Source organism: Bombina bombina, chromosome 9, assembly GCF_027579735.1.
Source record: "Bombina bombina isolate aBomBom1 chromosome 9, aBomBom1.pri, whole genome shotgun sequence".
Taxonomy (NCBI): Eukaryota; Metazoa; Chordata; class Amphibia; order Anura; family Bombinatoridae; genus Bombina; species Bombina bombina.
The window spans coordinates 155,496,030-155,568,118 of NC_069507.1; the positions used below are offsets into that span (position 1 = coordinate 155,496,030).

Genomic DNA, 72,089 nt, shown 5'->3' on the forward strand with positions numbered 1-72,089 from the left:
CCCGGCACCTGAGTTATTGCTTAAAGTGAAAAATGGAAACAGCGGGAGGTCTCGATGACCGTAAGCAGCGGGAGGAAGTTCAGATGCAGCCCCCAGTCTTTTGGGCATTATTTGAGACTGGATGACTAGAAGTATTTGAGCTGTTAAAGGACACAGAGTTTTCGTAATATGGCACAAGGGATATCTCAAATTTTAAGAAGTTTGTCGATTGTGCTCTCATGGATTAATGTGTTTCCAGTAACATTCAGACACTGAGTCTTTTTCATCTCTACTTATTCATTTTTTGATGATGTCATCACAATAAGTGCTTAATCTGGCTGCTTTTTCTTCGAAAACCGGTTCTATACTTTTATTTTACGTTGTCTACTTTAATTTTAGCTGTTTGTCTATGTATATTAATAAAGGTTATTTTTAATAGGCTTTAAAGGCTAAACTAAAATGTCCAATATTTTAGAAATTAACCTAGCACTAACGTTTGTTTTTGCAGAACTAACCATTACAACTGTAGCACAAATTAATGGTAATATTTGTATTCACTATTTAATTACATGCAGTGCCAACTTCACACAGCTCACAGTAGACCACATTGACTGAACAACTCACCATTCCTTCTTCAAGCAACCTCTGGCAGCACCAACCTTGTGATATATATATATATATATATATATATATATATACATACAGCTGTTGGAAAACATCTTTATAGCATTATATCATGGTTGGGGGCACACAGGGGAGCCACTCATTATGGCTGAAGGGGGTCTAGTGCCCTCCTGCCCCCATGAAAGTATGCTGTAAATATATACTTACTTCAAACCACTGCAAATAGTAAATACATTTAATAAATAAAACAATAAGAATATATTAGGTGGATAATGCTGGAAAGACATTTTTTCAAGAAAAGAACTCTTAAATAAAGGAAGTCATTAAATAGGCATTGCATTTGCTTCCAAATATAACATTATAAATTCACTGTGAATTTTTCCATCTTTTAATTTAAATCCCTTTGCATCACGCAGTTATGGTTATTCAACCTCGCCATCATACAGTACCTCCTGAACAACAGCAGATGGTGCTCTTTACTCAGAGAAAATTAAAATGTCTAATAATCTACCATGCATTTAAAATAGAATGCGTAAATATTACAAAATCCCTTTTTTTATTTTAAGTGGGATCTGAAACCCACAAATATGTTGTTGATTAACAGACGTGTATTTGCAAGCGTTTATTCACCTTTCTTCTATCTCCTAATGGGACCCTCACCTTAGGGCTTCTCTCCATTGAGAAGGTAAAATAGCTATATCCTGTTCACTTGGACAGAATAATAGTGTTATATATAACTGAGTCACAGTTTAGTTAATTACCTGACAGTGGTATGAAATACATTTAAGTTTTCTAAACTTCAGGTTACTAATTTTCATATAAAAAAAATTAAGTAATAAAAGTTGCAGGTTTTTTTTTATTTTTTTTATTTTTTTTTAAATAGGGACACAGTTTAAATGATTTTAACAAGACCAAAAATGTACCAAAAATCAGCTGCTGGGAATTATTGTTGCTAAAATATGATGTTTACGCTAAAATCTATTTCCCTGTATTATAATAAAGCTCACCCTCCCTGCCTCAATATATTTATATTTATTTAAGAGAAATGTATTTGCACTGAAAGATTTCCTCCTTTATAGCTATTGCTGAATATTCACCGGTAACACTCTCAGCTTTTTCCTGGATTATTCTCCCTTCTTATGAAATCTAGATATCACATTGAGGTGTCTGATGAAGAATTGGTAAGTTAAAATACAATGCTGCTACTATCTGTTTAGTATTATTTTATTACATTTAAACGTTGCTTCAATCACAGTGATATAATCTATGGTAGCTACTTGAATGATCATCTATTCTATTTTATTCTATATTCTATTCCATAATTTATTATAAACCATAACTTGTAACTTTTTATTTATTTTATCTGAGGCTGCATGAATGTTGTATTTTATTAAATAAGTAATGGTTCTGGGTATTCTTGTACTGATGTGTGACGTGATAAATAGCCCAGACGTGATACACTGAAAATATTACATTCTTTGCTTGAAAGGGTTGAACAATGAGAGAAAAAAGGAAATGAAGCACTAAGTAGTCATTTTTTTAAGGAAGGTGTGTCCCACTTAAAGGGTATTTGCAGAAGTACAGTAGTACAAGTGCTTCTTTAGAGAAAAAAAGCAGATTAGCTCATCTCTGTCTCTTGGTAGCGTTGAAAGAAAGAAGAAGCCAACCAAAAAGGTAAATTGTCATTTAAAGGGACCTGTAACACAACAATGGATCATGCATATGATTGACTTTTTTTTCACAAAAAAAGATTAAAGGGGCATAAAACCCCAAATTTTTATTTTATGATACAGATAGAAAATACAATTTTAAACAATTTTCCAATTTACTTCTATTATCAAATAAGCTTCATTGTTTTAGTCTCCGACTACTAGGAGGTAGTTGAACACATTGGATGAGACAATGACAAGAGACATAAATCTGCAGCTACCAATTAGCAGCTAGCTCACAATAGTACCTGCTGCTTCCGGGGCACGCAAATGTGTGCTGGTATTACAAGTTGAACGCAATGCAAACGCAACCTCGTGTTCTCATTGCCTGGAAGCCAAGCGCTCACGAGAAAGCGCTTCCATAGGCTCCAATGGGATCCTCGTTCTCATGCCGTTAAAAATGGAAAATCACCTAGCCATCACTTATGGAATTAAATTAGTGTAACATAACTGCATACAAAAATGATTTTCATAATAAAATCTACTCTAGAAAATCTCATGGTATCAAATAGCCAGCAAATAGTATGGGAACATGAATACTAAAAATTGGTGATTTTAATAAATATCAGAAACTTTAAAATCATGTGTAAATCCTATGTGAGAAATCTGGAAAAGAAAAAATATTAAGTAAAACAAATGTAATATATTAATGCAGATTATATACAGGGAGTGCAGAATTATTAGGCAAGTTGTATTTTTGAGGATTAATTTTATTATTGAACAACAACCATGTTCTCAATGAACCCAAAAAACTCATTAATATCAAAGCTGAATAGTTTTGGAAGTAGTTTTTAGTTTGTTTTTAGTTATAGCTATTTTAGGGGGATATCTGTGTGTGCAGGTGACTATTACTGTGCATAATTATTAGGCAACTTAACAAAAAACAAATATATACCCATTTCAATTATTTATTTTTACCAGTGAAACCAATATAACATCTCAACATTCACAAATATACATTTCTGACATTCAAAAACAAAACAAAAACAAATCAGTGACCAATATAGCCACCTTTCTTTGCAAGGACACTCAAAAGCCTGCCATCCATGGATTCTGTCAGTGTTTTGATCTGTTCACCATCAACATTGCGTGCAGCAGCAACCACAGCCTCCCAGACACTGTTCAGAGAGGTGTACTGTTTTCCCTCCTTGTAAATCTCACATTTGATGATGGAGCACAGGTTCTCAATGGGGTTCAGATCAGGTGAACAAGGAGGCCATGTCATTAGATTTTCTTCTTTTATACCCTTTCTTGCCAGCCACGCTGTGGAGTACTTGGACGCGTGTGATGGAGCATTGTCCTGCATGAAAATCATGTTTTTCTTGAAGGATGCAGACTTCTTCCTGTACCACTGCTTGAAGAAGGTGTCTTCCAGAAACTGGCAGTAGGACTGGGAGTTGAGCTTGACTCCATCCTCAACCCGAAAAGGCCCCACAAGCTCATCTTTGATGATACCAGCCCAAACCAGTACTCCACCTCCACCTTGCTGGCGTCTGAGTCGGACTGGAGCTCTCTGCCCTTTACCAATCCAGCCACGGGCCCATCCATCTGGCCCATCAAGACTCACTCTCATTTCATCAGTCCATAAAACCTTAGAAAAATCAGTCTTGAGATATTTCTTGGCCCAGTCTTGACGTTTCAGCTTGTGTGTCTTGTTCAGTGGTGGTCGTCTTTCAGCCTTTCTTACCTTGGCCATGTCTCTGAGTATTGCACACCTTGTGCTTTTGGGCACTCCAGTGATGTTGCAGCTCTGAAATATGGCCAAACTGGTGGCAAGTGGCATCTTGGCAGCTGCACGCTTGACTTTTCTCAGTTCATGGGCAGTTATTTCGCGCCTTGGTTTTTCCACACGCTTCTTGCGACCCTGTTGACTATTTTGAATGAAACGCTTGATTGTTCGATGATCACGCTTCAGAAGCTTTGAAATTTTAAGAGTGCTGCATCCCTCTGCAAGATATCTCACTATTTTTGACTTTTCTGAGCCTGTCAAGTCCTTCTTTTGACCCATTTTGCCAAAGGAAAGGAAGTTGCCTTATAATTATGCACCCCTGATATAGGGTGTTGATGTCATTAGACCACACCCCTTCTCATTACAGAGATGCACATCACCTAATATGCTTAATTGGTAGTAGGCTTTCGAGCCTATACAGCTTGGAGTAAGACAACATGCATAAAGAGGATGATGTGGTCAAAATACTCATTTGCCTAATAATTCTGCACTCCCTGTAATGTATTGTGTTTCTTGGTGTGATTTCAATAGTAATGAATGACTTCTTTCTTGCAATTCTGAAACACTGTTAAAGTAGCATAGAATATTTTGCTTGTTAAAATGATGGTAAATTTAAAGGGACAGTAAACACCAGAATTTTTGTTGTTTAAAAAGGTAGATAATCCCTTTATTAAAATCAATCGATAACTGCATTCCATAAAAGTTAAAATGTTTCCTTTATTCAAATTCGATTAAAATCAACGGCACACATGTTAAAACCATAAAAAAATTCAGTGGGAAATCTGTCAGTCTGACGCGTTTCGGCTATCTAGCCTTATTCATAGACTTAATCTGACTAGCACCTGTGGAGCTTAAATACACTCCCTCACATTCTCATTGGTTGCCTCTTTTCTCACTGAAAGCTGTAGTATGGAGACTTAAAGAGACAGCAGTTCAACACCATCAATGATATTGTAAAAGGGAAGCACACATTATTACAGTACAGTTAACCCCTAACTGACTATGGTGTAACTTCTCTACTTGTAATATTGCATGCATTTCATTAGATATATTTTCAAATCCATCTTAATCTAGTTAAGTACTACATATCTACTAAACAATGATAATAGATGAGTATATATATATGTGTTGTGCATGCATATATACAAGTCCCTTTATTAACCTTTCCCCAATTTTGCATAACCAACACAGTTATAATAATACACTTTTTACCTCTGTGATTACCTTGTATCTATACAGGGAGTGCAGAATTATTAGGCAAATGAGTATTTTGACCACATCATCCTCTTTATGCATGTTGTCTTACTCCAAGCTGTATAGGCTCGAAAGCCTACTACCAATTAAGCATATTAGGTGATGTGCATCTCTGTAATGAGAAGGGGTGTGGTCTAATGACATCAACACCCTATATCAGGTGTGCATAATTATTAGGCAACTTCCTTTCCTTTGGCAAAATGGGTCAAAAGAAGGACTTGACAGGCTCAGAAAAGTCAAAAATAGTGAGATATCTTGCAGAGGGATGCAGCACTCTTAAAATTGCAAAGCTTCTGAAGCGTGATCATCGAACAATCAAGCGTTTCATTCAAAATAGTCAACAGGGTCGCAAGAAGCGTGTGGAAAAACCAAGGCGCAAAATTACTGCCCATGAACTGAGAAAAGTCAAGCGTGCAGCTGCCAAGATGCCACTTGCCACCAGTTTGGCCATATTTCAGAGCTGCAACATCACTGGAGTGCCCAAAAGCACAAGGTGTGCAATACTCAGAGACATGGCCAAGGTAAGAAAGGCTGAAAGACGACTACCACCACTGAACAAGACACACAAGCTGAAACGTCAAGACTGGGCCAAGAAATATCTCAAGACTGATTTTTCTAAGGTTTTATGGACTGATGAAATGAGAGTGAGTCTTGATGGGCCAGATGGATGGGCCCGTGGCTGGATTGGTAAAGGGCAGAGAGCTCCAGTCCGACTCAGACGCCAGCAAGGTGGAGGTGGAGTACTGGTTTGGGCTGGTATCATCAACCCTTTTCGGGTTGAGGATGGAGTCAAGCTCAACTCCCAGTCCTACTGCCAGTTTCTGGAAGACACCTTCTTCAAGCAGTGGCACAGGAAGAAGTCTGCATCCTTCAAGAAAAACATGATTTTCATGCAGGACAATGCTCCATCACACGCGTCCAAGTACTCCACAGCGTGGCTGGCAAGAAAGGGTATAAAAGAAGAAAATCTAATGACATGGCCTCCTTGTTCACCTGATCTGAACCCCATTGAGAACCTGTGGTCCATCATCAAATGTGAGATTTACAAGGAGGGAAAAGAGTACACCTCTCTGAACAGTGTCTGGGAGGCTGTGGTTGCTGCTGCACGCAATGTTGATGGTGAACAGATCAAAACACTGACAGAATCCATGGATGGCAGGCTTTTGAGTGTCCTTGCAAAGAAAGGTGGCTATATTGGTCACTGATTTGTTTTTGTTTTGTTTTTGAATGTCAGAAATGTATATTTGTGAATGTTGAGATGTTATATTGGTTTCACTGGTAAAAATAAATAATTTAAATGGGTATATATTTGTTTTTTATTAAGTTGCCTAATAATTATGCACAGTAATAGTCACCTGCACACACAGATATCCCCCTAAAATAGCTATAACTAAAGACAAACTAAAAACTACTTCCAAAACTATTCAGCTTTGATATTAATGAGTTTTTTGGGTTCATTGAGAACATGGTTGTTGTTCAATAATAAAATTAATCCTCAAAAATACAACTTGCCTAATAATTCTGCACTCCCTGTAGCTTTGCAAACTGCCCCCTTATTTCAGTTCTTTTGACAGACTTGCATTTTTAGCCAAGCAGTGCTTGCTCCTAGGAGTTTCACGTGCCTGAGCTCAATGTTATGTATATGAAACGCATGAACTAACGCCCTCTAGTGGTGAAAAATTGTCAAAATGCTTTCAGATTAGAGGTGGTCTTCAAGGTCTAAGAAATTAGCTTATGAACCTCATAGATTAAGCTTTCAACTAAGAATATCAAGAGAACAAGGCAAAACTGGTAAAAAAAGTAAACTGGAAAGTTGTTTAAAATTACATTCCCTATTTAAATCATGAAAGTTTTTTTTTTACTTGACTGTCCCTTTAAGACTATAAGAAGGTTGCAATGAAAAATATATTAGTTTGCAAGTAAAACAACTTCATTTTTTTTTTTTAAACGTTAATATTTTTTATAATAAAATATTTATAATCCTAATTGGTATTGTCTGTTCCACCGCCCCCCTTAATTTCCTCTTTTGGCTGAGCTGTAACACCCACTCTCTACATAGGCTTTCTAAGGGCTTTAAAGGGGTTGGACTTCAAGATTGTCAAGTGACACACCTTTTGATTGGACGTTAACTGGAGTAGTTATAAAAAAAAAAAAGAGTTCATCAAAGTGGGCTGGCATAACATTGCAATAGAAGCATTACTACATAAACTAATTTAACCCTTTCACAGATAGATTAAAAACAAAACGGGTACCAATATGCTTTTTTAATAGCAAAGATTACATATATGGCAATTTGATTAGTTAAAGTTTACTATCGCTTTAAGCTTGAGAGAGGGTATTTAATATTGATATTTGAGTGATGCATTAAGTGTAATGCATTAGTTGCAAATGCATTCTAGGGAATAACTTTAAGGACCATTAAATACAGAAGATTTGCTTTATGAACAAATTAATAATAACACAACAAAGCAATAACACTTACTCTGAATTTCAAATGAGCAGAAGATTTTTTTGGGGACAAATTGTAATATTTCTTCCATTTCATTGCCCCTTGTATCATGTGACAGCCATCAGCAAATCACAGAATCATATACATATATACTGTGAACTCTTGCGCATGCTCAGTAGGAGATGGTGATTTAGAAAATATACATATACAAAGACTGTGCCTAATTTGATAACTGAAGTAAATTGGAATTATATTTTAAAACTGTATGCTCTATCTGAATAATGAAAGTTTAATTTTGACTTTATTGTCCCTTTTTATTTGAAATTAAACGTTCTGTAGTGCAGCAGCCTTCATATAAAACCCTCTAAGATTGTTTGTTGTTTGTTTTTTTAATGACGTGATTGGTTTCAGCCAATCACAGGCTAAAGTATAAAAGCTATTATTCTTTAGGTGGAACTTTCCAGAGCAGTACAAAAACAAAGAAAACAGCTGCAGGCAGGAAGGTGAAAATATATATATATATTTTTTAATTAAAAATGTAAAAAAATATGAAATTATTATATTACATTTTTAAATACTCAATAAAGCATGGAACTTGCTTAGGAAAAAAGTCTTAATTATTTCACACCTACATTGCATCTTACTCATAGACTCCTAACACGTGACATCACCAATGTAGCCATGAAGTGACGGTTCCACATATTATTTTTTACGTATTTTTTTTTTCCAGTTTCAAAAAGCTTTATTTTGTAAAGATTAACGATACAATAGATTTCAACTTGGTTATACAACATTTACAATCGTTACAATTGTGTATATAGGGTTTCAAGTACTCAAGCTTTCTGTTTCCTTAAATGTCTCTGGTTCCTTTTTGTCCCCATAGCGATGGAAGATGAACCGTTGGCATAGTATATCTTGTACCCTTTATAACATTCAAGGTTTTGTATGGAGTCCATTTGCAATGCTTTTGTTATGTGAATTGTCCATATAGATCAGGTACTGTTATATTTTATTTTTATTCTTTTTATTGTGATTCAAATTATATGTGTCAGCATATTGTATAATGTTAACTGTATTTTAAATGTACTTTTATTATGTGGATCTTTCCTTTGGCGATATGAATACACATTGATCCGTTTTAAATCTAAAAGGGTGTGCTCACTCGTCATTTTGGTGAGTGTTATCATTGGAGCCCTGAGTGGGGTGTGTATTCATGCGGCCTTGTGATTGGTCAAAGGTTTTTTTAAATAGAGCAAGTTCTTATATGTCAGATACAGCCTGATGAAACAACTTATATGGTCGAGAAACGCGTTGCTGGTCTTAACTGTGTCTAAATAAATTTCGATACTTTTTATTAGTTCTTGCTCCACTTCATTTTATTCCTGTCATTATGAATCTTAATTATCTCTACGGAGGCTGAACATTTGGCCTGCTCCATAGTGGGCGATACCGCTACACGCTGTGGTGATGTTGGGATCTTAAGGGATTCCTGCATCCTGACTGCTGAAGGCAGATAATTGAATCACGTGTTTGGTTAATTTGGTATGATAGTCTGTCGGGTGACTGTTTGAGGTCCCGGCCTGTCTTGTTAGGCACCATCCAAGTTCTGCTCCTTATGTGAGTATCCATCCTTTGGGTTTATCCTGTGTCTAGTCTGTATCCCTGGTACAGACGATATTGTTTTATGAGGCGCCTCTTCATCTGTTCCTACAGGTTCTGTCATCTGCAAATTATACATTAGCCATTATACAAAATAACATTTTCTAGTAAATAGGCTTCAATATTTGTTGGTTATTACTGGAATATATTTTAATCATGTTTATTTATTTATTTGTTAAAATCAGTTTCACCCTCCTGCATTCAGCCACATGCAGGTCTCCTAGGGAACTAGAAGGAATCATTAAACTTAATGCACCACTTAAATATCCCTTTTAAATCTAACACTTTTAAAGAAATGTGTGTGTCGGAACTAGATGAGCATTCAGATAAGGACAAATACAAAAATTCTATGCATTCATTTAAAAACTTAAATGACCCCCCCCCCCCCCTTTAGAACAACCTGACAAAGAAATATATATAACAGAAAAATGTAGCTCGTTTATTCATGTGGTTAAACTATTTCTCTATAGACAGGAAAGGCTTTATTTCTCTATAGACAGGAAAGGCTTCATATTTACCATTTTCCACTATTTAATAGTGGTCCAGCAATGCCCCATGTCAGCTGAATGATTTACGTGTTATCCAATAATTATGTAAATTAAATATTTCTTCCTGACAAACTTTACCCTGTTAAAACATATATGCATATTTTGTGTGCTGTTGCTGGCTTGTAGCAGCAACAGTATCTACTACTTTAACTTTATTTAGGTTTAAACTGCTGCTCAGCTGCTTCTTTGCTGTCCTGAAAACATTCCCCACCATAGGAAATAAGGAGATAACAAATTTCCATCATCAAACAAGTTGAACCAAACAATCCTATTAACTAATCTGGGATGAAACAAAAAAACAAAAACTTGAACTTATCTTCTTCCCAAATGATTTTTTGTCTGTGGTCACGTCTGGCTTGTTCTAAATACATTTTTTATTTTGCTTCATGCCTATGGAGTCCTTCCATGTCTGCCAGTACTTTCTTTTTTCTATTCATCATTAAGTATTCATACAGCAGTATGCACTAGGGATGTGCATTTATTTAGTTACGAATGTCAATTTGTAACGAAAATGCAGATATTCGTTTTGTTAACAAAATGAATACCCGAATAAATGCACTAAATCATTTAAAGAATATTGAATATAATTAATAAATATATTTGTTATTATTTAAATTAAGTGTATTACTTACCTGAAGCGCACTGGGGAGCCTCGCTAATCCTCTTCTTTTTCATAGACTCCTTGGCCGTGCTAATACTCCTATTAGTGCGACTCCTTAGCGAGCTACAGATACATTATCTTCTCCTTTAGCGCAGACAGGGGCGCAGTAATTTGACAGAGTACAGGGCCGCGCCAATAGGAGGATCAGACCCTGGATTTTGTGAAGAAGGGTCGGATTAGCACGCCCCCTCCTGCGCTAAATTAGAAGGGATCTCCTGCGCTAATGTACCTGTAGCAAGCTGGGGAGTCGCGCTAATAGGTGATTTAGTTCAGCCCAGGAGTCTATGAAGATGAGGATTAGCGCAGCTCCCCAGCGCGCTAAAGGTAAGTATCAAGGTGAAAGCAGTAGAGAACATTTACATTAGTCTAAAGAAAACGAATGTAAATGTTGAGTATTCAGTATTTGGTTCGTTTTAAATTAACTGAATACTGACTAGTGCAGTACACAGATAATCTTAAAAAATGATTTTTTCAGAATATTCATTCCGAAAGATTCGTCCAACTGCATTATTCAGTGCTGCACAAATCTAGTATGCACTATGCATTTTTTTTATTTATTTTTTTACAAATTTCAATTTTAATATAAAAAGTCTATACCAAAGTTTTTTTCGTGCATTTGTTTTAAAGGGATATGAAACCCAATTTTTTTCATCATGATTCAGATAGATTATGCAATTTTAAGCAACTTTCTATTTACTCCTATTATCAAATTTTCTTCATTCTCTTGGTATCTTTATTTGAAAAATCAGTAATGTAAGCTTAGGAGCCAGTCCATTTTTGGTTCAGCACCTGGGTAGCGCTTGCTGATTGGTGGCTACATTTAGCTACCAATTAGTAAGTGCTACCCAGGTACTGAACCAAAAATGGGTTGACTCCTAAGCTTACATTCCGGCTTTTTCAAATAAAGAGAACAAAATAAAATTAATAATAGGAGTAAATTAGAAAGGTGCTTAAATTTGCATGCTCTATCTGAAGCATTAAAGAAAAAATTTGGGTTTCATATCCCTTTAATATTTTTATTATGTTTTTTCATTTGCACAAAATATTTTTTTCTTCCAATTTCCACTAAACGCTAAAAAATAACACTAAATTTGTATAACTTGTTCAATCTACAATGCATATTATGTAAAATTAATTATCTTCAATGGTTAAAAAGCATTTTGTTTTATTTTATTTTTCCATGTCACACAAACACATTTTTAATCTCAAAAACAGCAGTCAGCAACATTGTTTAAATGTGCTGCATATGTGTTTTTTTACCATTAACATTTTTGACATTTTCTTTTTCGTTTTGGTACTGTGAAGTATTGAAACCTGTTGAACCAGCAACCTGGTAGGTGTGACATCTTAATGTTATGAGACTGGATTACAGTAAATTTCTTTTCTCTTTTGCTTTACTAACTTTTTCTGTACAGCAAGACTTCAAAAACACAAAATGTTTTCAGCCTTCAAGAAATAAGTCATAATCCTCTCCCAAGTGAATTGCGATCATCCACATCGTATTTAGGTTGATTTTCTGCAACTGAGGTACTGTAGTATATTTTATACCTTCAGCTTATTTAATTATGTGTGAGATCTTAATTCACTAATCAAAATGCTTAGTTCTAAAAGCACAACCTGTGTTCTTAATTCTGCTGAAAGATGAGATCAGGCTAATATGGTATTTTGTAGTGTGAATGCAACTTTTGGTTTGTGTCCTATAATTCCTATAATGGTTGGTTTTGATTCTCTAAAGATGCTAGAGCAGAGGTGGCTATTTTTAAAAACTTCACAGTTGGACAGTGCTAGTTCGTGTATGTCATATAGATAAGATTTTACTCACTGCCATGGAGTTATTTATGAGTCAACACTGATTGGCTAAAATGCAAGTCTGTCAAAAGATAAGGGGATAGTGTGCAGAGGTTTAGATATAAGGTAATCACACAGGTAAAAAGTGTAATACTATAACCTGTTTTGATTATGCAAAACTTGGAAATGGGTAATAAAGGGATTATCTATCTTTTGAAACAATAAAAAAGTCAAGCAGACTGTCCCTTTAAGATTTCATATTAGTATGAATCTTTAAGAAAACAATTATTGTGAGTGCTGTGCAAAAGGTCTAAAGCAAAGTGCTACCTACTTCATAAGCCAATCTCCATTACTATATCATTGCAACACAAAGAGTGTTACTTTTACCTGAAACGGTCTCATAAGTGATCTTTCTGCTTTGATACAATGAGATACATTCAAACCCAGTAGAAGAACAATGATAGTGTCTTATGTGTATTTTTGTAGGGTTTTCAGATTTGACGCCATTCCATTCTATTTAAATATGCAGATAGCACATAGTTTTGTAAGGGTGTTGAAATGTGTTAAAGGGACACTGAACCCGATTTTTTTCTTTTGTGATTCAGATAGAGCATGCAATTTTAAGCAACTTTCTAATTTACTCCTATTATCAATTTTTATTCGTTCTCTTGATATCTTTATTTGAAAAAGAAGGCATCTAAGCTTTTTTCTTCGTTCAGAACTCTGGACAGCACTTTTTAATTGGTGGATGAATGTATCCACCAATCAGCAAAGACAACCCAGGTTGTTCACCAAAAATGGGCCGGCATCTAAACTTATATTTTTGCATTTCAAATAAAGATACCAAGAAAATAAAGAACATTTGATAATAGGAGTAAATTAGAAAGTTGCTTAACATTTTATGCTGTATCTGAATCACGAAAGAAATTTTTTGGGTACAGTGTCCCTTTAACTCTACCAATACACTGAATTGAAACAATTCAAAAGTGATAATCCAGTGCATCAGAAAACACTATTTAAACCAATATCCTTATCATTTGTTTCCGGGCTTATTAAAAAATAAGATAGACAAATATCATAAATTACACTTTTTAAGCTATGAAACCAGCACACAACATAAATAAGCACTTTAAAATGTTCAGTAAGGACAGAGTTAAATACTGTTAGTTGTAAAATACACAAAATAGTATGAAATAATGATTTGTTTTCATGTCATAAATTGATATTATTGGTTAACTGGAAAAAAAATGTTCCTTAACACATTAGGGAAGACATTAGACATGTGCATGGCGAAAAAATTCGGTTTGGTTTTGTTCGGATCAATTTGGAATTTTTCGAAGTTCGGTTCGGATCGATTTGAATTCTGAAAATTTTTAATCGATTAGTTTCGGATTAGTTTCGGATTCATTCGGATTCGAAGAAATTCATCTGGATTTGGTTTGATTCGGTTCGGTTCAGAAATTCGGAATTTCGGTAAGTGTTAGGTGGGATTAGACTAGTATTATGTACTGTATATTAGGTGTAACCCATAGTAGAGTGATATAACCTAATATACTGTACAATACTAGTGTAATCCATGGCCATCTGAATTTACTGAATAAATCCGAAGTAATTCGGATTTATTCGCAAAATTCAGCAGTATTTTAATTCGGAAATTCGGTTCGATCCGAATCGCCGAATTTTCCAAATTTTCAGAATTTCCGAATCGAACCGAACCGAATTGCACATATCTAGAAGACATTATAAATTCTGAATCATTTAGCTGTTATTTTTTACTTATGCTTTGACCACATACCTTTTGCCTCTGGGAAAACTCCCTTGAAAAGCCTGTGAAAAAAAAACCTGTTTTGCCAGCTTTTATGTTCCATGTGTCATGTGAAGCTTTACTATATCAAAAGGTGAATCGTGGAATGTAAATTAGAATGGCTTAGAAAATAATTTTAAAAAAATCACTCTGATTAAGTGGAATGGATGTCACTGTATTTTTAGCTCTGTATATATAAATATGTGTGTGTTTATTATTTACATAAAAACAAATCATTTTTAGTTTATTATTTAAAGGAACAGTCTACAATATAATTGTTAATGTTTTAAAAGATAGATAATCCCTTTATTGCCCATTCCCCAGTTTTACAGCCCCCTGATCACATGACTTTTTATTTATTATCTATTGACTTGCATTTAGTACTGTGTTGTGCTAACTCTTAAACAACTCCTCGGACGTGAGCACAATGGTATCTATATGGCCCACATGAACTAGCAGTCTCCTGTTGTGAAAAGCAACTAAAAAGTATGTGATAAGAGGCTGTCTTTAGTGGCTTAGTAACAGGCAGAAATTAAGAGGTTTACACGTTTTAAAGTATATTAATATAACAATGTTGGTTGTGCAAAGCTGGTCAATGGGTAGTAAAGGCGTTATCATTTTAAACAATAACAATTTTAGTGTAGACTGTCCCTTTAAATAAAAAGACTCATTTAGAAAGCTTATAAACCTCATTTCTAGGATGATGGATTACAAGTTATAGGTTATGTCTGTAATGGTAGTCTGCAGATATGGTGGAACAGGTTTGTTTAGCCCCAATTTTGGAGTACAATACTTACAAAGTATTTAAGGATGGTTTAGGTTATTTAAGGATCGATCTGCTGGAAACATAATGAAAAACTGAAGCTTAGAGAGTCAGAGAGGGAAATACTGGAATCCTGACGTTTTACATCATCCAATTCTGAATATGTACATCTGTACTAAAATGAAATAAATGTAAAGTGTTTTTCTGACTCCAGTCACCAAGTAAGATGATTATATATTGTAAAAAATAGATCCAAAATAACAAGCCACTAAAAAAGTTCTCTACTAGAAAAGTAAAAAAAAAAAATTTTTCTTAAAGGGACACTGAACCCACATTTTTTTATTTGTGATTCAGATAGAATATGACATTTTAAGCAACTTTCTAATTTACTCCTATTATAAAAATGTTGTCATTCTCTTTGTATCTTTATTTGAAATGCAAGAATGTAAGTTTAAATGCCGGCCCATTTTTGGTGAACAACCTGGGTTGTTCTTGTTGATTGGTGGATAAATTCATCCACCAATAAAAAAGTGCTGTCCAGAGTACTGAACCAAAAAACTTAGATGCCTTCTTTTTTAAATAAAGATAGCAAGAGAACGAAGACAAATTGATAATAGGAGTAAAATAGAAAGTTGCTTAAAATTGCCTGCTCTGTCTGAATCACGAAAGAAAAAATTTGGGTTCAGTGTCCCTTTAATAGTACCACCAGAGTATTTGTAGTTTGATAAGCCTTGTGTATACAGGTTAGTAAGTCCTTTAAAAAACAAACAAAAAAAACCATATTATGCGGCCTAATAATAAAAAAAGACAATGCAAATGCACTTAGTTTGAATCTGAAATGAGTAGTAGATCATACATTTATTCTAACAAATGTCAAAGTTTTCCTTCTAAATGCATCATGTGACAGCCATCAGCCAATCACAAAATGCATGCACGTATATCCTGTGAATCTTGCACATGCTCAGTAGGAGCTTCTGCCTCAGAAATTTTGTGCACATTTAGAGAATGGAAGTGAATTGGAAAGTTGTTGTATTAGAAAGCAAGGGTTTTGAATGGGAATTCACCAGATATGAAAAGTGAGCTCTGAAGAATAATTGGCACCTAAATAAGTACAGGGGTAATAGGACTATTTGGAAGAATGACATTGCATACAGTACTACCTTATCAGTAAAATATCAAAGGGACACTAAACACTAAGGGGCCGATTTAACAACGGCTGAATGGCCCCTAATAGCCCCCTGTTTCCGAGCGAGACAGACCACTGCCTCTTAACTCATATGCCTCCTCAGAGGCTGCGGTCTGCAATCTGCCCGATCGTGTACAATCGGGTTGATTGACAACCCCTGCTAGTGGCCGATTGGCCACGAATCTGCAGCATCTGCAGTTTACCAGAACTGCTTGTGCAATGTTAAATGCCAATAGCGTATGCTGTCGGCATTCAGCGATGTCTGGTGGACATTATCCGCTATAATGGATAATGTCCGCCAGACATTGATAAATCAGTCCCTATGGGCTAGATTACAAGAGTTGCTCTAACGTTATTAAAATACTGTGCCCGTGTTAAATTGCGCTTATCAAGTTAGTGTGACTTAAGACCTCGAGTAAAGGGATAGGGCGAACATTAAATCTCCAGTAAACACCTCATAAATACAATAAAATAAACTGTTACACTCATATATGCACTGAAAAGAAATATTCATATAAATATAAAAAATATTTTATATGGGTTAAAAGGTATGTGGTATATCACAAGGTGTTTGAATGGAAAGGGCTACAATATTTATATACATGTGTATATACATGTTTTTAAAAATGTTTTTTACAATGTTTTTAAAAAGGTAGCTTATACTACAGTATAAAGTTCCCATGGTAAATGCTTGATCAGATAACAATAGACAATGTTCCAATGTATAATAATATCATGAAAAAACACTGAAAACACCTGTTTTGCTTCCTTTTCTAAGCCATTTAATCCATAATATCAGCCACCATTTGAAAAGAAGAAAACAAAAACAAAAAAATATTTCAGGGACAAGTTTTTGCCTAGGCTGACTAGACATGTACCTTGTGTGGTGGTTTAGGAGGGGGGCTGCATTCTTGTGACTTCTTGCAACTTGTGGGGAATCCCCCTTTTTGCACCCATATAATAATATTTTCAAAAATGTACTTACAAAACAGTAGTAGTTGTGGCTTTTACTGAAGGGCAGTGGTCCCAGCAAAGTGAAAGTGAGGTACCTGGAGCCAGTTCAGCATGCGCTCTAGGCATAGGCAATAGCAGACAAAATGTAGAGTGCTAGACAAATCTGTCTCAAGCACCGTCCTTGGAACATAATGTTTCATTCTAAAAAGAATCCCCATGAAGGAACTCCCCTCATAAAAAAGAACAATATATATGCACCTTTGAGCCCTTCCCAGTCAAACACCTTGTCATATACCATATCCCTTTAAACACTTTTTATACAATTATTGCAATAATAAACTTATATTTAATATGTATATATGAGTGTAATAATTTATTTTAATATGTTTTACTTGTGTAATGTTCTGTTATACTTTTAATCTATTTTGACTCCTAACACTTTACTTCAGGTCTTGAGGGCAACATATAATTCAACTTGTAATATGAGGAATGTTTAGTGTGGCTGTGCTATCTAGAGATGTGTCAGGGTGCCAGGAATCAGACTGAGACGAGAAGTGCAAAAATAATCACACCTTTATTAATAACAAAAAAATAATAAAAAGTCCACAAGTCAAATTACAAGCCAGGAGTCAAAACCAGAGCTGGTAGTCAGACGAGCCGAGTCAGGAGCCAAAGCGAATAGTCAGACGAGCCGGAATCAGGAACAAGGAAAACAGCAGAATCAGGAACAAGCCAGAGATCAGGAACCAGGAAGGACGTCAGACAGCCAGGTAATACACAGGAACTCTCACAAACAGGTCTGAGACAACGCAAAGGCAAAGCATACTAAACAGAGGCCCTTTAAATAATAAGTGATGACATCACAATTCTGAGACTGCATCCTGTCTCACACAGATCATGCACACCAGTCTGGCCATAAAAGGAAGTGCAGGAAATGAGCAGCCTCCCCCACAATGCACCATAGTCAGCAAGCAGTGATGTGCAGTCACTAGAGGCAGGTGAGGCAGTGGTTCACCTCTCATATGGGCAAAAATATATATTTTTTTTATTTAAAATGTATTTTTTTTCCCCCAGCATTTTTTTTTTTCACAGCTATATGTTGTGCAATGAAGAGGCACAAGCAGGTCTGCCCACCATTACACAACATGCTGCGCCATCTACTGGATGAAAGTGGTTAAGATCATTGCATGGCCCATTAACTGCTTATTTGAGGCAGTCCTATTTGGGCTGAACCAATCCAGTGAGAGGCATTAGTAAATGGAACTTAAAGTTGGGGCTGGATGTTAAATGATATAAAATAAAACAAAAACGGAAAAAAACAACTTTCATTTATTTTGTTGCTGTCCTGTGAACCTGCTAGCTTTGCTAAAGTGAAAAAGAGAGTTCTGTTCTTCCCCTCTAAGTGCAGTGGAATGTGCCACTGTCACTTCCTGAATCCTTACAGAGCAGGAAGAGAGAGGCACAGAGAGCACTGTTTCAGCCCCATCTTATTAAAGTAAGATTTTACTGAAAAGGATTCTGTTAGTGAAAATGATAATTCAATGAATGTGGTTTAGTGTTTTTTTTACTCTTTTACAGCAAAGGATCGTTTTTGTATTTTGTTTACTCAAACTTTACACCCACTAACTTAGCAGCTTGCCTCTGTACTGCACACTAATGTATGGTCTCATTTAGTTATAGTCTCACTTAGTTATAGTCTCACTTAGTCTCTGTAGCTTTGCTGTTTTATTACTTAAAAATGCAGTGGTCCCTCTCCCCCCCCCCCTTGTATGTGTGTGTGTGTGTGTGTCTCTCTCTCTATCCATCTCTCTCCTTATGTGTTGTTCTCCCCCATGGTCTCTTTCTCTCTCTGTCTCTCTTCCTCCCCCTCAGACTCTCTCATCCCTTATGTGTCTCTAACCCTCTGTGTGTGATTGTGTCTCTCTCTAACCCTCTGTGTGTGATTGTGTGTCTCTCTCTCTCTCTCTCTCTATCTCTAACCCTCTGTGTGTGATTGTGTCTCTCTCTAACCCTATGTGTGTGATTGTGTCTCTCTCTAACCCTATGTGTGTGATTGTGTCTCTCTCTCTCTTTCTCTCTAACCCTCTGTGTGTGATTGTGTCTCTCTCTAACCCTCTGTGTGTGATTGTGTCTCTCTCTAACCCTCTGTGTGTGATTGTGTGTCTCTCTAACCCTCTGTGTGTGATTGTGTCTCTCTCTCTCTATCTCTAACCCTCTGTGTGTGATTGTGTCTATCTCTAACCCTCTGTGTGTGATTGTGTCTCTCTCTCTCTTTCTCTCTAACCCTCTGTGTGTGATTGTGTCTCTCTCTAACCCTCTGTGTGTGATTGTGTCTCATTCTAACCCTCTGTGTGTGATTGTCTCTCTCTCTCTCTCTCTCTCTCTCTCTCTCTCTCTCTCTCTTTCTCTCTCTCTATCTTCTAACCCTCTGTGTGTGATTGTGTCTCTCTCTAACCCTCTGTGTGTGATTGTGTCTCTCTCTCTCTCTTTCTCTCTAACCCTCTGTGTGTGATTGTCTCTCTCTCTCTCTCTCTCTCTCTCTCTCTCTTTCTCTCTAACCCTCTGTGTGTGATTGTGTCTCTCTCTCTCTCTTTCTCTCTAACCCTCTGTGTGTGATTGTCTCTCTCTCTCTCTCTCTCTCTCTCTCTCTCTCTCTCTCTTTCTTTCTCTCTCTAACCCTCTGTGTGTGATTGTGTGTCTCTCTCTCTTTCTCTCTCTCTCTAACCCTCTGTGTGTGATTGTGTCTCTCTCTCTTTCTCTCTCTCTAACCCTCTGTGTGTGATTGTGTCTCTCTCTAACCCTCTGTGTGTGATTGTGTCTCTCTCTTTCTCTCTCTCTCTCTAACCCTCTGTGTGTGATTGTGTCTCTCGCTCTCTCTCTAACCCTCTGTGTGTGATTGTGTCTCTTGCACTCTCTCTAACCCTCTGTGTGTGATTGTGTGTCTCTCTCTCTCTCTTTCTCTCTAACCCTCTGTGTGTGATTGTGTCTCTCTCTCTCTCTTTCTTTCTCTCTCTAACCCTCTGTGTGTGATTGTGTCTCTCTCTCTCTTTCTCTCTCTCTAACCCTCTGTGTGTGATTGTGTCTCTCTCTAACCCTCTGTGTGTGATTGTGTCTCTCTCTCTTTCTCTCTCTCTAACCCTCTGTGTGTGATTGTGTCTCTCTCTCTTTCTCTCTCTCTAACCCTCTGTGTGTGATTGTGTCTCTCTCTAACCCTCTGTGTGTGATTGTGTCTCTCTCTTTCTCTCTCTCTCTCTAACCCTCTGTGTGTGATTGTGTCTCTCGCTCTCTCTCTAACCCTCTGTGTGTGATTGTGTCTCTCGCTCTCTCTCTAACCCTCTGTGTGTGATTGTGTCTCTCGCGCTCTCTCTAACCCTCTGTGTGTGATTGTGTCTCTCTCTTTCTCTCTCTCTCTAACCCTCTGAGTGTGATTGTGTCTCTTTCTTTCTCTCTCTCTCTCTAACCCTCTGTGTGTGATTGTGTCTCTCTTTCTCTAACCCTCTGTATGTGATTGAATCATTGTGTGTCTCTCTCTCTTTCTCTCTCTCTAACCCTCTGTGTGTGATTGTCTCTCTCTCTCTCTTTATTTCTCTCTCTCTCTAACCCTCTGTGTGTGATTGTGTGTCTCTCTCTCTTTCTCTCTCTAACCCGCTGTGTGTGATTGTGTCTCTCTCTCTTTCTCTCTCTCTCTAACCCTCTGTGTGTGATTGTGTCTCTCTCTCTTTCTCTCTCTCTAACCCCTCTGTGTGTGATTGTCTCTCTCTCTTTCTCTCTCTCTCTAACCCTCTGTGTGTGATTGTGTCTCTCTCTCTTTCTCTCTCTCTAACCCTCTGTGTGTGATTGTGTCTCTCTCTCTTTCTCTCTCTCTCTAACCCCTCTGTGTGTGATTGTCTCTCTCTCTTTCTCTCTCTCTCTAACCCCTCTGTGTGTGATTGTGTCTCTCTCTCTTTCTCTCTAACCCTCTGTGTCTCTCTCCCCCGTCTGTCTCTCCCTCTCCCCCCGAATGCTTTTCTGTGTTTCTGTCTACCTTTTATTTATTTAATTAATGAATTGATAGTGCCACCTGATGGTGTGGCTTTATTTAAAGGGGTGAGGCCAAGCTCCCCACCATCTTTAAATTTCACCAGCCGCCACTGGATCAAGACATTTTTATATTTACTGCATAATGAAAGAATCTATAAGCATAATTTGCAGCATTAAAGTAAAAAGTATGTTTTAAACATATTTTAATGGGCATGGATTTCTAGATCTCATAATCAGAGCAAGCATTGTGTTACCTGGCAAGAGTTTCTGTTACAATCCTTTTAGACTAAAATCAGATGTTTACCAGTGACGTGCAGTGACGTCAGAGGCTGGTGAGGCAGTGGCTAGGATACGCCTTCATTCTTTAGATATCCTTTGTTGAAGAAATAGCAATGCACATGGATGAGCCAATCACATGTGGTATCTATGTGCAGCCACCAATCAGCAGCTACTGAGCATATTTAGATATGATTTTCAACAAAGGATATCAAAAGAATGAAAAAAAATAGATATTAGATGTAAATTGGAAAGTTATTTAAATTTGCATATGGGATTGATATGGGTTTCATGTCCCTTTAAATGGTGTCTTGGAAAACTGGTCAACTTAGTAGACAGCAAGATAGTTGAGTAAAATGGCTGCCAGCAGCACATGGCAAACAAAACAGGGAAAAAACCCTGACAGTACCCTCCCCTCAACCACCCCTCCCCCACGGGAGGACAAAAGGCTTATTGGGGAAACGGGCATGGAAGGCACGGAGGTGGGCGGGAGCATGAACATCAGAGAAGGGAACCCAAGAACGCTCCTCCGAACCGTAGCCCCTCCAGTGAACCAAATACTGTACACGGCCCCTGGACATACGAGAGTCAATAATGCTGCTGACCTCATACTCCTCATGGTTGTCAACAAAGATAGGATGGGGACGAGGCAAAACAGTGGTAAACCGATTACAAACCAATGGTTTCAAGAGGGAGACATGAAAAACATTGGAGATGCGCATTGCAGGAGGAAGGTCAAGAGCGTAGGCCACAGTATTGACCTGTCGGAGTATTCGAAAAGGACCAACATAACGGGGAGCCAGTTTATTGGAAGGCACACAAAGGTTCAAGTTGCGCAAACGGATACTCAGCCGGCAAATTTCAGGTACCCCTCTCCTATGTTAGTGTGATCCAATACTCGTCTGAGCAAGATCAACTGCATACGAGAGTGAACTGTTCATTTCTTCTACAGCAATTCCTGCTTGATATCACAAACTACTATCCATTTCTTTGACCGGTCATTGTTGATATTATTATCTTGTCTGTCTATATAGACCTGTTTTACAAGGCAGCAAGTACCTTTGTTTAATTTGGCAGCAAGCCTTACTGTATTTCACATTATTGTATACTGGACGTCCAGTCAGTTAGCATTTTAATGTATTCTTTTAATTTTTGTTTTTAATTTACTTATTTATACATAGGTGTTCTTAGCTCTATTTAGAGCACTGCTACTGCAATTTTTTATCTAGGATTAGCCTGGTACTAGTGTATAGGATAGTTATAAATACCTACCTATTGTAATTTGCTTATTCGAGCTCATCCTTAGAGTTAGGCTATATAATTTTATCCACCTTGACACTAGATACTACGTGTGTTTTTTCATTTAGGATTTATTACTTTTTACTCCTTATTGTTATAAATAAATGTGTAGGTTTTATATTATATTTGACCTCTGTCTTTATTTCAATATTATTTGGCCTTCCAATTATATTAAATACTTGTGGATAAATTCCATTTATATTTGATCATTGTTACTTTTAAATATCACTGACAATTTATAAAATATATTTCCCATCTCTCATTTGGGTGTATTTACTCCCTCATACTATACTGAGAATTTTCATCTATTTTGTGATCACCTACCTTAGCTGTTAGCGCCAGTACTATTCTCTTTGTTTTCAAGTTGCGGAAGGACAGCCAAACTCTCTCACCAACCTGGTAGGAAGGCGCGGGCAGACGCCTACGATCAGCCTGGAACTTTTGGCGCTGCATAGAACGATGAAGGCAATCCTGAATCTGCACCCATGTGGAACAGAGTTGCCAGAGATGCTCCTCCAAAGCCGGAATACCCTGAGACATGAATGAATCGGGCAACAAGGATGGTTGAAACCCATAATTTGCCATGAACGGGGATAACTTGGAGGAAGCATTAATAGCACTATTACGAGCAAACTCTGCCCAAGGTAACAGTTCAGACCAATTATTGTGGTGATCTGAGACATAGCAACGGAGGAACTGTTCAAGAGCTTGATTATACCGTTCCGCAGCCCCACTGGATTGAGGGTGATATGCCGAGGAGAAGGAAAGCTGGATCCCCATTTGAGCACAAAAGGAATGCCAATATCTGGAGACAAACTGGCTACCTCAGTCCGACATTATCTCCTTGGGTAACCCATGTAAACAGAAGAACTCCCGGGCAAAAATTGAAGCAAGCTCCTGAGCAGTAGGCAACTTCATCAAGGGAATGCAATGTAACATTTTAGAAAAACGGTCAACCACCATAAGGATAACAGTATTGCCATTGGAAACAGGGAGCTCGACAATGAAGTCCATGGAAATATGTGTCCAAGGACGCTCACCATTAGCAATAGGTTGAAGAAGACCCACAGGAAGACGTTGAGGAGTCTTATTCTGTGCACAAACTGAGCAGGAGGCAACATACGCAGCAACATCAGAATGAAGACCTGGCCACCAGAATTGCAGAGTGACAGACCAAATCATTTGGTTCTTGCCTGGGTGACCTGCAGCTTTAGGATAGTGGTAAGTATGCAAAAGTTTAGTTCGAAGATTCTCAGGAACAAAACTCTTACCCCAAGGTTTCTCAGGAGGTGCATTGGTTAGTGCAGCCAGGATCTCCTCCCCCAAGGGAGAAGTCAAATTAGTACGTATGGTAGCTAAAATATGGTCAGGAGGTATAACAGGAGTAGGTACAGACTCCTCCTTGGACAGAGGGGAAAATTGTCGAGAGAGGGCATCAGCCCTAACATTCTTACTACCAGGCAGGTAGGAGACCACATAATTAAACCGAGAGAAAAATAGCGCCCATCTGGCCTGTCGGGATGACAAACGTTTTGCTTCAGATAGATAAGTTAAATTCTTGTGGTCAGTAAGAATGAGCACTGGCACGCTAGTACCCTCGAGAAGATGCCTCCATTCCTTGAGTGCCAAAATTATGGCCAGTAATTCCCTGTCGCCACTCCGCTGGAGACAATTTCTTAGAGAAGAAACCACACGGATGCAAGTAACCGTCAGGCGTAGGACGTTGAGACAAGAGGGCACCTACTCCAGTTTTAGACGCATCAACCTCAAGAACGAAAGGCAGGACAGGGTTAGGATGAGCCAGAACTGGAGCGGAAGCAAAGGCAGTCTTAAGACTATCAAAGGCCTTAATGGCAGTAGGTGACCAATGGAGTGGATAATTCTCTTTACGGGTCATGTCTGTGATAGGTTTGACCAAGGAAAAAAAGTTTTTAATAAACTTTCTATAGTAATTGGCGAACCCCAAAAACATTGAATAGACCGAAGACCAACTGGGCGAGGCCATTGCAGAACTGCAGATAACTTGTCAGGATCCATGGAGAACCATGCAACAGAGATAACATAACCTAGGAAGGTTACTTGAGTCTGATGGAACTCACATTTCTCGAGTTTACAAAACAGGCTGTTCTCATGTAGTCTCTGAAGAACCCGTGTAACATCAGAACGATAAGCCTCAAGTGTGGGTGAGTGTATGAGGATGTCGTCTAAGTACACCACAACACACTGTTGCAACATATCTCGTAGGAAATCATTAATAAATTCCTGTAAAACAGCAGGAGCATTACATAGGCCAAAGGGCATTACAAGATACTCAGACCGACTGGTAGCCTAAGGTCACAGCGCAATTACTAAGCTCTTTTTCATTTAATTTTTACCACCCTCATTTAAGTGTTTTTTTGGTTCTCACTGTGTTGGAATCTATTGAATTTATGATTTCAATAAACTCACCCCTTGTTTGAAGCCCAAGTTCGCTGGATTTCTTTTTGTTTGGAAAGATACTCATAATGCCCGCTCCTGGTGTTAAACGCTGTTTTCCATTCGTGGCCCTCCTTGATCCTAACGAGATTGTACGCTCCTCTCAAATCAAGTTTAGTAAAGACCGTAGCTCCCTTGAGGCGGTCAAAGAGTTCCATAATGAGCGGAATAGGGTAAGCATTCTTAATGGTAAGACGATTAAGACCCCTATAATCGATGCATGGTCTTAACTCGCCACCCTTTTTCTTCACAAAGAAGAAGCCAGCCCCTGCAGGAGAGCAGGATTTGCGGATGATCCCCCGCAATAGAGCATCGGCAACATACTCCTCTATAGCACAATTCTCTGCAACAGACAGAGGGTAAACCCGGCCCCGAGGAGGAATGGCTCCGGGTTGCAGGTCTATGGCACAATCGTAAGACCGGTAAGGAGGCAACGTACCGGCACGCACCTTGTCAAACACGTCTAGGAACTCTTGTTACTCCTCTGGCAATTGAGATACCAAAGAAGTGCACAAGACTTTAACTGGTTTCTGAAGACAAGTGGAAATACATTGCGGGGACCACAACTAAATTTTGGACCTGCACCAGTCGAGATTGTGCTTTTGGAGCCAGGGATAACCCAGAACAACCGGATAATGCGGAGAGTTTATCACCTGGAACTGGAGGGTTTCAAAATGGAGAGCCCCAACAGCCATGGACAACGAAGCATTTTTGTGAGTAACAAGTGCGGGCTGAAGGGGCCTGCCATCAATGGCCTCAATAGCAAGTGGAACGGACCGAGGCAAAACAGGAATGGAAGGCTTTGATACAAAAGTACTGTCAATGAAATAGTCTGCAGCACCAGACTCAACAAGAGCCTGGGTGACTATGGAGGAGTCCACCCAGGAAAGGACAACATGACCAAAGGTTTCTCCTTAAGCGGTTCCGGGGACGAGGATAAACCACCCAAGGTCTGCCCCTGACAGGACCTTAGGTGTGAGCGTTTCCCGGCCGTGTAGGACAAGACTAAAAAAGGTGGCCCTGTAACCCCACAATAGAGGCAGAGCCCCTCCCTCCTCCTAAAGGCCCTCTCTGCCGTGGAGAGACGCGTGAATCCCAACTTCATCGGCTCAGCAGTACCTGGTGACTTGGGACCAGGAGGCATGGGAGGAGAGGGAGGCATTGGTGGGAACAAGCACGTAGGAGACAACGGAACAGGAGGCTTCCGCAAGAGCTCCTTGAAAGAGGGCCTCTCTCTGAGTCTGATGTCAATTAGGATCAAAAAAGACACCAATGCCTCAAGATCCTCTGGTAAACCTCTGGCAGCAACTTCATCTTTAATCGCATCAGAGAGCCCATGAAAGAAGGTGGCAACAAGGGCTTCATCGTTCCAACCAACCTCTGCAGCATGCGTATGGAAGTCAATAGCATACTGAGCAACAGATCTTGTACCTTGCTGAATGGACATGAGTCGTTTAGCAGCAGAGGAGGAGCGAGCCAGAACATCAAATATTCTTTGAAAGGAGGCCACAAATTCAGGGTTATTTGAAATCACAAGTTTATTAGTCTCCCACAAGGGATTAGCCCAGGTAAGAACTGTGTCAAAGAGTAACGAGATGAGAAATCCCACCTTAGCTCTGTCAGAGGGAAACGCCTGAGGTAACATCTCAAAGTAAATGGCCACCTGATTAAAAAACCCTCTGCACTGAATAGGATCGCCTCCATATTGCTGAGGTAGAGGTGCAGAACCGGACATGCTCTTGGTAGGACTAGGTGCAGCAGCGGAAACAGGAGCAGCCATAACTTGTGGGACACTTTGGTCCAAATGTGCAGTGGGTTTGCAGGGCTAGTGCAAATTGATCCAAGCGGTGATCCTGTTCATCCATCCTGGAAATGATGGCAGGTAAAGGTGGATTATTAGCACCATCAGGATTCATGGCCTTTGCGTAATGTCAGGGTGCCAGGAATCAGACTGAGACGAGAAGTGCAAAAATAATCACACCTTTATTAATAACAAAAAAATAATAAAAAGTCCACAAGTCAAATAACAAGCCAGGAGTCAAAACTAGAGCTGGTAGTCAGACGAGCCGAGTCAGGAGCCAAAGCAAATAGTCAGACGAGCCGGAATCAGGAACAAGGAAAAAGCAGAGTCAGGAACAAGCCAGAGATCAGTAACCAGGAAGGACGTCAGACAGCTAGGTAATACACAGGAACTCTCACAAACAGGTCTGAGACAATGCAAAGGCAAAGCATACTGAACAGAGGCCCTTTAAATAATAAGTGATGACATCACAATTCTGAGACTGCATCCTGTCTCACACAGATGATGCACACCAGTCTGGCCATAAAAGGAAGTGCAGGAAATGAGCAGCATCCCTCACAATGCACCATAGTCAGCAAGAGAGGTGAGTAAAATGGCTGCCAGCAGCACATGGCAAACAAAACAGGGAAAAAATCCTGACAAGATGTTCATTCAGAATTTCTTTCATCAGTACTTATAACACCTACTGTAATCAATTATTTAAGATCATTAAGAAAAATTGGCACATTCTACATGATGCTTGCCCTGACATTAAAGAATTTAGTCAATGCCCTCGAGCAGTATATAGTAAGGCCTTTACATATGGCAAAGATTAGTCAGAGCAGATGTCAAGTCTGAGAATAGAGTTACTCCATTTTTTGGAAATCCCAAGGATGGCACATACCCCTGTTTGGGATGTGCACAGTATAATAGTGTGATTAAGGGTAATGAAAATTTTAAAATAACGGGATACTATGCATGTAATTCTATATATATAGTATAAGTATATCCATGTGGTCTATTATATGTAGGGGAAACCACACAGAGAATAAAGGATAGGATTAGTCAGCACAAGTAAAATATTAGGAACCCAAAAATTACATATTTACATTTCCCAGTCTATTTTCAAGAAAAGGGCCATCAAGTAAATCAGTTACGCTTTATGGCGTTAGATAAGGCACACAAAAAAGTTATGGGAGGTAATAGAAATAGGGATCTAATATACAAAGAAGAAAAATGGATCTGGAAAATAGATTCATTACATCCCAAAGGTCTAAATAAAGAATTCAACTTAAGACCCTTTATTTAATAGATTAAACTAATGGTCTGAATATTAGAGAACTGTTACCCTGAAGTTGAGTTTTTTTCCATTCATTGTTTTTCAATTTAATTTCCCTCACACTCTTGGTTAGGATTATGTAAACATTACATACATTAAGGGTTTAATACATTCTCATGTGTGTTATGAGGTTGGCCCCATACACCTGAGGGATTGGTTGTTTTTAATTGATATGTATATAAATAAGTGTGAATTTATTGTACCATCAGCTTGACAAAGGGGCAGGAGCCCGGAAACATTGCTGTAATGGCTGAATAATGGCTTTTTCATGTTTGTACTATTAAGTAATGCAGCTCTTTTCATTTGAAATGACATATATGCACCTGAGGAAACGGTCACGTACAGACCGAGAAACGTTGTGTTTAATAAAGTCCTTTTATTGATTTTAGACTTTTGCCCCGAACTTTATTTTATCTTTACCAATACGGTACTATTGCCTAATACACACTTCCTACAGTGTTTGGTCTGGATCGTTCGAGTGTGTTTGATCCACTTGATTGCTGGGTCTTGAGCTTGTTTGTGGGGTCTGGAGCCCTGTCTGTAATACCACAAGTTTGGAGTGTCGAATATCATCCAGGAAAGCACAGACTGCACGAAAAAGAGGACGTGTAGGCTACAAAACCATACCACACAGGAGTGGGAGTTAGCTGGACGACTCTAAGAGTCCAGAAGGCGTTCGTGACACTTCTCAAGTGTCTGCTATCTCCTGAGTATATTACCACTTACAGCAGCGGCGTGTCATGCCTTATTGATTTTGCACTATGTTGGCGCCTTCTTTTGTTTCACTATATCTTTTCATTTGAAACCCTTCATATATGAGTTTAACTGTAATTTTAATTGTATTTATGTTGTGTTTGATGATACTTTTTTTTCTCACTACCCCTTATGCAATCTTTTCAGTCGTACTAACCCGACGAGCGTTAAATGTGTTTGCACTCTCGCGATCATGTTTATTTTCAACTTGTAATAGCGCAAGTTAGCATGGCGCAATATTCCTATATCGCTCATATGCAACTGTTAGCGCCATTTGTAATCTAGCCCTCAGTTGGCTAACACACATGCAAGCTTTTAATTTAGCCATTAACAGCAATTCATGACATGAAAATAAATTATTTCCTAAGATTTTGAGTAATTGTACAATTAACATGTTTATTCATCTTAACACATCTCTGAAATCATAAACATTTGCATATATGTATTTTATTTTGCGTACAATTTTCATAGTTTTAATTTTATTAATGTTTTTATGCATTGAAAAACAGATATGCTGCTAAAAAAAAAGAAGAAAAAATGTGTTTTTCTAAATCTCTGAAGTGCTGCAAAAATGTGTCCAAATTTTTTTGTTGTGAATAATTTAAATACTGCCCATACACAAAGTATAGTGGGATTACAGCACCAATGATATATTTTAAAATCTTTAATAAATTGTTTTTTTGTATTGTTGTTGTTTGTTCAGGTTAGTGTATTTCTAGTAGAGAATATGATCCGATGCACGCATTGTGTGGGCTGTGAAACCTGGTATTGACTGCATGCGTCACAGTTTTCAGTAACATTCAGAGGGAGGGGAACTTCTGCTGACTCATCAACAGCAAGAGTTCTACAATCCATGTCTGTATGTATTCAAGCAAATAGTATATTTTACAAAATAATCATAGGCTAAATATAAAATGTAAGACTGTATTTCTCTAATAAAGTTACCTTTGTTTAAAAATATTTATGAACTTGATTGATAATTGTATTGGTTCCTAGAACAGATGGGCAGCAATCTTGTAACTTCTCTTTCATTGCTTTTTTAAAACTCCTTGTGAACTTTGTATCTCTAGTCAGAGGAGGTTATATGCTACAATTCTTACTTCTAGAGAACTTTATTTGTCTCTTTTGGTAAGACAGAGACCCCCCCCCCCACACACACACACACACACACCTAAATGCCATGTGGTGAATGTATAATAATTAAAAGGGGCATAAAAAAATAATACTCAATATTGCTATTTTTTTATGTTCCTTGAAGAGAACAGTACTGTTATAGTTTGTAGTAATACGTGCGATTGACAGAAATTACATGGTTCTTTTAAAATAATAACATGAACTATATTAGCCCAAGTTTAGATTTGGTGAAAGATACATTAAATTATTTGTTGCAACTGAAAAAGACATGTTTTAAACAAATTAAGGACTAGTCCTGTTTATGTATTATACTGTACATCTTACGAGATAGGTAGATAGATAGATATGCTGATTTTGATCAGCCGTATCTTCATCTGGAGTTTCAAAAAGTTTGACTTTAATAGATTAGTTTATTTTCCAATAGAATATGTGGAAGCAAAAAGTCACTAAACAAAAAGCAATGGGAATGTGTACATAGCGTAACAGCAAATATACAAGAAAAACTTGGCCAAGACATATTTAATAAAAAAGCAAATATATTCTGTCGGAGTTCTGTCATGGATGATATCCTGATGTTATTAGTATCTGGAATGGTGTGGGTTGAAAGGGAATTCCTTTGAACTGCTTAAAGGGATACGGAACCCAAAAATACATACAATGCATACAATTTTGGATAATTTTCCCATGTACTTCTATATTCAAGCTTGCTCATTCTCTGGGAACTAGCTGAACACATCTGTTAAGCCAATGACAATAGGCATATGTATGTATGCTGCCATCAAGAGAACAAAGCAAAATATATCAGAGAAGTAAAATGAAAAGTTCTTTAAAATTGTATGCCAAGTAAAATATCGGAGAGGCAAAGGATGGTGAGAACGGTCAAAAACAGCCCACAAACCACCTCCAAAGACCTATAACATCATCTTGCTGCAGATGGTGTCACTGTGCATCGTTCAACAATTCAGCGCACTTTGCACAAGGAGAAGCTGTATGGGAGAGTGATGCAGAAGAAGCCTTTTCTGAACACACGCCACAAACAGAGTCGCTTGAGGTATGCAAACGCACATTTGGACAAGCCAGCTTCATTTTAGAAGAAGGTGCTGTGGACTGATGAAACAAAGATTGAGTTATTCGGTTATATTAAGGGGCGTTATGCATGGAGTTCCAAGACAAACACTTGCTACCCACAGTAAAATTTGGTGGATGTTCTATCAAGCTGTGGGGCTGTGTGGCCAGTGCCGGTACTGGGAATCTTGTTAAAGTTGAGGGTCGCAGGGATTCCACTCAATATCCGCAGATACTTGAGAATAATGTTGAGGAATCAGTCACAAAGTTGAAGTTATACCAGAGCTGGATATTTCAACAAGACAACGACCCAAAACACTGCTCAAAATATACTCTGGCATTTATGCAGAGGAACAAGTACAATGTTCTGGAATGGCCATCACAGTCCCCCGACCTGAATATCATTGAAAATCTGTGGGGTGATTTGAAGCGGGTTGTCCATGCTCGGCAACTATCAAACCTATCTGAACTGGAGATGTTTTGCAAGGAGGAATGGTCAAAAATACCGTCATCCATAATCCAGACACTCATTACAGGCTATAGGAAGTGTCTAGAGGCTGTTATTTCTGCTAAAGGAGGCTCTACTAAATATTGATGCAATATTTCTGTTGGGGTGCCCAAATTTATGCACCTGTCTAATTTCGTTTTGATGCATATTGCACATTTTCTGTTAATCCAATAAACCTCATTTCACTACTGAAATATTACTCAGCCAGATTACGAGTTCGGCGTTATGAGTGAAAAAGCATCGTTATGGCCCATAACGCTGCTTTTTCCCTACCGCTGCTATTACAAGTCTTGTCAGAATAGCTGTACCACACACTTTTTTGGCCGTCACGCAACGTCAATACCGCACTTTTAAAAAAGTCCCTTTTCAATGGGACACACATAGCGCTGGTATTACGAGTTTGCCTCGGAGGCCAAAAAGTGAGCAGTACAGCCTATACTGACAAGATCCGTACTGCCATCTAAAGTCAGTAGTTATGAGTTTTACGCTACAAAGCTGTAGAATAAAACTCATAACTAAACTGTCACAAAGTACACTAACACCCATAAACTACCTATTAACCCCTAAACCGAGGCCCTCCCGCATCGCAAACACTAAACTAAAATTATTAACCCCTAATCTGCTGCTCCGGAGATCGCCACAACTTAAAAAATGTATTAACCCCTATGCCGCTGCTCCCCAACATCGTTGCCACTATAATAAAATTATTAACCCCAAAACCACCGCCCTCCTGCATCAAGAACACTATTTAAATATAATTAACCCCTAATCTGCCATCTGCCCACTCCGCCGCTATAATAAACCTATTAACCCCTAAACTTAACGCTAACCCTAATCTAACCCTAACACCCCCTAACTTAAATATAATTAAAATAAATCTAAATAAAACCTACTATTATTACCTAAATAATTCATGTTTAAAACTAAATACAAACATATTGTAGCTATCTTAGGTTTTATTTTACAGGTAAAACTATTAGTTACATAATAGCTATCTTAGGTTTTATTTTTATTTCACAACTAAGTTTGTATTTATTTTAACTAGGTAGACTAGTTAGTAAATAGTTATTAACTATTTAATAACAACCTAGTGAAAATAAATACAAATTTACCTAACCTGAGTTACACTAACACCTAACATTACAATAAACCAACTCCCCCCCCCCCAAAAAAAACCCCTATCTAAATAAACCTAAGCTTCCCATTGCCCTGAAAAGGGCATTTGGATGGGCATTGTCCTTAAAAGGGCATTTAGCTCTTTTACATTGCCCAAAACCCTAAGCTAAAAATAAAACCCACCCAATAAACCCTTAAAAAAAAACTAACACTAACCCCCGACGATCCACTTTACAGTTTTTGAAGACCGGACATCCATCCTCATCCAGGCGGCAGAAGTCCTCATCGAAGCCGGCAGAAGTCTTCATCCAAGCGGGCAGAAGTCTACATCTAGACAGCATCTTCTATCTTCATCCATCCGGCGTGGAGCGAGTCCATCTTCAAGACATCCAGCGCGGAGCATCCTCTTCTTACGATGGTTGCTGAAGAATGAAGTTTCCCTTTAAATTACGTCATCCAAGATGGTGTTCCTTACATTCTGATTGGCTGATAGAATTCTATCAGCCAATAGGAATTAAGTGGGGGAAAATACTATTGGCTGTTGCAATCAGCCAATAGGATTGAGCTTTCATCCTATTGGCTGATCCAAACAGCCAATAGAATTGAGCTCGTATTCTATTGGCTGATTGGAATAGCCAATAGAATGCGAGCTCAATCCTATTGGCTGGAACAGCCAATAGGATTTTCCCCCTTAATTCCATTTGGTTGATAGATTTCTATAAGCCAATTGGAATGTAAGGGACGCCATCTTGGATGCCGTCATTTAAAGGGAAACTTAATTCTTCACCAACCATCGTAAGAAGAGGATGCTCCGTGCCGGATGTCTTGAAGATGGACCCGCTCCCTGCCGTATGGATGAAGACAGAAGATGCCGTCTGGATGAAGACAGAAGATGCCATCTGGATGAAGACTTCTGCCCGCTTGGATGAAGATTTCTGCCGGCTTTGATGAGGACTTCTGCCGCCTGGATGAGGATGGATGTCCGGTCTTCAGAAACGGTAAGTATCATCAGGGGTTAGTGTTTTTTTAAGGGTTTATTGGGTGTGTTTTATTTTTAGCTTAGGGTTAGGCAATGTAAAAGAGCGAAATGCCCTTTTAAGGGCAATGCCCAGCCAAATGCCCTTTTCAGGGCAATGGGGAGCTTAGGTTTATTTTTTTGGGGGGGGTTTGGTTGTGTGGGTGGTGGGTTTTACTGTTGGGGGGTTGTTTGTATTTTTTTTTTACAGGTAAAAGAGCTGATTTCTTTGGGGCAATTTAAGGGCCATTGGCAGTTTAGTGTAGGCTAGGTTTTTTTATTGGGGGGGGGGCTTTTTTATTTTGATAGGGCTATTAGATTAGGAGTAATTTGTTTTTATTTTTGATAATTTCTTTTTTATTTTGTGTAATTTAGTGTTTATTTTTTGTAATTTAGATAATTGTATTTTGTTAATTTAATTGTATTGTAATGTTTAGGTGTTAGAGTAACTCAGGTTAGGTTTTATTTTACAAGTAAATTTGTATTTATTTTAACTAGGTTGTTAGTAAATAGTTAATAACTGTTTACTAACTAGTCTACCTAGTTAAAATAAATACAAACTTACCTGTGAAATAAAAATGACACCTAGGCTAACTACAATGTAACTATTAGTTATATTGTAGCTAGCTTAGGATTTATTTTACATGTAAGTATTTATTTTTAAATAGGAATTATTTAGTTATTATTAGTAAGTTTTATTTCAAATTATTTGATTTATAATCATATATATGTTAAAGTTAGGGGTTGTTAAAGTTAGGGTTACGTTAGGGTTAGGGTTAGACTTAGGGCTAGGGTTACGTTAGGGGTTAATATATTTATTTAGTGTTAGTGATGTGGGAGGCCAGAGGTTTAGGGGTTAATAACTTAAGTATAGTGGCTGCGGAGACATTGGGGGTGGCAGATTAGGGGTTAATAAGTGTAATGTAGGTGTCGGCTGTCGGGGGCGGCAGATTAAGGGTTAATAAGTGTAATGTAGGTGTCGCGATGTCAGGGGCAGCAGATTAGGGGTGTTTAGACTCTGGGTTTATGTTAGGGTGTTAGGTTTAAACATACATTTTTTTTCCCCATATACATCAAAAGGGCTGCGTTACGGAGCTTTACGCTCCGCGATTGCAGGTGTTAGGCTTTTAGCCGGCTCTTCCCATTGATGTCTATGGGGAAATCATGCACGAGCACGTCAAAACACTGCTTGTATTAGGGTGAGGTATGGAGCTCAACGCAAGCATATCGCCCGCACAAGCCAGTTTTTTGCAAACCTGTAATAGCAGCGCTATGAAAGGTCAGCGGTGAAAATAACGTACAAGTTATTAGCAAGCCAGCCATAACGCAAAACTCACAATCTGGCTGACTGTGTCCTTCAGTTATTTGATAGATCAAAATGAAATTGCTTATCCAAACACCCAATTATTTATAAATGAAAATCATGGAAATTGTTAGGGGTGCCTAAACTTTTGCATAGAACTGTATATAGAAATATTTATTTCTGAATAAATAGAACATATTATTCTATGTGCAGTACATTGGAATTTGAAATGTTCATATTTTCATGTCGGGTTAGAGCACATGAGAATATGCGGTTGGATTTACACGAGAGTAAGGTGTTTTTTCCACTTTTTTTCTACATTGACTTCTATGGGGGAATACATGAATGTGCATGCAATATTCTAAGTTTGGCTTTATGCGCTCGTAGGGTTATATATACAAAATTGTTATATATTTTAAAAATATTTATATATATGTATACAAAATATAAAAAAAACCCCACAATTTTCAGAACAAAATGTCTTCTTCAGGCAAAAGTTAGTACATGGGGTCTATTTATCAAGCTCCGAATGGAGCTTGATGCCCCGTGTTTCTGGCGAGTCTTCAGGCTCGCCAGAAACACAAGTTATGAAGCAGCGGTCTAAAGACTGCTGCTCCATAACCTGTCCGCCTGCTCTGAGATGGCGGACAGAATACGATCGGGTTGATTGACACCCCCTGCTGGCGGCCAATTGGCTGTGAATCTGCAGGGGGTGGTATTGTACCAACAGTTCACTAGAACTGCTGGTGCAATGATAAATGCAGACAGCATATGCTGTCGGCATTTATTGATGTGCGGCAGACATGTTTCACTATAGCGGAGCATGTCTGCTCGCACAATGATAAATGGACCCCTTAGTGTGACCTCCCATGGCACTAAGCACATCTTGAACTCCTTTGGAGACTATTTAGTGTAACCTCCCTTGTCACTAAGCACATCTTGAACTCTTTTGGGGAGACTGTCCTGAAGTTTTCTAAAGTAATCTTCAGGTATATTATACCAGGCTTCTTTCAGCACTTCCCAGAGTTCTTCTTTAGATTTAGGTTGTCTTTTATTTATTTCTCTGTCCAGGTGATCCCATACTGCCTCTATAATATTCAGTTCTGGACTCTGTGGAGGGCAGTCCATGACTGTCAGTGTTTTATCAGCTGTTTTTCTCTCCATATATAATTTCACTGCATTAGCAGTGCGCTTGGGATCATGCTGAAAAATAAAACCATTCCCAATCAGGTGCTTTACAGAAGGAAAGGAATGATGAATTAAAACCTTTCTGTACTTTTCAGGTTTCATGATCCCATCAATTAAGACAATATCACTGGCAGAAATGCAGCCCCAAACCAGGACAGACTCTCCACCATGTTTCACTAAAGGCTGCAAGCACTCATTCTTCCATCTCTCTCCAACTCCTCTTCTCAAATATTGTCGACGACTGGACCCAAAGATTTTAAACTTGGATTCGTCACTCCATAATATTCTTTTCCACTGATCTTTATAACAATCTTTGTGAGCTTTAGCATATCTTAGCTTTTTCACTCTGTTTCCCTTTCCAAAAAATGTTGTTTCTTGGCTGCTACCCTTCCACAAAGACCTGATAAAGCTTCTTTGTACTGTAGAAGGGTCAACTTGGCATCCTCTCAAAGAAGCTGCCCGATGTTGAGCCTGGTCCTTGCTGGACTTCTTCCGGTCTCTCAAAGAAAAAACTCTGAGAAATTTCTTATCAGATTTTGAAAGTTTTCTTGGCCTTCCAGCCCTTTTTTTTTTACCTTGACCTCTCCTGATTATTCAAACTTTATTTATAACAGCTTGAATACCACACCTTGAGTATCCAGTTTGTTTGCTGATTTCCATTTGAGAGTGGCCTTGCTGATGCAAAAGTATGATTTTATGTCTGTCAAATTCGTGATCTTTGGCATTTCGAATGGAATAATGTGATTGAAAGTTATTCTTATTAGCAAGTGTCCAATGAATTAAACTGATACAACATGTGTATGTAAAGCTCACACATGTCTTGCCCAAACCTGGTGTAATAGACTTTTTTCACAGCAGTCATTTTGGCATGAAATAGTAGGACAAATACAGGGATTAGCAATGACATTAATTAGGGTTCCATTCCATTTAGGCAGGGCCGGATTTCCCATTAGGCACAGTAGGCATGTGCCTACAGGCTTATTGCAGTGAGGGGCGCCTGCCTATCAGTGTTTCTTAATTTAAAAAATAAAATAAAAATTCTGAAGACATTCATTTTAGTAAGAATTGTGCTGCCAGCAGCTTACAGAGTTGAGTGTTTCATTGGGAATATGTTACAGCAGTCCAGGGAGCCATGAATGAGAGAGGAGCAAAGATTAAAACTAAACCCCTCCCATTTTCGCCAGGCATGTTTACTGTTAAAGTTTAACTTTTATTTTCTGTACTTATGTTGCTTCCCTCACACAGCCAAGCTCCATGCTGATGTGGAGCAGACAATTTTTGTTGAAGGAATGAAGGCTTCAGGACAGGTCAGGTCTGTACAAGGCTTCTAAATGCTGCCTAACAAGCAGAGCACACTTTAATCCCTTGGCTACCAGAGAGGATTACAGTGTATTCACTTGTTAAGTGCTGTATTCCTTTTTTTATAGCCAGGGGGTTAAATTCTGCTTCAGGATGTATGTCAGGATGAGGTGAGGAGGTTATGTGGGACTAGCAGCTCTGCTCTTTATTACAAGCTGCTGATTGTGATTTACAGCCTTTAGGGCATTTTGACAAAGATGTTTGTTGACTGTAAGGCTGTTGCTATAAATGAAGAGCTTGGTTACTAAAGGTTAACTAGCAAAATAAAAATGTGTATGTGTGTAAACCACTCACATGGCATATTTGTGTGTGTGTATATATATATATATATATATATATATATATATGTGTGTGTGTGTGTGTGTGTGTGTATGTACACATACATATATACATACACATCTAATAAAAAAATTGTTAATCTGTTCTTTTATCAAGTGAGTGTGGTATGTTTAATTTTACCCATGAATTTTCTGGATTATTTACTATAGATCTATATACAAATACCACTGTCTGGGTCCTAAAAGTAGAGCTCCTAAATATTCTTTACTGCTTACACATTTGTACACCCCTGGATTACATATAATATACAGCATTCCATTTTGTCCTTTAATATCAACATCATATTATATTTAAATTCAGAACAAAATAAATTTAACATCTGTGTGTATTTGTACCTAAAATATCAGAGTTCACAAGATTTTTTTCATGTAGTGGAAAAAAGACCTACATTTTATATTTTCTTCCACTGACTGCAAAGGTTTTTGATGAGCTTGCATGCTGCTAGTTTTAATATTGCTATTTTTTACCCAAAACTGTGTTTAACTCCAACAAAATGTTAAGCACATAGTCAAAGTCATCTCCAGAAAAGCAATACACTAATGGCTTGTCAGTAAACATGTCCTATGAGCCCATCTGGGTCTGCACAGATGTGTACTGCTGTCTCAGAACTGACACTGACTATGTGCTTAACTCTTTTGCAAGAGGCTAACACACTTCTGTGCAAGCACTAGTGCAATGATAAAATGCCCTAGCAAACTGTCACATTTTATGTACCTTTAAATAGGGTTTTCTTTAGAATATTTTGCATTAAAAGTTTAATATGATTTGTTTTTGTTATACATAATAGGAAATTGTATGGCCATTTGAGTTAAGTGAATATTGATTTTTGGTGTAGCTTCCATTACAACAAATATTGCAATTGGTGTGTGTATTTGTGGATCTCCATAAAAGGGAACATATAATTACCTTAAGCTTTAATGTTTTACATCTAAAATTTATTTTTAGTTGTCCTAAATAATAGGTTTTTGTGCCTACAGGCACCTGAGATGTAAATCCAGCCCTGCATTTAGGTTTACGAGAGCCAGGTTCCTGTGTTTGCTCAAGTGTAAGGGAAGGTCACACTAAATACTTGCCACTCTAGCCTATTAAAGCTGTTTTTCTGTTTTTAATACTGCATTTAAATATTCTGTATTTTCTGGTTATATTATAATAAAGAGACTGAGAAATAATTATATATGGTCATTATACCATTGTTAAAACAACAAATCTAATGGTGGCCTAAGACTTTTGCACAGTATATATAATATACTATATATTAATGTTTACTCCCTATGTCAACATAATCCTTAAGAAAATAAAAATATATAAGAATAAAAATAAGTTGAGTGTGTAAACAACAATATCATATAATGTAGGTAATATTTACATTAGGAATAAGAAGAGAGAGAAAAGGGGGCTAATAGCACTCACCCTACCTATGAAGATATATAATAAAACTAACTTTATTAAATTATATTATAAGTAAAATTCAGAGAAACCTCTGATTACCACACAAAAACACCCTCCCCCACCCTAAAAAGTCTGTGTATCACTCCCCTGTTTCCTGGCCGATAACGGGAAGCGTCGGCTTCAGTTGACAGGAGTGATAACTATGGAATATACAACTAGTTTTATGAATAACAAACGCGTTTCTGCCGTTAACCGGCCTTTCTCAATGTTAATTTTTCCAAATCACACAATGGTTAACATAGAGAAAGGCCGGTTAACGGCAGAAACGCGTTTGTTATTCATAAAACTAGTTGTATATTCCGTAGTTATCACTCCTGTCACCTGAAGCCGACGCTTTTACCGTTATCGGCCAGGAAACAGGGGAGTGATACACAGACTTTTTAGGGGGGGAAGTGTGTTTTTGTGTGGTAATCAGAGGTTTCTCTGAATTTTACTTTTAATATAATTTAATAAAGTTAGTTTTATTATATATCTTCATAGGTAGGGTGAGTGTTATTAGCCCCCTTTTCTCTCTCTTCTTATTCCGAGTATATATTTGAGGGGTAGCACCGGTACCATTAGGTTCCTATTCCTACCTTCTATTCCACATTTAGTAGTGCCAGTAACTTATCTATTGATTATTAATATTTACGTCATAATACAGCTTATACATGTAACCTATAGGTAGTTTTATATAATTTTTTAATACTTTTGGGGCTTACAGGTAGGGAAACTAGTAATTTTTGATAATTTGTTTTTAAAAAAATATTAGTGAAAAAGTTTGGATTTTAGAAAAAGTTTAGATTTTGGAATTCTGGACTCGGGAATTTGTACCTGTACTCCAATTTAAAATTAATTTAATCCTTTTAAAAATTTAGAAAATATTACCATATACTTATATAAAAACATACCTGGCCTATACATCAATTTTATATTTATTTACTTTTTTTGTTTTATGTTTAATCACATTAATATTGTAATTCTGTTCTTTTTTTTCTAGACAAGAAAATGGAGAGAGTTATAAAATACATTAAGTCAGGCCCTGATGCGGTGCTGAATGGAATTTGTGCAGGAACTGTTCTAGTCAGCATTTGGATCTATAAGTCATTTGAATTTACCTGCCCATGTGTTCCTGGATATAATATGCCTTATGGACTATACGTCATGTTTGCCCCACCATTAGTGTTCTTCTTTGTTGGGATCATTGTTAACCAGTATTGTACTATATTGACATTGGAGTATTCTAGACCTGAAGGTAAAAGAGAAAAAAGCAAGGCCATTTTAAGGTACGATTACAGTTAACAATGGAATAAATTATATATATGATTGCAATAAAAACATTAAAAACATTAAATATGGCAAAGGAGTCAATGAGGTTAAGAAAATTAAAACACACATATGCATTCACGTTGTTGAGTCCAAAATAAAATATATTTTTTTGTTCATTAGATTCTATTTGAAAGCTCACTGCCAGGTATTTAAGCATCTTCCCTGCTGACCGACTCTCACTGTGAGCTTTTTTTAAACTTGCAGCAGACCAGCCTTACAGCCAATCAGATCATGTATCAAGCACCTGATTGAGTCTAAGCACATTCTGCTCTGTGAGATGATAAACAAGCAATATGATGGGTCTAGTAGTACTACTGAACATCCATGCCCCATCTTATTTAGCGTTGAAAACAGAGCAGCAGATGTGCACTGTGTTGTGACTCAATGGACAAGTGGTACACTGTTTGACTGGCATTACAAGTTGAAAACAAGGCTCAAATTGAGGGGGTGTTACAAATAGATACATCCACTCAGGGAAGTGCTAAAATATAATTTTAAGGGAGTTTTTTAAAAGAAGGAGGGATAATTATGCATGTATTTAATGCAATGTTGTTGCCATCGTCTTTCAGTAATAGGAAAAAGTTAAATTACTTAAAACCATACAGTATTAAATTTCACTCTAACTTTCTTTCTAATTTTATCTATCTGTCTATCTTTCTATCTATCTATCTATCTATCTATCTATCTATCCATCTATCAGTCTTTAATTCAACTTTATCTTATTTCTAGCTATCTCCTTAAAGGGACAGTCTACTTCAGAATTGGTATTGTTTAAAAATTTAGATAATCTTTTTATTACCCATGCCCTATCTGAATCATCAAAGTTTAAATTTGACTAGACTGTTCCTTTAATGTTTGAGTGTTCCATGTTATAACATTGGTCCAGTGCTTTTTGAGAAAAGTAGATATAAAAAAAGGTATCATTTTCAATATAGCCATATGAGAATTTTAGCCACAGCTACAGCTAAAACTACTATCCTGATCTTTTTGAAATATACTCTAAAGATAGACTACCTGGGGTAGGTTTATATTATATATATAATTAATTAGGTGATTACCTTAGCAGTAGGACTGGAGATCAAAAAAGTGGTGATATTTTTTATGTTGTGAGAAAAACAAAAAACTGTTGAAATTAATGCTGTGAGTAGACGAACCAGATGAAAATAACTTTATCAAAATATGCTCACAATGATGTAAAACCTGTCAACATTGGTTACTTCTATTCAAATGTAACACCTGATACTCTAAAGCTCTCTGGTCTGACGAGATTATCTAAGAAGCCTGTTCAGTACTGCAAAGTCCCTCAAAGAATATTAGAAAAATGAAGCAAAATGTAGCTTGATAGCTTTATATCTTGGTAGGGGACTTCTGGATGGGAAACAGAGAATCAAATATTACAATACAATAAAAAAATAGAAAGTTTTTGCATGATTTCTCTCTGTGTTAGTTACATTTTGATATTCAGGCCCTTATAGAGAGAATGTAATTTCAAGCATATTACACTTGACGTGCATTTTGGTGTTGTATTTCTTTTATAATTGCTACAATTAGAGTCTTGTTAAACATGATTTACCACATACTGATTGCATATCTGCATACTATTCTTGTGGCCGTGCCTAGCTTCTAAATGTCCTGAAAAAGGTTCACTTTATTATAAAAAAACACAATAATCCTCAAGTTCAGATTATTTTGCTGATGTTTAACCCTTTAAGTGTGGATGATGACACGTGATATCATTACACATGAGCAATCGCCTGCTCTATCAAATGGTGTGGGCATACAGTGTAAGCTCCATTAAAACAAATAAAATAGGCTTTTATAATAGACCTAAAGACCCCCCGAAAAATTATTTTATAGTACAGGACCCTTTCTTTAAAATAAAGAACCTACTGTATATAAGTTTTAATAGCCAGGTGATTACTGTGGTAATAGTGATCACATGGCGTATATAAATATGTATTTATTTGAGTAGAGGCTCATAGGAGCCCCTATGTGCGGATGAAAATTATATATCTATACCCAGAGGCCCTTATTTATTTGAGTATACGCTTCTTTTGCATATAGGGTTTATAAGCACACACACAAACACACTTTTGTTTGCAACTATTTTAAAATGTTAATAAAGATGTGCATTTTGTTCTATATTTTTTGTTGTACAATGAAAAATACATAAAATAATTATATAGTTTGAATCTGCTGGGTCTGATGAAAAAATAAATAAATAAATAAATAAATAAATATATATATATATATATATATATATATACTTTATATATATATATACAAAGAATATATATGTGTGTGTGTGGGGGGGGGGGGGGGGAATCTCACTGAAAAAGGACCTATAGTAAGCTTAAATGTGAGCATGATCTATAATCTCCAAAATCCTAAATGAGTCCATAAAATAACAAATAGAAATTCAATAAAGAAAAATGGGGCAAAATTAAACTTTTACAGTTTTCTTTATAACAATTTCTACAAAACACATAGGGGCATATTTATCCAGCTCCGTATGGAGCTTGATGCCCCATGTTTCTGGCGAGCCTTCAGCCTCACCGAAAATAGAAGTCATGAAGCATCGGTATAAAGACCGCTGTCCATAACCTGTCCGCCTGCTCTGAGGCAGCGGACAGAAATCAACCCAATCGAATACGATCGGGTAGATTGACACCGCCTTCTAGCAGCCAATCTGCAGGAGGCAGTATTACACTGCTTGCGCAATGATTAATGCCGACAGCGGCATTTATCGATGATTGGCCGTGAATCTGCAGGGGGCGGCATTGCACCAGCAGTTCACCAGAATTCTTCATATGATCGCCGCCGTACACTGAATAGGAATTCAAGGTACGAGATTAAAAATGGCGTCCCTTGAATTCCTATTGGCTGATTTGAGCCTTCAAATTCAAATCAGCCAATCGGATGCGAACTACTTTAATTCTATTGGCTGATTTGAATAGCCAATAGAATAAGAGCAACTGTAATTCTATTGGCTATTCTAATCAGCCAATAGAATTACAGTAGCTCTTATTTAATAGAATTAAAGTAGCTTGCATCCGATTGGCTGATTTGAATTTGAAGGCTCAAATCAGCCAATAGGAATTCAAGGGACGCCATTTTTAATCGCGTACCTTGAATTCCTATTCAGTGTACGGCGGCGATGGCGATCATATGAAGAGGATCCTCCACGTTCCGGCTCTGGTCTTCAGTTCCAGAGGTCTTCGGTTACAGCATCGCCGATCTTCAGTTCCAGCATCGCCGGTCTTCAGTTCCAGATGGACGGTCTTCAGCTCCGCGGTCATCGGTCTTCAACTCCTCCGCTCTGCGCCGGCTGGATCCTGGAAGAAGAAGAGGTCGCCACCTGGAAGAAGACATCTCCGCCTGGAACAGGACCTTCTCCGCCGGTCTTCAGGAGAGGTAAGGAGCACTTGGGGGTTAGACTTAGGTTTTTTTAAGGGGGGATTGGGTGGGTTAGAATAGGGGTATGTGGGTGGTGGGTTGTAATGGGGGGGTGTTGTTTTTTTACAGGCAAAAGAGCTGATTTCTTTGGGGCATGCCCCACAAAAGGCCCTTTTAAGGGCTGGTAATTAGGGTAGGGAGATGTTTTTATTTTGGGGGGCTTTGTTATTTTATTAGGGGGCTTAGAATAGGTGTAATTAGCTTAAAATTCTTGTAATCTTTTTTTATTTTTTGTAATTTAGTGTTTTGTTTTTTTTGTAATTTAGTTTAGTGTATTTAATTGTAGTTTAGTTTAGATATTTGTAGTTTATTTAATTTATTGATAGTGTAGGTGTATTTGTAACTTAGGTTAGGATTTATTTTACAGGTAAATTGGTAATTATTTTAACTAGGTAGCTATTAAATAGTTATTAACTATTTAATAGCTATTGTACCTAGTTAAAATAAATACCAAGTTACCTGTAAAATAAATATAAACCCTAAAATAGCTACAATGTATATTAATTACATTGTAGCTATCTTAAGGTTTATTTTATAGGTAAGTATTTAGATTTAAATAGGAATATTTTAAGTAATAATATTAATATTAATTAGATTTATTTTAATAAGAATTTAGTTAGGGATGTTAGAGTTAGATAGGGTTATTATACTTAATATATATATATATAATATAATAACTATATTAACTATATTAACCCTAATATAATTAGGGTTAATATAGTTAATATAGCTGGCGGTGGTGTAGGGCGATTACATTAGGGGTTAATCTATTTAATATAGGTGGCGGCGGTTTAGATAGGGGGATTAGATCAGGGGGTAATACATTTATTATAGGTGGCGGTGGTGTAGGGGGATTTAGATTAGATTATTTATTATTATTATTATTATTATACTTTATTTATTAAGCGCCAACATATTCCGCAGTGCTTTCCATGGATACAATTCATTTAAATAAAACAATACAAGACTTGTAAGATACAGGACAAAATTTACAAACACATACAGGAGGGATTGAGGGCCCTATTCCAGTGGGAACTTACAATCTAGAAGGGTAGGAGGTTGAGAAACAGGAGGTGAGGACTGCAAGATTGAGAAGGATGTTAATACAGAGTTAGATGAGGGAAATATTAGGTAAGTGAAATTAATTTATTATTGAGTTGGGTGGTAGGCTTCCCTGAACAGAAAAGTCTTCAGGGAGCATTTAAAGGAAGAAAAATTAGGGCAAAGCCTGACAGCACGAGGGAGAGTGTTCCAGAGGGTAGGTGCTGCACGACAGAAGTCCTGCAGTCTAGCATGAGAGGAGGTGATAGTTGCGGATGCAAGGAGCAGGTCATTGTTGGATCTTAGTGGACGGGCTGGAGTATACTTGTGTATTAGAGAGGATAGGTAGAGGGGAGCGGCGTTGGTGAGAGTTTTGTATGTAAGCGTGAGAATTTTGAATTTAATTCTGCTGTGATGCAAAAGAGCTGATTACTTTGTGACAATGCCCCGCAAAAAGCCCTTTAAAGGGCTGGTAAAAGAGCTGATTTCTTTGGGGCATGCCCCGCAAAAAGCCCTTTTAAGGGCTGGCAATAGAGCTGTTACTTTGGGGCAATGTCACACAAAAGGCCCTTTTAAGGGCTGGTAATAGAGGTGATTACTTTAGGGGGATTAGATTAGGGGTTAATATATTTAATATATAGCTGGCGGCGGTGTAGGGGGATTAGATTAGGGGTTAATTAATTTAATATAGCTGGCGGCAGTGTAGGGGGATTAGATTAGGGGTTAATACATTTAATATAGCTGGCGGTGGGGTAGGAGCTCACATTAGGGGGTAAGTAATGTAGCTAGCGACGGTGTAGGAGGATCACATTAGAGGGTTATACTTTTAATGTAGGTGGCGGCGGGGTCCGGGAGCGGCGGTTTAGGGGTTAAACACTTTATTAGGGATTGCGGCGGGGGATCGCGGTTGACAGGTAGATAGACATTGCGCATGCGTTAGGTGTTAGGTTTTATTTAGCAGTTCGCGGCTGCATTTTGTGGCGAGGTGAAAATGGAGTAAGATTTCTCCATTTTCGCAACGTAAGTCCTTACTCTGTATATTGGATACCAAACTGCGCGGTTTGGTATACCTGTCTATGGCCCAAAAAACTACGGGCGAAGGCAGAAATATACAAGCGTAACTTCTAGGTTACACCGTATATAGGATACCAAACCCGCGCAAATTTTGGCGTCGCCGGCTTTTGCGGGCTACGCTGTATATCGGATCGAGGCCCATGTCTGCTTGCACCATATTAAATAGGCCCCTTAGTGAAGCTTAATAAAAATACCTCTAAATAAATTAATTATGTTGTCCTGATTTTAGGAATACCCCATATGTATAGGTTTCCAAGTAATCTTGGGAAAATATGGGCCAAATACTACAAAGAATAAATTATTGGTTTATTGCTAAAATTTGCTGTGCTTGGACTGGAAGCTAAATAGTGGTCACCCAATTCACAACTGCTATACAAAAGTATTTATTTGTAGAATTTAGACACCCCAGAGTATTTATCTAGAGGTATTTTGACACTTTGGGCCATATTACAAGTGGAGCTCTAAATATTTCTTTTCATAAAAGAGATATTTGTGCTCCACTTTGTAATAAAAGCGCACGCTAATGTGCGCTGGTATTACAAGTTGTCAGCCATTGCTGAGAAGCATTGCACGCACAAGAGCGTGCTTCCTATAGGCTCCTATGCAGCAAAGGGGGTAAGTAGCGCAGTGATTGCAGCATGTTTAAATATATATATATTTGATTATATACATATATATTTATTTATTAATATGTGTATATACACATATTAACACATAAATATATATATATATAATCATACACATATATATATATTTACTGGGAACGCACAGTTCCTATAGACTGCAATGTAAAGGCACTTTTCTGTATAATTATAAAACATATATGTATGTTCCCAGTAAATTTTCATCTAAAAATCCATTGGCTAAATGTTTTTCTGATTTGTATAAGCATCACAAAACATGACTCATATAATAATGATTTGTCCTTCAGTATATTTGAGCAGGTGATTTATTTATTTCTACCTCAAAGGATACATATAATTGCCCTTCAATCTCACATAAGAGAATCTGTACATCTAAAGAGCTGAAAAACATCTTCACGTTAGCCAACAGTAATCTGCAAAACAATGAATCACTACAACAAGTAAGAGCCTCATTCTCATGTTTATTTAGCAAGACTGGTACAGGTGCATTTAAGCAATAGGAAGTGAGCCCTGGGATTATGCAGTGAGTTTCTTTATTGTTCTTGCTGAATAAACATGGGCAAACAGTCTACTGCACTGTGTTGACTTTCATCAAATATGTTATTGATCTGATGCTGAGCTTTCATCCATTACTACAAGAATATCAAACTAGACTGACTCTAAACAAATTAAAATATGGCATATTACGTGACATATTTTAGCTTCAGAGGGCAGTAGATTTTCATTTACCAATGCCTAGGGCAGCGCACAAATTAAATACACCCCTACATTGAAATTCTTTAGCAGCATCATGGAGGATTAAAATAGTTAATGTTAAAATTGATGTATTTTGGTTTCTACTATTGCGCAACTATTAGGAAAATGTTATCCATGGAGATTTTTTTACTTTTTTTTTTATTAATTGTGATTTTTAAATGTGCTATTTAAAAAGAAAATAAGATGGACCTAAATTAGTATTGTCAAAACTAATTAGCCTTTACAAATTCATAGATGAGGATGGGAAGTTTGTAACAGTATAAATAGTGCATGTCTTCCGTACCCAGAAATATCCACTAAGAAATTCAGAATTATAGTAGAAATGTATGTGGTCACTTTGTGAAAACATTTTTTTATCATGCAGATAATTAAACGAATTGTGTGGGATTTAACTAAAAGTGCTCGTAATTTATATTTGTGATTTTTCTCAACACAGGAAAAAGTTCATGGCAATAATGATCAGAACATTGGCAGCTCCTATCTTGTGGATTCTCATTTGCCTCCTGGATGGCAAACCCGTTGTTTGTGCCTTCAGTGAGACAGTAAACCCAGAAAAATATGGAGGATTTAAAGACTTCCAAGGGATTGAGGAAGCACTATTATTGTCTAAAGTACCTTGTAAAAACTATGAACTGCTACGTTCTTCCAAAACAAGGAAAGCAATATCAAGGTTCCTTAAATTTTTGTCACAGGTAATTGCACATATGTAATACAACTACTTTATGCGTCTCCTAAAAATAGCATGTATACAATTTATATAGGAGAGGGGTTTCCCTAAAGGCTGAATAAAAGTGAGCCGTGAAGCGGGGGTAAGTGGTGCCATACCTCACCAATATGGTATAGTGGATCCAAAGGGGAGCCATGAATGGCTCAAGTTTGGAAATACACGTACACAGTATGGGATTGTGTCTATCAAATGCGGCTGGTGCACCCGGGGTGTTTGAACTTTAAAATTTATCTAGGCCTAGATTATAAGTGGAGCTTAAAATATTAGCTATATTGTCTGTTACTATCACTAGAGCTCAATCTATTTTTGCACTCATATTTGAAGACAATGTGTGTGCGATTATAGTGCTATCTGAGCAGGTTAGAAAAACGTTTTTGTTACATTTTTAACCATCCACTTAATACTAGATTGTGCGTATTTCTTAGTGCAAAACCAAGAGCAATTGATTGCGCTCTATTTGTAATCTAGCCCTTAGTTTGTAAATTCAATAATTAAACTAAAACTGTTTTATATGGAGGAAGGTGTTCCAGAAACAATAAATCTGTACCAACCGTCAAAGAAGTTTAAGATAAAACTGCTATACACCATTTAATAGATCGTTAAAAATATCAAAGCCCAATCTGGACAAGAAAAAATATTGCAAAGTTATATCTTAGAAAATCTATCAAATGTTTTCCCCCAATTTGTTCTTTTGGTGGGAGATAAGGAGGCTATTGACATCGTCAGGTGGCAGAAAGTCTGTTAGTAGTGTCATTAATCTGGCAATAAACATCTCCCTTAACAGCTAAGCACGCATCTGCAGTAAAAAAATTCTGGAATGGAGTATCTCATCCATCCTTTTAACCTCCCCTCTTCCAGATATTGCATAAATTATTACTATAATTACTATATAATGTTCATGATTTAAAAAAGACATCACACCCACTCTTAGAAGAAAAAAAAAGTGTTGTACAGTCAGAGTGGGTGGTCACAGTTTTGGGGACCAATATCTAGGGGGAAAAATAACTTTATAAAAGGTGAGTACCCCAAACTTTTACTGGACATATACTAGAGCAGTAATTAAGTGTTTATATGTTTTTACTGTCCCTTTAACAAAATGTAATCAATCATAATGTTCTATAAAATAGTAGCATCATATTTTTTTTGCAGAACTATTTTATTGAAAACAAAAGGTAATATTATTAGAATTTCAAAGTTGTTTTCTCTTTTGTAGATTATCGGTTATGTATCTGTGATAACCTTCATTATAATCGGATCTCTAGCTCGCATTATAGGTCCTTTCTTCAAAGTTTCTGGTTCATTGCAAAATCGTTACTGGAGCAGGTAGGAATAAAAGAGCCAAACAAATGTAATGAAAATAAAAGCAAATTTTGTTTTATAGACGAAAACCGTAATGCTAAATGTGCTAAATCTGTAATATCTTGAAATATGATTTATTATGTACAAGAGAGTATTGTCTATCTACTCATCTGAATACAACAGTCTTAAAAGAATATTAACCCCATCACGTCTTAGGACATTCTATGCCATCCTAATATTGATGGGCTTTAACGCTGTTAGGATGTCATGGAATGTCCTACTTTATATGGCGTCCTGCAGCTTCCAAAATACACACTGTTTCCAGCCACCAATTTGTTAAAAACAACTTTTATCTCTTAAGAAGGGTCTATGCAGCCTCGACATTTAACGCAAGCAAGTATTGGACTGGAGGTCTGTGCCTAGCAGCGTAGGCAGTCCCCCATGATCCAATCCCGGCCTTTAAATCACATAATCGCATTGACGATACAGTGATTTCATTTTTACAGCAAGTGTTTACATCAGAACTTTGTTCCGATCATAGCACTCACACCCCAGCATGAAGGTGTTAAACACTAATGGCTAGATTACGAGTTTTGCGTTATGAGCTATGTGGTGCTACCGTGCAGTTTTTTCTCACCACTCACTTACCTACAGCGCTGGTATTACAGGTTTTTACAAACCCGACGTTCAAAGGCAAGAAGTGAGCGTAGAGCAAAATTGAGCTCCATACCGCATTCCAATACCAGCGCTGCTTAAGTTAGCGGTGAGCTGGTCATACCTGCTCGTGCACGATTTCCCCATAGACATCAATGGGGAGAGCCGACTGAGAAAAAGTCTAACACCTGCCAAAAAGCAGCGTAAATCTCAGCAACCCTGCCCTATTGATTCCTATGGGGAAACACATTTTATGTTTACACCTAACACCCTAACATGAACCCAGAGCCTAAACACCCCTAATCTTACACTTATTAACCCCTAATCTGCCGCTCCGGACACCGCCGCCACCTACATTATACTTATTAACCCCTAATCTGCTGCCCCCAACATCGCCCACACCTACATTATATTTATTAACCCCTAATCTCCCACCCCCAATGTCGCCGCAACCTACCTACACTTATTAACCCTAATCTGCCGCTCCCAACGTTGCCCCCACTATATTAAATGTATTAACCTATAAATCTAAGTCTAAACCTAACCCTAACACCCCCTAACTTAAATATAATTTAAATAAAGCTAAATAAAATTACTATAATTAACTAAATTATTTAAAACGAAATACTTACCTATAAAATAAACCCTAAGCTAGATACAATATAACTAATAGTTACATTGTAGCTATCTTAGGGTTTATTTTTATTTTACAGGTAAGTTTGTATTTATTTTAACTAGGTAGAATAGTTACTAAATAGTTATTAACTATGTAATAACTACCTAGCTAAAATAAATACAAATTGACCTGTAAAATAAAACCTAACCTAAGTTACAGTAACACCTACACTACACTACAATTAAATAAATTACCTACATCAAATACAATTAAATAAATTAAATTAAATTAGCTAAATCACAAAAAAACACTAAATTACAGAAAATAAAAAACAAATTACAGATCTTTAAACTAATTACACCTAATCTAATAGACCTATCAAAATAAAAAAGTCCCCCCCAAAATAAAAAAACCCCTAGCCTAAACTAAACTATCAATAGCCCTTAAAAGGGTCTTTTGCGGGGCATTGCCCCAAAGAAATCAGCTCTTTTACCTGTAAAATAAAAATACAAACAGCCCCCCAACAGTAAAACCCACCACACAACCAACCCCCCAAATAAAAGCCTAACTAAAAAAAACTAAGCTCCCCATTGCCCTGAAAAGGGCATTTGGATGGGCATTGCCCTTAAAAGGGCATTTAGCTCTATTGCAGGCCCAAAGCCCTTACCTAAAAAATAAACCCACCCAATACACCCTTAAAAAAATCCTAACACTAACCCCCGAAGATTCACTTACCGGGAGAAGTCTTCATCCAAGCAGCAAGATTTCCTCAAGGAAGCCGGCAGAAGTGGTCCTCCAGATGGGCATAAGACTTTATCCAGATGGCATCTTCTATCTTCATCCTTCCGACGCGAAGCGGCTCCATCTTCAAGACATCCGGCACGGAGCATCCTCTTCAAACGACGTCTTCTTCGGAATGAATATCACTTTAAGTGATGTAATCCAAGATGGCATCCCTTAGATTCCGATTGGCTGATAGAATTCTATCAGCCAATCGGAATTAAGGTTGAAAAAATCCTGTTCTGAAAAGAAAGGAAAATTTCAATCCTAGGATTGAAAATGGTGTACACTTGTTTAGCACTCTCACCTAAGGGACAGAGGCTCTTGTGTTAGAACATTAAATACCAGGGGAGAAAAACGGTATAAACCGTAACAAATTAAAATTTAACCTTTATTGGGAATCACAATAAAAATTACTGTCCACAAACAAACATATATCTTGCAATTAAAAACACAGTGTGTAAATGAGGATATGATATTCAGCGTATTGTATTAGACATAGAGAATTACTAGTAGGGTTTATTCTGAACCTAGGATGAAAAATCCATAGCCAAGAAATATACCCTTTATATATAAATAGTACTAGGTAGTATTGGGTGTTATCACAAGTGCTTGGTGCGACTGAACATTCATATTCAACTTGCAAAGATCAGTAGTACACTCTAATAGCGTTATTTGCTGTGCAAAAGATGTTCATGTCAACTTTAGTGTGCTTGTAACATTTATTGATTATTGATTTATTGATTATTGATTTATTGATGACATGAACATCTTTTGCACAGCAAATAACGTTATTAGAGTGTACTACTGATCTTTGCAAGTTGAATATGAATGTTCAGTCGCACCAAGCACTTGTGATAACACCCAATACTACCTAGTACTATTTATATATAAAGGTTATATTTCTTGGCTATGGATTTTTCATCCTAGGTTAAGAATAAACCCTACTAGTAATTCTCTATGACTAATACAATACGCTGAATATCATATCCTCATTTACACACTGTGTTTTTAATTGCAAGATATATGTTTGTTTGTGGACAGTAATTTTTATTGTGATTCCCAATAAAGGTTAAATTTTAATTTGTTACGGTTTATACCGTTTTTCTCCCCCCGGTATTTAATGTTCTAACACAAGAGCCTCCATCCCTTAGGTGAGAGTGCTAAACAAGTGTACACCATTTTCAATCCTAGGATTGAAATTTTCCTTTCTTTTCAGAATAAAACAGTACACAGCACCTGACACTGTTAATTATTTGAAGGTTTATATAACCACAGTTATTATAAACAGAGAATCCTAAGAGCATTCAATAGTAGTGTCATTAGTCTTGTTTTTTCTTTTGTTGAAAAAATCCTATTGTCTGATGCAATCTGCCAATAGGATTGAACTTCAATCCTATTGGCTGATCCAATCAGCCAATAGGATTGAGCTTGCATTCTATTGGCTGATTGCAACAGCCAATAGAATGCCAACTCAATCCTATTGGCTGATTGCATCAACCAATAGGATTTTTTCTACCTTAATTCCGATTGGTTGATAGAATTCTATGGATGACGTTACCTAAAGGGGTTTTCATTCTGAAGAAGACGTAGTTTGAAGAGGATGCTCCGCGCCGGATGTCTTGAAGATGGAGCCGCTCCGCGTCGGAAGGATGAAGATAGAAGATGACATCTGGATAAAGACTTCTGCCCGTCTGGAGGACCACTTCTGCCTGCCTGAAGGACCACTTCTTTGAGGACACCTTGCTGCTTGGAGGAAGACTTCTCCCGGTAAGTGAATCTTCGGGGGTTAGTGTTAGGATTTTTTTAAGGGTGTATTGGGTGGGTTTATTTTTTAGGTTAGGGCTTTGGGCCTGCAATAGAGCTAAATGCCCTTTTAAGGGCAATGCCCATCCAAATGCCCTTTTCAGGGCAATGGGGAGCTTAGGTTTTTTAGTTAGGCTTTTATTTGGGGGGTTGGTTGTGTGGGTGGTGGGTTTTAACGTTGGGGGGGTTGTTTGTATTTTTTTTTTACAGGTAAAAGAGCTGATTTCTTTGGGGTAATGCCCCACAAAAGGCCCTTTTAAGGGCTATTGATAGTTTAGTTTAGGCTAGGGTTTTTTTTTTATTTTGGGGGGCTTTTTTATTTTGATAGGGCTATTAGATTATGTGTAATTAGTTTAAAGATCTTGTAATTTGTTTTTTATTTTCTGTGATTTAGTGTTTTTTTGTGATTTAGCTAATTTAATTTATTTAATTGTATTTAATGTAGGTAATTTATTGAATTGTAGTGTAGTATTAGGTGTTATTGTAAAATAGGTTAGGTTTTATTTTACAGGTCAATTTGTATTTATTTTAGCTAGGTAGTTATTAAATAGTTAATAACTATTTACTAACTATTATACCTAGTTAAAATAAATACAAACTTGCCTGTAGAATAAAAATAAACCCTAAGCTAGCTACAATGTAACTATTAGTTATATTGTAGCTATCTTAGGGTTTATTTTATAGGTAAGTATTTAGTTTTAAATAGGAATAATTTAGTTAATGATAGGAATTTTATTTAGCTTTATTTAAATTATATTTAAGTTAGGGGGTGTTAGGGTTAGGGTTATACTTAAGTTTAAAGGGTTAATAAATTTAGAATAGTGGCGGCGACGTTGGGGACGGCAGATTAGGGGTTAATAAATGTAGGTAGGTGGCGGTGATGTTGGGGGCAGCAGATTAGGGGTTAATAAATATAATGTAGGTTGCGGCAATGTCCGGAGCGGAAGATTAGGGGTTAATAAGTATAATGTAGGTGGCGGCGATGTTAGGGGCGGCAGAGTAGGGGTTAATATTTCACTAGTGTTTGCGAGGCGGGAGTGCAGCGGTTTAGGGATAAATATGTTTATTCTAGTGGTGGCGATGTCCGTAGTGGCAGATTAGGGGTTAACATTTTTATTATAGTGTTTGCGATGCAGGAGGGCTTCGTTTAGTGGTTAATAGGTAGTTTATGGGTGTTAGTGTACTTTTTAGCACTTTAGTTATGAGTTTTATGCTACGGCGTTGTAGTGTAAAACTCATCACTACTGACTTTAGAATGCGTTACGAATCTTAGAGGTAGAGGCTTTACCGCTCACTTTTTGGCCTCCCAGGACAGACTCGTAATACCGGCGCTATGGAAGTCCCATTGAAAAAAGACTTTAAGAAGTTTACATAAGTTGGTTAGCGGTAAGGCCAAAAAAGTGTGCGGTGCCCCTAAACCTGCAAGACTCGTAATGTAGCGGTAGTGAAAAAGCAGCGTTAGGATCTGTTAACACTGCTTTTTTCAGTTTACCGCAAAACTCGTAATCTAGCCATCTATAACTGCTAGACATAACAATGTGTTCAGATCCAAAATTAGCCTAGGAACAATATGTCCCTTTAACTAATAATAGCACTGGAAGTGTCACTACCGTAACTTTATATTTTCTTGCTTTCAAAAAATGTATTTACCCAGATGTTAAATTGTTATGGAAACAACATTTTGGCCACATTTGTTTCAGTTTGTAATACATAAATTATTATATTGCAACAATTTAATAATCCAGCTATGCAGATGGAAGTGCCTACATTTCTTGTAACTACGTTTGTTTTCAAAATCTTTTTGAAAATAACGTGATTGTTATTATTATTATATTGTGTATATACTTCTTGTTTGATATTGGGGTCTGTGCAAAGCAGGATGTGAGAGGTGCTGGAGAAATTTTATACAATTTTTAGCCTTTTCATTCTGTGGTGAGGATGCGCTGTGTAATAATATAATAAAAGTGCATCATGAAATGAAAATTCGTTTCCAGATGTTAAGAGTACAAAGCTATTTTATTGCAACTTCAAAATGATGAATAGCTCATTTTAGTTTTATTTTGTATCTGACATTAACAAAACAAAACAAATTAGTTCATAATAGATCAGTGGTCTTAAAGTACCAGCCCCAGGGCCAAATGTGACCCTCAAGATAGTTTCATGTGGCCCTTCCTTGTTTAATAGGTAAACCATTAATTTGGGCCGTCAGTGTTTTTTTAGGGTTCTAAGAGGTGTAACTAGTTGATGTTCTATATAGGCACTCACAAGATAAATATAGAGACAAGTGTCCACTGTAGACTCCCATCATGCACTGCTTGGATAAATATCACTTTTTAGGTTGTTATAAAGTTCCAGAATGATCCCTTCACTTGGCACTCACAAGATAAATATAGACAACTGTGTACGTCTATTGTGGGCTACAACTCCCACCATGCACTACTACTTGGGTAAATGTCACTTCCAGTTCTTAGTATATTCATTTCCGGAGCTCTTACTCAGTTCAAGCAGCAACCATGGGAGAAGAACACATTAAACTGAGGCCTCCAAATACAATGAACTTGATACCCATTTTATAGATAGTTTTGTATTTCATCAAACAACAGTTTAAATTGAACTATTTATACCACTTTAGTGAAAAGACAAGAAATCTAGCTAATATCATATGTATTTTATTGTTTATATCTCCCTCAGTCCCATAATAACACTCCATCTTTATAAAACCCTGTTTGCTAATGCTATTGCTATACATACTTTAAAAAATCAACTCCCTATTGGGCAGCATTACGGAATAAGTTGAATTAAACCAATAAAATGACAAATAACCCTAAAAATATTTATTTATAAAATGCTAAAATATTATTTAGTGATGAAAAAAAATATTTTTGTAAATTAAGTTTGCCACTGCACTTTGCATTTTTGATGCTGAGGTAATGACATTAAATGAAGCAAAAAAAGTCATATTTTTCATTGAGAGTAAAGGGGTAGCATTCGCAGCTTAATAAATCTACTCCATGGGGCCGATTTACTAAAGTGCAGACGGACATGATACAATGTAGCATATCATGTCCGCCTAACATCAATAAATGCAGACAGCATACAGGTATTCATATATTACACATCAAGTGGCCTGTTATTTAACTGATTGTGCTAGTTATTGAGGGACATTTCTTTGACTAAGGGACTGTAAACACCATTTGTGTTGTGTTGGTATAGAATAATATATCAGCTAAGTCTTATTGTTTTTAACAAATTAACATCCTTTTAAAGGGACAGTCTAGGCCAAAATAAACTTTTATGATTCAGATAGAACATGTAATTTTAAACCATTTTCCAATTTACTTTTATTACCAATTTTGCTTTGTTCTCTTGGTATTCTTAGTTGAAAGCTTAACCTAGGAGGTTCATATGCTAAGTCTGTCAAAAGAACTGAAATAAAGGGGCAGTTTGCAGAGGCTTAGATACAAGATAATCACAGAGGTTAAAAGTATATTAATATAACTGTGTTGGTTATGCAAAACTGGGGAATGGGTAATAAAGGGATTATCTATCTTTTAAAACAATAAAAATTCTGGTGTAGACTGTCCCTTTAACTACAACTATTTATCAATCGCCAAGCTCCACCCACAATTTGACCTTTTTGGAGGAACTAATCTGGGCTTTAGTCTACAGAAAACAAGGATATTCATGTGCATTATGTTAGTATAGAGTACATTATTTTGAAGCTGTTATCAGTTAAATAAATTTAGAGAAATAAATATAGCAGAGTCAGCCTTGAGCATTCATCAGGCCACAATTCAAGTTCTGAGAATTAGAAATCCTCCTAAATGACATTAGAATAAGTAAAATAAATAATGAAAGTATGTTTCAAAGTGTGTTTTATTAGTTATAACTAAACATTTTATAAAAAAAAAAGTCTTTAGCTGTCGATTTAAATATCAATATATTTATACAGGGAGTGCAGAATTATTAGGCAAATGAGTATTTTGACCACATCATCCTCTTTATGCATGTTGTCTTACTCCAAGCTGTATAGGCTCGAAAGCCTACTACCAATTAAGCATATTAGGTGATGTGCATCTCTGTAATGAGAAGGGGTGTGGTCTAATGACATCAACACCCTATATCAGGTGTGCATAATTATTAGGCAACTTCCTTTCCTTTGGCAAAATGGGTCAAAAGAAGGACTTGACAGGCTCAGAAAAGTCAAAAATAGTGAGATATCTTGCAGAGGGATGCAGCACTCTTAAAATTGCAAAGCTTCTGAAGCGTGATCATCGAACAATCAAGCGTTTCATTCAAAATAGTCAACAGGGTCGCAAGAAGCGTGTGGAAAAACCAAGGCGCAAAATAACTGCCCATGAACTGAGAAAAGTCAAGCGTGCAGCTGCCAAGATGCCACTTGCCACCAGTTTGGCCATATTTCAGAGCTGCAACATCACTGGAGTGCCCAAAAGCACAAGGTTTGCAATACTCAGAGACATGGCCAAGGTAAGAAAGGCTGAAAGATGACCACCACTGAACAAGACACACAAGCTGAAACGTCAAGACTGGGCCAAGAAATATCTCAAGACTGATTTTTCTAAGGTTTTATGGACTAATGAAATGAGAGTGAGTCTTGATGGGCCAGATGGATGGGCCCGTGGCTGAATTGGTAAAGGGCAGAGAGCTCCAGTCTGACTCAGACGCCAGCAAGGTGGAGGTGGAGTACTTTTTTGGGCTGGTATCATCAAAGATGAGCTTGTGGGGCCTTTTCGGGTTGAGGATGGAGTCAAGCTCAACTCCCAGTCCTACTGCCAGTTTCTGGAAGACACCTTCTTCAAGCAGTGGTACAGGAAGAAGTCTGCATCCTTCAAGAAAAACATGATTTTCATGCAGGACAATGCTCCATCACACGCGTCCAAGTACTCCACAGCGTGGCTGGCAAGAAAGGGTATAAAAGAAGAAAATCTAATGACATGGCCTCCTTGTTCACCTGATCTGAACCCCATTGAGAACCTGTGGTCCATCATCAAATGTGAGATTTACAAGGAGGGAAAACAGTACACCTCTCTGAACAGTGTCTGGGAGGCTGTGGTTGCTGCTGCACGCAATGTTGATGGTGAACAGATCAAAACACTGACAGAATCCATGGATGGCAGGCTTTTGAGTGTCCTTGCAAAGAAAGGTGGCTATATTGGTCACTGATTTGTTTTTGAATGTCAGAAATGTATATTTGTGAATGTTGAGATGTTATATTGGCTTCACTGGTAAAAATAAATAATTGAAATGGGTATATATTTGTTTTTTGTTAAGTTGCCTAATAATTATGCACAGTAATAGTCACCTGCACACACAGATATCCCCCTAAAATAGCTAAAACTAAAAACAAACTAAAAACTACTTCCAAAAATATTCAGCTTTGATATTAATGAGTTTTTTGGGTTCATTGAAAACATGGTTGTTGTTCAATAATAAAATTAATCCTCAAAAATACAACTTGCCTAATAATTCTGCACTCCCTGTATGGTTATTATTTTTAGTATTCACATTTCTGTAAACTTTTTGTAATAGAAACTGATTTTCTTTATAGCTCACAATTAAAAAAAAAACTGAGCTCCTGTTTAATGTCTGGTAAGAGTTTATGCTCTGCTTTACGATAGATTGAAAATATTTTCAATAGTCACTAAATAGAGAAGGTGATTTAAAGGGACACTCAAGTCAAAATAAACTTTTATGATTCAGAAAGAGCATGCAATTTTAAGACACTTTCCAATTTACTTCCTTTATCATATTTTGCACAATCTTTTTATATGCAGATTTTTGGAAGTACCAGTTCTGACTGAGCATGTGCACAAGCTCACCGGGTATACGTATACTAGTTTGTGATTGGCTGATGTCTGTCACATGATACAAGGGGACGGAAAATGGGAGAAAAAATGAATTTGTCAGAAGAAAAAAAAAATCTACTGCTTATTTGAAATTTAGAGTAGGTGTTTTTGCATTGTCTTTTTATTATGCACTCAGTAATTATGCAATTCTACTGCATTGAGTGATCCTTTAACCATGCATGAAAATGACCAATTACTATAATGAAAGTGTTAACATACTAAAATGCTGTTCTCAACCTCTAGGTATACAGACATGGAAGATAAATGCTTTGATGAAACTTGCATACAACATAACCGTAGGATCGCTGAGAGGTGTATAAATAAATACTTTAAAGATGTTGAGAGAATAATTGATGACGAAGAAAAACAAGGCACATACCCTGATCAACTTTTAGAGTACTTAGACAAATGGTACCATTGTAGGCCCCCAATTGGTATTGAGAATCTATCTGCGTCACAACATTAAATTTGTTTACAGTACTTCTTCTAACGTTGTAGGTTGAAACTGTGCTGTAAATACTGTAGCTACGGGAGCCCACAAACTACAAATGTCAAACAGACCAGAGACTGCTACTTGTGATGTAAGTTTTTGTTTTTAAATTTTAGGAAAATGTATGCTCAAGGTAAACCAAATGATTTTTCAGTGACTACCCAGCTGCAATGTCGATATGTAACCCTTTAATCTTAAAGGGACATTGGCATTGCAAGAAGAGGAACAAATAAATTATACTTCAATTATATTTCCCTGCTTTTTATTTAAAAGTTTTTTGTTTTTTTTTACAAATTTCCAAAAAAGTCTCATATTTTATATTCATATCCAGCACAATATTGACATAACATTGAAGCAGTTCACAATCATTTATTTATTTTACAGGAAGAAATGGGCACTTACCACCAAGCAATCTACAACCCTTTATATAGGCCCTGTTTAAGCTTAAAGGGATATGAAACCAAACATTTTCTTTCATGATTCAGACAGAGCATGTCATTTTTAAAAAGTTTCCAATTTACTTCTATTCATAAATTTGCTTCATCCCCATGATATTCTTTGCTGAAGAGATACCTAGGGTAGGCATTGCAGGAAATAGCCCTGCCATCTATTGCTCTTGCAAATGCATAACATTCTTGCAAAACTGCTGCTATATTGTGCATGGGCAGGCTGAGTTTATGTCCCTGCTTTTTAACAAAAGATAACGAAGAAACATTTATAATAGAAGTAAATTAGAAAGTTGACCTTGTACATGCTGATGTGAGGCTTGTGTAAAGCTGCTTAGCCATGGAAACCCATTTAATAAAGCTCCTGATGCACAGTTCATGTGTTGATGTTAATTTCAGAGTCAGCGTGGGACTCTGCAGTGAATGATACAACAGATTCTAAGTAATTTTTACACCCTACGCACATAAGCACTGCTCTGTGAGTTTGGACGGTCTTCCAATTGGTGGCTGGGCTATTGCTGCTCCTAGTGATTTCCACTTCACAATAATAGCACTTACAGTTGACCAGGAAAGATCTAGTAGGGCAGAAATTTCACAAACTGGCTTGTGGCAAAGGTGGCATCGTGAGGTCTTTAGTATGACCCCTTGTACTGACAATGTTTGTATATGGCTTTATTTTATCCACTTCTTAGCTGAAACATCTGAGCTCAATCATTAATATTGGTGCCCATATACTTTTGGCCATATAGTGAGTCTGACCATTCATTTTCTACTCGCTCTCCCCCATTATCCAACCACATATTATTGCTGCACCCTGTGCTCTCTATCCCCATCTTGGTGTTGCGCTCTCTCTTCCACACGCTATATGCCGGCTACACATTACGAACCTCAGCACTGCAGGCAATTAATTGAGCTACACAAGTCCTCCCTCTCTGTCTTTCTGCCTCTCTCTCTGAACATTAGGTGGAGGATTATAGACATTACCTTCTAATTAAAGGACTCTTCAGATGAAATCTTCACGAGCTGCAACCCTACCTTAACAAAGCAACTTTACACTTCTGAGCTCATGTGGCATAAACTGTGATAATATTCAGTATATTTTATTGTCATATTGACAAATGGCCACAATTGCACTTTCTAATGGTAATCAATAAGACTGTAGACTGCTAATGGATTTAAAGAAGAAATCATTTTGAGATTGTGAAAATTTAACACGTAAGTTTGCATAAATAATGCTTTTTGTGGCTGAGTTTTATTTCTGAGGTGCTTGCTCAATTAAAGGGACACTGAACACACATTTTATCTTTCGTGATTCAGATAGAGGGGCCTATCTATCGAGCTCCGAATGGAGCTTGATGCCCCGTGTTTCTGGCGAACCTGCAGGCTCACCAGAAACAGCCGTTATGAAGCAGCGATCACAAAGACCACTGCTTCATAACCTGCCCGCCTGCTCTGAGCAGGCGGACAGACATCGCCGGAAATCAACCCGATCGAGTACGATTGACACCTCCCTGCTGGAGGCCGATCGGCCACGAGTCTGCAGGGGGCGGCGTTGCACCAGCAGCTCTTGTGAGCTGCTGGTGCAATGCTGAATACGGAGAGCGTATTGCTCTCCGCATTCAGCGAGGTCTTGCAGACCTGATCCGCACTGTTGGATCAGGTCCACAAAACCTTTGTTAAATAGAGGCCAGAGCATGCAATTTTAAGCAACTTTCTAATTTACACCTATTATCAATTTTTCTTCGTTCTCTTGCTTTCTTTATTTTAAAAATAAGGCATCTACTCTATTTTTTTGGTTCAGAACCATGGAAAGCACTTGTTTATTGGTGGGTGAATTTATCCACCAATCAGCAAGAACAACCCAGTTTGTTCACCAAAAATGGGCCGGCATCTAAACTTACATTCTTGCATTTCAAATAAAGATACCAGGAGAATGAAGACAATTTGATAATATGAGTCAATTAGAAAGTTGCTTAAAATTGCATGCTCTATATGAATCACAAAAGAAACATTTTTGGTTCAGTGTCCCTTTAATGTCATTTTGCAGTAATTGTTTTTTTAATTTTGTGTACATATCTGCTTGATAAAGATCTCAGCAAAGTTGTTCCTATTTTTTCTAGTGCACAGTATGATAGAATGCGTCTATTTTAACAGTTGTATGATATGCAAATATTTTTATAAAATCTGTAATATTAAAGCCACTTTGTATCTCATGATGACATTAAAAAAAAACTGTATACTATGCAAAACCATGCACTTTCACTGTATAACATTAACCTGTGTATGCAAAAGCTCAAAAAAAAGACTTTAAAGGGATACTAAACCCAATTTTTTTCTTTCATGATTCAGATAGAGCTTTCTAATTTACTCCTATTATCAATTTGTCTTCATTCTCTTGCTATCTAAACTAAGGAGCCAGCACATTTTTGGTTCAGACCCTGGACAGCATTTAGCCACCAGTCAGCAAGCACAACCCAGGTTGTGAACCAAAAATGGGCTGGCTTCTAAACTTACATTCTTGCTTTTCAAATAAAGATAGCAAGAGAATAAAAAAATGATAATAGGGGTAAATTAGAAAATTGCTTAAAATTGAATGCTCTTTCTTAATCATGAAAGATAACATTTGGGTTCAGTGTCCCTTTACAATGTGGCAATATACTATAAATTTATACATATTATAAATATATATTTGGTATAAAAATTTAGGTAAATAACAAGCAGGGCAGGCAATGAAATTATTATAATAAATCTTTACTTTGCATTTATGTAAGATGACCAGATATTCCAGATCCCAAATCAGGACTCCTCAGACCCAGATTCGGGACGCATCTTAAATGTTGAGAAGGTGTTAAATAAACTGTTGAAAATGTTTAATTTATACAGGCACATGAAAATGGTTTACCTACAATGAAAGTGAATAATAAAAAATATTGCTAAGATAAAACTAATGTTATCCTTACTGTAAAATAAAGTAGAAGTGTGAATATTCCTAAGGAGGTCTCTCTTTATCAGAAGCATCTTAAAAAAAGAACACAAGATTTCTTGTCACTAACATTGCCTTTAGGTTGTCCACAAAAAGCTGAATTTTGTCACTGGTTGATATACTATTTATATATTTATTTATTTATTTATTTATTAATGGATTTTCATTCTTTTTTTTTTCTTTTTAATTTTATTTTTGTATTAAGAACATTACATAGAAAGTAAAATAAGACTGGTTATATAGAATACAGCTATGCAAACATTTACATCATAGTTGATAGATGGACTTGTATTCACGGAAGTGCAGTCCTCATTTTCTATCCCCTGAAGAAGGTTGGACACTTTTGGTCCTATATTAACATTATGAATGAAAACTGAGGGGTTTTCATAAACACAATAAACAAGAACTTAAGAAAAGTAACACAGAATATTGCATCTATAAGAAGAATATTGTGATGGTATGATAGGTTAAAACTTGGTGTAAAATAACAAAAAAATAAAATAAAAACTAGATGCAATTTACCAGAACTGATTGATTAAAATACAACCGCACCTTTGTTATCATATATGGGTTGGGCTTTGAGGAATAGGGGTGTCAAACGTTTATTTTAAACATCAATTAGCCGGGGCTAAATCTCAAAGTTATAGATGTTAAATCCTTATGCTAATGCAGAAGCAATACACCAGACGTGAACTAGCCAGTCCCCACACCACCCCGGCCGCCGGCGGCTGGAGAAGGAGCCAGACACATCCAATCAGTGCATTCTCCGCTTTGTCTACCAATAAGGCCTTTAAAATTTACCATATTGCGGACTTCCGGTGGGCGGGCGCTGTGAATGGAAGCAGGGGAAAGGAGCTCCGGACCTTAAGCCACTGTAACTTAATAAACCCTAAAGTATTAGCCCAAAATTAGCCACATTCCTTGGCAGGGGTCATCTACTCCTGTCCGGAGTGACATCGTTATCGGCAAGGAGTCTACCACCTGACTCCCCCACCGCGGAGCACCGCTTGAAAGAAGCAGAAGGAGAGTGGCGGCAGTGAGCCGCCCTGTAGCAACCCAGGACTCAAATCGGAAGGCAGCGACAGACATACAAATCACCTACCAGTGACCTCCGGCGACAAAGACAGGCAGGTCTGGTCGAGAGGGTGAGTCTGAGCTTTGGCGGCAAAACGCCATCTTGCATTACCGGAGGGGTTAGAGAAGGAGAGTGACGCACATACAGCGCAGTGAATTCCCCAGCTAAACAAAGTTAAATCCCAGGGGCAAAACTACATTAATAGGCTGGGCAGACTAGACATGGAATAACGCAGCTTATAATACCCAGAATAGAAATCACAGGCCCAGGATTAGACTCCTCACTGAGCATGGCACTTCTCTTTCACTACAAGTAACACATAAGCAGAAGATTCCAACAGCCCAGTGCCAGCATTAGGTAACTGACATCTCTCGGCACAGATGCTGCAGGATTGGTAAAGCAAACTACTACTAGCAAGTGGGGTATAATTGCTGGGAGAGAGGGATAAAGAGACATTACAAGTGAAAGTTTGGCTACTAATCCCATACCCCCTGTAGCTGAGTGATTGAACTGATAGGAACAGCTCTGACCACCTGTTCCCCTGACATCTTCTGGAGGCTCTACAGATATAAACACACAGATAAAGCACAGGGGCCCCGGTGTACGGGACTTAAACCATCTGTGAACACAAGAATCTACCCAATACCGGCTGGGGGGATATCCTCACAGCTCTCTCTGATACCTTTATATAATTATTCAGTGACTGAGGAGGGGACACCGCTCCTAGCCGCAATGCAAGGCTAAATCAAATGGGCATATCCCCCCCCGCTCACCCACCGCTTATGAAAGCTTGCTAGACACCCTAGGAGACCTGGTACCTTCAGACCTGGCTGCCATTACCCACTTAATTTTCACCCTTTAGTAATGGTGTCACCTCAGTAACGGAGACATCTCAGTAACGGTGCCATCTTTGCAGCACACAGTTGGAATAGCAACTGTGAACCCCCCAGAACTGTATGCAAAAATATTACGACTCTTACTCCAAAAAAACAGACACAATGACAAACAGATTGAAGAATGCAGATAAGAAAAGACACCAGTCAGAGCACCAACAGGCTTCAGGGCAGGTTGAAGATGTGTCACCCATCAGCCTCATGGACACCCACCCAATTGTTACCCAGATCTCAGCATTATTTCTACCAAAAATTGAACAGCTTCAGACAGGCATGGACTCACTCACGGCAGAGGTTAAATCTTTTAATGGTAGACTGACACAGGTGGAGCAAAAGGTAGCAGATGGGGAAGCCCGTCATAGGGGAACTACAACTCAGGTTCACACCCTACAACAGCAGAACGAACGGCTGTGGGCTAAGATTGACGACCTGGAAAACAGGTCACGCCGTAACAATTTGAGGATAGTGGGGGTCTCTGAGTTACTCCCAGGCTCCCAACTAATTGAGTTTGCAGAAAGAACCCTGCCGGGACTGCTTAACATCTCCAAAGAGTATCTACCCTATACAGCAGAAAGAGCACACAGGGTGGGTGACCAGAGGAAGCAAAGTGAAAAAAACCAACCACCAAGGCAAGTCATGGTGAAATATCTCAACTTTAAAGATAAAATATCTATCCTACAAGCATACAGGAAAGCTCCACAACTAGAATACAATGGAAAAAGAATCTACCTGTTCCAGGACTATTCTGCGGCAGTAGCTGCCAGAAGACGGGAATTTTCACCATACTGCAAACAACTTCTAGAACAAGGCCGAACGGCAGCCCTGCTGTTCCCAGCCAGACTGAGACTTCACACTGCAAGAGGACCACTATTCTTTGACTCACCAAGTTTGCTGAAACTTCACTTACAAAGAGAGGGAGAGGAACGACAAATTGCAGATGAAGATGACGCCGCTGCTTAAGCCAGCGGTTGGTGCCAGGTCAATGGACCATATATAATAAAGAACAGGCAAAGCTACAGCACTGAAAACATGTATCCTTGAAAAGTGAGGGGGGGGGTGACCCCCCCTTCTTGTTTCTTGTTTTTTTCTTGTTCTTGTTTTTTTTTTTTGTTCTTTTTTTTTTAGACGAGAACTCAAGTCCTTCGTTACATATTTGGGACTGTTGGAGGAGGGGGCAATTAACCTAATTGTTTCTTGTTATATGTATTGTTTATTGTATGCACTAACCATTTGAATTCAGGGAAGAGCTGACCTGTCCTGCCCAGAGGCGCCACTCCGGGGGGAAAGGAGAAGGTACGGGTGCAATCCACGTAATAGTGAGTACTGTTTTCCTTACACACTTCATAAAAGGCTCGCGCAACAACATATATCCTAGTACCTAGTCTTTAGATCTACACATCTAACAAGCACTCACTAGAACTCAAAATGAAACTGACTACATGGAATGTAGGAGGGATCACGTCCCCAATTAAGAGAAAAGTGATACTTAGACAGCTAAACACTATGAGGACGGATATAGCAATATTAGAGGAAACACACCTTTCGCAGAAAGAGCATCAAAAACTCAAGCAGAGCTGGGTGGGGGAGGTTTTATACACCACCTATGAAGGGAAGAGAGCCAGAGGAGTAGCAATTCTTTTCCGTAAAAATCTAAGCTATAAGGTCACACAAACTGTTACAGACCCGGAGGGAAGATACCTGATAGTCAGACTACAAATAGGAGCACTACATATAGTACTCTGTGGGGTGTATGGTCCCCACACAGAAAAGAAAACATTTCTGACTCAACTACAAACTCAGCTCATCCAGTTTGCAGAGCTCCCAATTGTAATGGGGGGCGACTTCAATATTGCCCCACACACACCAGCAGACAGGTTTCGTAACCCAGACTATGCCCCGCAAAAGACAACAATATGGAAAGGTTCCAAGAGGGAAACCCGTATCTTACTTAACTTCAGACACACCTTATCCCTCTCGGATGTCTGGAGAGATAGAAACCCAGAGGCCCGAGACTACACCTGCCTACATCCAGCGAAAACAACCCTATCCCGCATAGACTACTTCTTAGTTACCAGTTCCTTTTGTCCCCGCATAACCGACATCAAAATTGACCCCATAACGATTTCAGATCATGCCCTGGTTTCACTCCACATAGACACAGATGCTCCACACAGACAAGCACACAGGTGGCGATTTCCGTCACACTTATACCACAACCTCAATTTACGTAAATACCTGATAGGGGAATGGTTAACATACAAAGAACTGAACGCACAGCATCTAGGTGACATTTCACTATTCTGGGAATCAGCAAAGGCGGTGTTGAGAGGGGTGGTTATGGCATATGCGGCCAAAGTTAGAAAAACACGAAGAGCGAGGGGGGAACTACTCTTACGTCAGATACTAAATGCCAGAAACAAATACTTGAGACATCCTACAGAACAGAACAGAAATAAATTTAGGGAGGTTAAGGACCTGAGAGACACTTATCTGATACAAACAACGGTTGCTGCCCAAAACCGCTCACAGGCTAAATATTACAGGTACGGAAACCGTACGGGGAAATTATTGGCTCGGCTCACAAGGTTAGATAGAAAGCCAAACACTATAGTGGCCATCAAGGACAAAGACAATATACTTACTCAAGACTCAGAAATACAGCAGGCATTCACCTCATATTACTCTAACTTGTACGACTCTCAAGATATAGACATAGAAAAGAAAGACGCATTTTGGAGAGAGTTAACATTACCACAGCTAAATGAGGATCAGGTAGGGAAACTCAATGCCCCAATTCAACCCCTAGAAATTACAAAGGCCATCGATTCGCTCCCTCTAGAAAAAACCCCGGGACCTGATGGACTGCCCGGGGAATTCTATAAAATGCTCGGTGGGGAGACGGTGGACACTCTTGCCCTACTATATAACGCAATCCTAGAAGGAAAAGCAAAATTAACCAATAGATTCGCAGAAGCAAATATTACAGTCCTCCCCAAACCTGACAGGGACCCCCTACTCACAGCATCCTACAGACCAATCTCCCTGCTAAATTCGGACTATAAATTACTCACCAAAATATTGGCCAATAGGCTGGCGGGGGTACTCCCCCTCCTAGTTCAGGAAGACCAAACCGGGTTTGTTAAGGGAAGGTCCGCGGTTAAAAATATGAGAAAATTGCAATTAGTATTAACACACTTTTGGGAGAGACGGGGCGAGGATCGAGATCAGAATGAGAAAGAGGCCTGCCTGATTCTAGTGGACGCTGAAAAAGCATTCGATAAAATATTATGGGACCATTTATTTACCACCCTGAGACAATTTGGCATACGGGGACCCTATTTGAGAGCTATTGAGACACAACACTCCCCAAGCGGCGATCCTGATAAACGGGAAGCCATCAAAGACATTCTCTCTCAGGAGGGGCACGAGGCAGGGGTGTCCTCTTTCACCCCTCCTGTTTGACCTAGCATTGGAGCCCCTAGCGATTAGGATCAGGAAAGAGACAGCAGGGCTGAGTATAGGCAGGGAGACAATACACATGTCACTCTTTGCAGATGACATGATACTTTACACAAGAGACCCCAGGGAAAACATCCCTAAAGTACTGAGGGTGATAGCTGAGTTTAGTGATATTTCGGGATACAGGATAAATAAAGATAAGTCTGAACTACTATGGCTACAGAACAATGACCCTAGTGTACCATTGGAAGATAACTTTAAAGTGATCTCACACACATTTAAATATCTAGGTATCAATCTGACTAGAAATCCCACCCAATGGTACGCAGTCAATTTCAAACCACTGTTGCAAAACCTAAAACAGAAACTTTTGACCTGGGCTTCACTACCCCTGACCTTATCGGGGAGAGTGGGGCTTATTAAAATGATCCTGTTCCCTAAGCTCCTCTATACCCTGCAGATGCTCCCTGAGCTGCTGCATAAAAAAGACCTTGGGACACTAAACAGGGACATTCTACACTTCATCTGGAGGGGGAAAAAACACAGAATCAGTTATCAGAAAATGACTTGTCAACCAGAGTGTGGAAGCTTTGGACTTCCTAACATCGAATATTATAACTGGGCAGCTTTAACAAAGTATGTGATGGACTGGTTGGTGGATGGGGGGCATTTTACCAATTATGCACTAGAATCAGAAATTATCAAACCATGGTCATTAAAAATGCTCCCACACATGAATCGAGCTCAGGCAGACCCCATACTGGGAGGGGCGGGTCTTTTCCGTCACCCCATAAGAGCATGGTGGAAGCTGTGCAGGACACTGGGAGTCTCGCACAATCACACAACTTTTCTGCCCCTTAGGGGTAACCCAGACTTTCCCGCAGGATTCACCACAAAACCATTTAAGCAATGGGAGGAATGGGGGGTTAAGAGCCTGAAACAAATACTATCAGACGATAGGTCCACAGTCCGTCCATTTATTGAATTACAGAGAGACTATGGTATACCTAACTCGCACCATTTTGCTTACCTACAAGTCAAACATTACGTGCAAAATCTCTTGAGAACTGGGAATATGTTAGAAACTGACTGTGACATTTACAAACTCTTGAAGATGATGAAGGGAGGGATGACCTCTATCTCACATACTTACAACACTCTCCAGTCTAAGCCTAATAAATCAAATATTGAACAGCTGAGAACCGCCTGGGAAAACAGGATAGGCCATAACATTGCGGACGAATATGTAGAGCAAAGCTTTGTAAAGGTGAGGAAGGCTTCTCTCTCAAACGAAATTAGGGAATCCCACACTAAACTAGTTCACAACGCATACATAACACCCAAAATGTTCCATAAGTGGAAGACAGATGCAATGGGAATATGCCCGAAATGCTCAAACCCTAACCCAGACATACTACACATGATATGGAACTGCCCGCAGTTAACAAAATTTTGGTCCATGGCACAGAGGTGGTTGGAAAAGTGTACAGGGGACAAAATCCAGTTGTCAGACGAAATGGTGATTTTCCTACACGCTCAGACAAAGGCTAGCCAGCACACAGAGTTCATACACAATGTAATACTACACGCAAGAAAACTCATCCTAAAGCAATGGATGATGCAGGCACCCCCAACCTTCACACAACTCAAGGAAATAGTAAGAAAGCAAATGATATATGAACAACTTGACACTCAGGGGGACATTACACGCAGAACGAAAAAATTTGTAACCAAATGGGCAACCTTTATTCACACGCTAGACCTAGCACATCAGAAACAGATTATTTACCCATTCAAAGATGCTGAGTTTATACTGAACGCCCAACTACACGGGAAATGGAACTTATTTACGTAGTGGCTCAGACATGATAACAATTGCTTGAGGTGTTACAGGGCTCAGGGCACTGGGAACCCTGGGGTGGCGCCTGGGGTTGAGACAAAGAATAGGTAAGCTCTGGGAGAGGTGAAGATAATTGATTCCTTTGACACATGCATGTTGCATTATACTGGTATGTTTACGTTGCAGAATTCAATAGATATGTGTCTCCTACTATTTCTTTCAGTAAGGGAGATGAACTGGAGATTAGGAGAAGGGGTTATGTTATGAAGGAGGGTGGATAGGTGGAAAATTAAAAAATAATGGTGCCATTGCAGTGATTTTGTTTGACAAGTATTGTACTCAGAATGATATGTTATGTAACTCACATCGTTTGTCACTGTATGTGGTACTGGAAAAATAAAGTATTTAAAAAAAAAAAAATTTACCATATTGCCCCTTGCTTGTTTTAGGTGTGGAAATCTACGAAGATTCCCCATCCCACTATTAAGCATTATTGTAGAAAGATGCTTAAAATTCCCGCCCTATAATTATTGCGATTTGCTGTTGGGAATTACGCTTGTGTGCATGTGAGACACTGCTACAAACCCTTTCTAAAACATACCTATTTACCACTATAGTATGCACATATAAAAGAACCTCATAACATGTGAAAAACAAGACAAAATAAAACTTTAAAGCAGTCTAACAGTTATACAGTGTTCAATAAGACTCGGTCCCCAGAACTTATCTGCAAAGAGTGCAAGGCCTTAATGCTAGCTAGCTCAAACTTAGGGAATTTTGAATGCCTGGTCTTTCTCCCTAATGCCTGTTAGTAGGTAAGGCAGAGCTCTGATAGCCGCTAGTATGAAGTGGTGAGAGTGAGCGGGGCATACTGAAAGTTCGAAGTGTCCCTTAATAATGTCATTTGGTGACAAAGTTTGTAGACACCGACTTCCTTGGCGATCCATCGGCATGTTGACTGAACTACCCAGCTGGATGGGGTGTGAACCGATGGTTGGCATGGTGATACATGTCGGGAGATCCGACAGCATGAGGCCAGCGGCCCTCCAGGAGTCCCCCCTAAACTCCCTAAGCAGCAGCGCCGTCCCAGGCTGCAGCTCCTTCTCTAGGTGCCAATATGTTGAGTTGCTGTTCTCTGGGGTTGATGGTATATACAGCAGTTTCCCCCTCTCATCCGTTATGGAGGTTGCTGTAGTAGCTTTCGGTTTTGTGTGCTGAGGTCTGCTTATCTCCTCTATGGGCATCATTCTAGGTAGGTTAGTAGTGCCTCCCCACACCGCCGCAGAGGCCGCGTAGGAAGGGTGAATGACTTGATAATATTGCCCACCAAAAACTTCCTTCAAGATAAGC

The 72,089-nt window shown here is 38.1% G+C and overlaps 1 protein-coding gene across 3 annotated transcripts; it reads left to right on the forward strand.

Moving 5' to 3' along the window:
- Nucleotides 1-2,179: 2,179 nt before the first annotated feature.
- On the forward strand, nucleotides 2,180-60,293 carry LOC128640100 (calcium homeostasis modulator protein 3-like). 3 transcript variants are annotated; one of them, XM_053692442.1, is made up of 6 exons: nucleotides 11,992-12,139; nucleotides 29,753-29,908; nucleotides 40,505-40,790; nucleotides 48,241-48,496; nucleotides 49,745-49,854; nucleotides 59,797-60,293. In XM_053692442.1, exons 3-6 carry the CDS (start codon nucleotides 40,513-40,515, stop codon nucleotides 60,017-60,019), a joined length of 867 nt encoding a protein of 288 aa, XP_053548417.1. In that variant the 5' UTR covers nucleotides 11,992-12,139; nucleotides 29,753-29,908; nucleotides 40,505-40,512; the 3' UTR covers nucleotides 60,020-60,293. The 3 variants fall into 3 exon arrangements, with proteins under 3 accessions (XP_053548418.1, XP_053548416.1, XP_053548417.1); XM_053692443.1 differs by lacking the exons at nucleotides 11,992-12,139; nucleotides 29,753-29,908 and adding an exon at nucleotides 2,180-2,277; XM_053692441.1 differs by lacking the exon at nucleotides 29,753-29,908 and having other exon boundaries at nucleotides 11,985-12,139.
- Nucleotides 60,294-72,089: the final 11,796 nt, after the last annotated feature.

Bases quoted from the DNA above. Each gene is read 5' to 3' on its own strand.
- LOC128640100 (XM_053692443.1), top strand. From the start codon at position 40,513: ATGGAGAGAGTTATAAAATACATTAAGTCAGGCCCTGATGCGGTGCTG. The intron at 40,791-48,240 runs GTACGATTACAG...TTCTCAACACAG, and splicing joins AAAAGCAAGGCCATTTTAAG to GAAAAAGTTCATGGCAATAA. The intron at 48,497-49,744 runs GTAATTGCACAT...TCTCTTTTGTAG, and splicing joins TCCTTAAATTTTTGTCACAG to ATTATCGGTTATGTATCTGT.